Source organism: Carcharodon carcharias, chromosome 13, assembly GCF_017639515.1.
Source record: "Carcharodon carcharias isolate sCarCar2 chromosome 13, sCarCar2.pri, whole genome shotgun sequence".
Taxonomy (NCBI): Eukaryota; Metazoa; Chordata; class Chondrichthyes; order Lamniformes; family Lamnidae; genus Carcharodon; species Carcharodon carcharias.
The window spans coordinates 19,042,233-19,114,321 of record NC_054479.1 but is presented as its reverse complement, the minus strand read 5'-3'; the positions used below and the strand labels follow the sequence as shown (position 1 = coordinate 19,114,321).

General features: G+C 41.0%; 1 protein-coding gene across 1 annotated transcript; it reads right to left on the bottom strand.

Moving 5' to 3' along the window:
• Positions 1-11,723: 11,723 nt before the first annotated feature.
• Positions 11,724-70,014, bottom strand: ptpn11a (protein tyrosine phosphatase non-receptor type 11a). Its single transcript, XM_041202824.1, has 16 exons — positions 69,796-70,014; positions 64,592-64,714; positions 59,519-59,713; positions 54,020-54,212; positions 50,559-50,675; positions 47,609-47,722; positions 45,944-46,040; positions 45,477-45,556; positions 42,895-43,053; positions 36,350-36,481; positions 36,053-36,207; positions 26,707-26,774; positions 26,096-26,247; positions 22,135-22,250; positions 17,975-18,076; positions 11,724-15,471 (listed from the first exon to the last, which is right to left on the bottom strand). The coding sequence occupies exons 1-15, from the start codon at positions 69,807-69,809 to the stop codon at positions 18,007-18,009; spliced, it is 1,785 nt and encodes a 594-aa protein (XP_041058758.1). The 5' UTR covers positions 69,810-70,014; the 3' UTR covers positions 11,724-15,471; positions 17,975-18,006.
• Positions 70,015-72,089: the final 2,075 nt, after the last annotated feature.

The following is a 72,089-nucleotide window of genomic DNA, read 5'->3' as shown; positions in this document are numbered from 1 at the left end:
TATCTGCACTGGATGGCCAACCTCTTCTGTGCAGCATTGGCACTGATCACCACTGCCATCGCCTACCAAGCCGGAATGGCTCCTCCTGCAAGCAGAGGGGGGGGGGGGGTAGAGGACATCACAGTGGCCTTCACTGTGTCCAAAAAGTGTTCCAGGGCTGCAGTCTCCTTGCCTTTTGGGGCCATGTCTTCTTTGCAGAAGTCCTGGGCTGGAAGCATTGAGTGTGGCTGTGATTTAAACGTGGTGCCAGGCATGATGAAGCGGGTGAGGTGACAGCGCGACAGCTGTCCGCCATCGAAACAGCGTTTATCTCAGGTACGCATAATTAATGTGGGGGGTTTGGGATGAGAGTGCGTGAAAAGCTGCCATCGCAACCGGCGGGTATAACATTGTTTTTCCGCCCGCTACTTCACTTAGTGCAAATCTGGGACGATTCCGCCCGTCCACTGTGTCACGGGATAGGAGCAAAGAGTCCTAGAATTTGTCACATGTCTTTCTGCATTTCAATCTGTCAGGTAAATGCAGCAAAACTCAGCAAAGGTTTACTCATTATTTTATTTGCTGTAACATATGCTCAATTATGTTAATTTGAATGAATTTGCATGGAAAGGTACGATGAGTTATAAAATAATCTCTCTGGCATAACTCAACGAGCTAACTTCACTTCCTGTGAATAGTTAATTCTGTTCGGGATAATATATTACTAAATTATGGTAATCTGACCTCATTTATGTATGCAAATTAGGCAGGTTCTAACATAAGTTTTTCCTTAATACTCACCTCAAATAGCTTTATGAAGTCAACTTGAAAAGCCTGTATTCTTCTAGGGATAATAAATTATTAAATTATGCTAATTTAGTCTAATTTATTTTTGCAAATACAGCAGAAAATAGCTTTTCTGCTCAAACCTGAAAGAAATATCTGAAGTTAGAGATTATAATTGGGACTAGGGGAGGAGAAAGAGACAGGTTGATGTTTTCTGCTAATCAGACATAATTCACAAATGTAAATGAACTCCACTACAAAGCAGAGCCTAATGTTATGCTTGCAGTGTGTAGAGAAGTGATTATTTGTAGCAACGTATAGCTGGTGTTACAAATGAGATGGAAAGAATGTGCAGTTTATCTAGCCCCACTACTCTGCAAGTTGCACCATTACTTTAAAAGTTTAATTCACTCACAATGACCAATTATTTACCTTTGCTATTGTTAGACCCAGAATAAAAGAGATCTTAACCAGGCTTCTTTCAATAAACACAGAATGATCGATTTATTATAAAAGAAAACTTTAAAAAATCAAGTTGCAAGAACTGGTTATTACACAGTTGTACCCTGGAAGTATAACTATCCATTCCTTTTAAAAATAACTCAGCATGCACACATGCACACACAAACAGATAAAGGACAAACATATAGGACCTCTGCATAGATGGGCTTTACAGGATAGGCATTATAAAATAAAGGATAAAGTTAGCAGGGTCTCATGCTGTCAATCTGGAGCTCTCTTGTGTGAAGCTGGTCCTGGTAGATATCTGGAAGTTCTTACCAATGGAGCTGTGGCATGGCAGAGAATATAGCTAGGTCAATTGCTCTTGTCTCAGCCTCTCAGGTTTCCAAAAAAACAGACAAGCCCCACTGAGCTTAGGATTCTTAGATGGATACTGGCAATCACTTTATTTCAGGCAAGAAGGCGAGCTGGGCAGCTTTTACTTCCTCAGTTCAGTTCCAACTGGACCCAAAGCCACAAGTTCAAAACTTAAAGCTTATCCCTGTCATGTGATTTCCAGTAACTTACTAACGGTTTGCCTTTAAACCAGTTTTTTTTCCCAACAATTAAAGTAATTGTAATGTAAACAAGTACACAGCTCTTCCCCCCTCAACTACCATGCTGATCAGGTGATTTCTTGGAAAAGGCATGCTTATTGACAGTTCCAAGATGAACCTACAATCTTTTCAAAAAACTCTAGGTTGACATCCAAATGTCCAGATAATGCAATGCCCTTCCAAACTTTAAAATAAAAATCCAGTTTGAAAAAATATGGTTTTCCCAACTGACGATAAATAAATTTAAGCCTTTACAAACCCCACATTATTATATTCAATGTATATGTTTTACACATCACTGCCCTTAAAGGGCTGTTACCTAAGCAATGCAGCATAATGGAAATTAAAAGAAAACCACAAATGAAGGAAGTCAAACAGAAAGTACACAGCAGGTCAGTCAGTCTCTGGGTGAGAAAAAGAGAGGGTGGTGTTTTGGATGGGTTTACAACCCAAATATTTTTGGCATTTTTTCTTTATACTTTGGTGGATGTATTGAGGATAGGAATACTTCAGCATTCTTTCCATTCAGCATTAAGTAGTAATCTAATGTCATAATGATTTGATATGATTTAATTATAGAATGATAAGAGCACAGAGGAGGCCACTCAGCCCACTCTGACTGTGATGGGTCTTTGAAAGAGCTATCCAATTAGCCCCTTTCCCCTGCTCTTTATCTTAGCTCTGCAAATTTTCCCTTTGATATAGTTACTCTGAATATACTGCTAGATGTGAGTTGAGAAACCTATTATATTTCTGGCCCTGCACAAAGGTAGATATGTGGGTTAGATATGCCTTTCACTACAAGGGCTGAACGGTGTGTAGGAAAAATGGAAGCCAGTGATATGTGGATCCTTCACCTATTTGGATGGATGATGCATGGGTTGGACACCAATCCTCACCTCTGAAACTGAGTGGCATGTGCAGTGGGCATTACCCCTTCACTTCTCGCACTAGGTGATGCATTAGTTAGACTCACCCTTCCCCCCATGGATTTGGACGTTCCTTCCATGTCCTTTCCTTTTTGGTTGGTTCCTGGGTTGGACCTTGTCCTATCACCTATGTTATCTGGGGTTGAATCCACAAAAAAAGTCCCCTCTCTGTACTACCCATAAGGGCCTGAAATGAAACGAATTTAAGGAAGGTCCACCAACCTGTTCATCTATGAGAAGATTTTAAAAACTGCTCTCAAAAATCTTACCATCTGACCAAATTATTCAAGATTTCACTTGGGTGTGAGGAAAAGAAAAGGTGATAAACTTATTTTTTTTGGAACTGGTATCTTGTTTGTAACTTTGCATTTCAAAAACAATTTAAGAATTTAACAAGCTCTTGCAAACCCCACCCTGTGCCCTTTACAATTCTCACTTCTGATTCTGACTGGGATGAGATTGGGGTGGACCAATGAGTTTGGACTCACGAAATCATGAAAAATTTCATGAGTTAGAAATTCACAACTGGAACTTGCAAATTCTGTTTCAGCGACATTGACCCATTGCCAGTTCCAAGTGGGCCGATGTTGGCAGCCTCACACAACATCTTATCAAAGATGGCTGGTGTTTGAAGGAACTGTCACTCAGGTAGAGCAAGTTCTCATTTTCCTATTTTCTCTTTCGGCATTTTTGAGCTCTTTTCTGCACCCCCTACAGCAAAGAGTGCTGCCTTCTGCCATCTATGGGCGTTAACTTGAAACTGGCTGATTGGAGATGAAGAAACAAATCTCAAAAAAGAACTGAGATCGCAAGGGCAACATCAAATATCTGCCATCCCATTATTCCACAGCATCGCAGCCAGAGTCATGGGCTTTAGGTTAAAATCCCTGCTGGAGTCGGACTTAGGGTTGAGGTGCCTGGTGTCAGGATTAGGATTGGCACCTCCCGTTGGAGGCTCAACTAGTATCAGGCTTTGGGTTAGAACACCAGCTGGAGTTGGGTTCCTATTGGGGTCTCAGCTGGTGATGACCTTAGGATTGTGATGCCATCTGATGTCGGGCATAGGGGGTTGGGGTTCATGTTGGGATCTCAGCTGGAGTCAAGGTTTCAAGTTGCGATGTCAGCTGGATTCAGGCCTTAAGTCCGGGATGTCAACAAGAGTCGGGGGTTTTGGGTTGAAGCCCAGCCAGAGCTGAGGTTTCAGATGAACTCCCAGTGGAAATTAGGGCCGCCAGTTTTTATTTAAAACAATACAAATTTTAAAAAAGAGAAGCTAATTTAAAACGCCTGTTAAAAGGAGATGTGGACACTCCAGATTTGTCATTAAATGTTATTATTCATTGAAGGGGCAACAGAACCTGGTGGCTAATTGAGGTTCAGCAGAATAGAAATTATTGTCCTTACTTTGGATGGGAGGGTTCTGAGCGCACCACCCGAACCATGAGAAGCAACAAGCAAAAAGCTGTAGAGCAACCCTTGAGCCCTAAAGAATTTTCCATAAACAAGGCAATTCCCACAGGAAGTGACACAAGCTTAAATCCTTAGAGGCTTAAGCTTGTTTTTGAAACATAAAGAACATAAGAAATAGGAGCAGGGGTAGGTCATTCGGTCCCGTGAGCCTGCTCCATCATTCAATAAGATCATGGCTGATCTTCTACTTCAACTCCACTTTCCAATCCCATTGCCGTATTCCTTGATCCCCTTTAGATGCCAAAAAATTTATCAATATCCATTGAAAATACTCAAACGCACACATAGTCCTCTGGGGTTGAGAATTTCAAAGATGCAACCTTAAAACAAATTGTCTTTTCAAATGAATCATGTAGGTATTTGAATAATTAGAGGGTTAAAAAAGAATGATTGAGATGCTTCAAGAAACAATGGAGTGAACACCTGATTTATTGCCCCATGAACCCAGGGATTATATTCATTTCTCTCGTTCCCTATTTCATCAGATATATGCTAGTTGTACAATTTACAATAAAAAGATTTGTTTAAATCTTTTTCCTCTTGGTTCCCTAATGTTTCTCTCCCTCTTCTCAGAGCTCGTAGTACAGTTGCAGGGCACTGCCAGCCCTCTGCTACCTCTTCCATATGTCCGTTCTTTATGGGTGCATCTAGTCAATTAATATTGATTATTAACTGTGTTTGCAGTCACTGACAAGGCCATTTTCAACAATTTAATTGTATTCCTCACTACCTACATTCCCAACACCTAATCCCACTTCCTTCAGCAACCCACCCCCCCAGAATTCCAAATTCTCTTCCAAATGTCTTGCAATTGCATTTTCAATTTGCCAATTCACTTATATTTTTCTCCTTCCTTCAGGCATCGTAAGTGATATTGAAGGCCAAAATAACCCTGTGATGGAAGCAGTACAAAATTATTGGAATTTAATCTGCAGGGAAGCATCATTGAATGTAATTAAAGGCTGTTCTTTATAATGGGCAAATTACCCAGGGTGAAATTACAGGAAAAGCGGTGAAATATAACTCTGGTTAGGTGACAAGGTGCATGTTGCACCACAACCAGGATGGGTAGTTTATGTAATGTTGATCAGCTCCTTATCCTGAGACTGGGCCCCATGTTATAGATTCTACAGCCCAGGGGAAAAAACTTCTTGGTGTTTACCCATGTCAAGCCCCTTCAGAATCTTATATGTTTCTACGAGATCACTTCTCTTTCTTCTAAACTCCAGAGAGTATAGACCCAGTTTACTCAACTTCTCATCATAGGACAACCCCCTCATCCCAGAAACCATCTTGTGAGCCTTCGCTGTACCGCCTCCAATGTAAGTATATCCTTCTTTTGTGAGTGTGTTAAGACCGTCAAGGTCACAGGGTACTCTTGTCTGCCACCAACCTATGCAGTCCTACATTTGCTGGCAATGGTCAAGAGATAGTAATCAAGAGCAAGAACCCCTGTGTGATTTCCCCTCTCCTGTGTACAGTTTTGCTCTCCTTACTTAGGGAGGGATCTACTTGCATTGGAGGCAGTTCATAGAATGTTCACTAGGCTGATTCCTGGGATAAAGGGGTTGTCTTATGAGGAAAGGTTGAGCAGGTTGGGCCCATACTCATTGGAGTTTAGAAGAATGAGAGATTATCTTTTTGATACATAAGATTCTGAGGGAGCTTGTCAGGGTAAATGCTGAGAGGATGTTTCCCCTTGTGCAGGGAATTTAGAACTTGGGGGCACAGTTTCAAGATAAGGAGTCTCCCATTTTAGACAGAGATGAGAAGGAATTTCTTTTCTCAGACGGTGGTTAGCCTTTGGAATTCTCTCCCTCAGTGACCAGTGGAGTCATTGAATATACTCAAGGCCCAGTTAGACAGATTTTTGATGGACAAGGGAGTCAAGGTTTATGCGGGGCAGACAGGAAAGCACAGTTAAGGTCACGTCAAATCAGCCATGATCCTATTGACTATCAGAACAGGCTCAAGGGGCCGAATGGGGGCCTACTCCTATATCTTATGTTCCCATCTCTTTACAGGACACTGCATGAGACCTGTTCTAGCACCCCTGCTGCCATCCAGCTGAAATTAATGACCTTAGCACAGAACCGTGGACAGTTCTGCTCTGTATGGCTCCATACCTGACCATTCTAGTGGGACATCTAGAGGAGGAGACAGCTGACTATCTTGTCTGGGAACATATCTGACAAAAGAGCAGGACTGACTGGATCCTGAAAACTGGATGTGAGAGAGAGAGAAAAAAAATCAGATAACGGTTTACAAACATGCATCTACACAGAGGTGTTGGACATTATTTGCAGGTAGCTATTATTCATAAAACCATAGAAAAGTTATGGCACAGAAAGAGGCTATTCAGCCCATCGTGTCTGTGCCATCTGCAAAAGAAAAAAGAAAAAGCTAGCTGCCCATTCTAATCCCACCTTCCAGCACCTGGTCCATAGCCGTGCAGGTTACAGCGCCTTAGGTGCAGATCAGTGAATTAGGAATGTCTGAGCTGATAATGCAACTCACAAATTCAGATAACTGCAGTCTCTTGTCACCACTGATTTTTACCCATCACAGTCACAGAAAAAACACGAATATTCTCCTGAAAATGCTGCTACTTAGATTCATACTTTGTGCTGTCACTTTTTCAGCTTGACAGACTGAAAACACAGATAAGAGAGATTGTGTTGAGACTCTCGCTTCAACATCTCTTGGGAGTCTAGGTTCTTCAGCAACAAATGAAAAACACACAGCCTTCAGATACTGATTCAAGTTGTGCAGCAGCACGCTCCATCCCTGAATGCAGAACTGCATGAATAAAAACTTAAATCTATTATTAATGCAAACTCCCTCGATCTTAAGCTGCAAAGCTCTGGACTACAGACCAGCAAGGGGGTAAGTGGATGCTGCCTCTAGTTATCACTCTCTTGAGGTATGTAGTTACTAGCACAAGTAATGAAGCACAGCCGTTTACACCAATTTAACTAATAATTAGCCAGCACAATGAATTATTTTAACATTTTGTTGCTGAACATTTTTATATCAAATTTGCAATGACAAGTATTTTTCAATTCCCTTAAATGTTTGTCAGGTAAAGCACCTTTTAGGCTAAGTTAATATTTGCTCCCTTCCCCACCCACCCCAATAATAAGCCAAGAATTTATCAGCATTTAACAGCAATGATACAGTTTTAGTTATGTTGCTCCTACCTTCCCCACACAGGATGGTTCAGTATCAAGTCTCTGCCCCAACAGCCGAAAGGCTGACGATTCTCTCTTCAAAGAGTTCTTATATTGTGAGAATGCACACAGCTGTGAGCATGCTCACTGACTGACAGATCCCTGCTGATCACCACCAGAAACCCTGTGCCACACTTAGCCATTGACTCTGTTTGTTTAAAAAAAAATATTAGAAATTCTTACAGATGGAAACAAAAGAGTCTTTACTTTCTGGAACATTGAACAGTTAAACAGTCTGGACGTCAGGTTAGGAAAAGAAAAGCTAATTCAAGCAGAAGGATTAAAGCTAACAGTGTGCGTGTTATGTTATTCATTCTCTGGATTTGGGCATCACTGGCTGGGCCAGCATTTATTGCACATCCCTGGTTGCCCTTGTTCAGAGGGCATTTAAGAGTCAACCACATTGCTGTGGGCCTGGAGTCACATATAGGCCAGGCAAGGTTTCTTTCCCTAAAGGACATTAGTGAACCAGATGGGTTTTTACAACAATCATTAATGGTTTTGTGGTCATCACCAGACTTTTAATTCTGGATTCTTATTGAATTCAAATTTCATCATCTGCCATGGATGGGGTTTGAACCCTGGCCCCCAAAGCATTACCCTTATCTCTGGAATACTAGTCCAATGATAATGCCACTCTGCCACCATCTCCCCCATCTGATGTAGGTGTACCTACAGTGCTGATGGGGAAGTTCTAGGTTTTTGACCCAGCAACAGTGAAGGAACGGTGATATATTTCCAAGTCAGGATAGTGTGTAGCTTGGAGGGGAACTGGCAGGTGGTGGCGTTCCCATGTGTCTGCTGCCCCTGTCCTTCTAGGTTGTCAAGGTTGTGGATTTGGTGTGTATGTATGTGTTGGGGTAGAGAAGCGTTCATGTCACCTAAGTGGACATAAGACACAAAGTGTGCAGTTTGGAAGCTTACAGTTTTTCTGTAAATCCTTGTGTTTCATGCATATTAAATGCGCCATCCTACTCATTTGCCCACAATGCATGAGATACAAGTACAGGGAAATGAAAATATCTAATTTCTATGGAAAGAGGATTTATTGGCTTGTTCCCTTGGGAACTGCAGCTGACCCTTTATTTTTTAATCCCCTTCAAACATACAGTGTAGAGACACTTTAGGTACAGACACTGAAAAGCCCAGTAGAGGCTGCACTCTCTGACTCTCCTGTGGAATTTTCAACTAATAGTTTTGAGGAGATATGTGTCCAGGGCTGTAGTCATGTCTAACACACAGGGATTGGTGTGCAAAGGACTGAAGTACAACATTAGGAATAGAAGTGGAGTAGCAAACACAGCCATGGAGCCCTTTACAGAGTATAAGAACCATTGACCCAGTCAATCCAGTAGACTATGCACAATCTACCCCTAATTGATTCCACCAATTCCATTTAATTGTTTAATCAAGGTTCTGAAACCATCTCCCTGTCCTTTCTCAAAAAAGATACATCAGACAAAACTTCACAAAATCTTGATGAGTTAGTTGCCTTTGTTGTAAGGATGTTTCGAGCATCCCAACCAGCTCAGATACAAAGATAGTTGGCCGGACTAATGTCTAATCTAAGCCTTGAAGACTGGTGCTTCAACCTTCATAGTCATGAGATTTGAACCAGACTGGGATGTTTTTGGGCCAACAAAATGTATGCATTGAAATTTTGATCTAATTGTGCCCAATTTCTGCTTAATTGGGATGTGTCATAGAGGTGGATTACAAAGGGCTCAAAGAGGGGTACAAGAGTGACAGATGGAACAACAACCAAGGGGTACAGATATGAAACATGGAAGAAATGCATGGGGATGTGAAGAGAGTTTAAAAATACAGAGTGACCAAGGAACAAAGATGAGAGAATGTGAAGCAACAATGGAGCTAATTACATTCAGGAGTGATTATGTGGAGTTGTGGAAAAGCTGATAGCCTGAGGGAATGTAGGAAAGGACAACAACCAAAGAACATGGAGGAAAACTGTCTACATATTAATTGTTGTATATGTGTGCACGATACACAAATTGAATTGACCTAAAGCACATTTAAGTTGGGCATTAACTTCATATATGCTGCAGTGTTTAGAGGAACAAGCATTTCATAGGAACAGGAAAAGGGCAATTAGTCCTTCAAGCTTGTTCCATCATTCAGCGAGATTATGGTTGAACTATGCCCTAACTCCACATACCCACCCCCCCAAACCATATTCCTTATAACCTTCGGATAACAAGAATCTATCAATTTCAGATGTATGCGTGAGTGTATGTGTGCAGTGTTTTCTAATTTCACTCCTGAAGGGCCTGTCACTATTCACCCATTACATCCATCTCCAGTCCATCAGTACGTAAAACGCTTGAAATTTCAGCTGCAATATATTTCCCCCTCTAGTGCAGTGATGAAAGGAACCAGATTCTATTTAAGTCACCACTGGAGTGTCTAAATAATTCTATCAGTTGAACAATCTATATTTTCAGGCAGCACCTCTCTTGCCAAAGTACTTGATTTCCATTGAAAAAATATTTGTAAGGCTATTAAAATGACAGTCTATTTAAAGATTCCTGTGTCCCTGAATGAGCCAGAACATTTGTGCAGCATCAATGTAAGGATCTCCTATACCATCTGTATGTTATTCATTATTTGGGTGTACACTCAGATGCATATTTAGCACATTCCCTCTTAGATTTTCTGCATAGGAAACCTCAAGTGGTCTATAACATTTACAGGTACTCCATGTGTTATTTAATAAACCATTCCTAATTTGTCAAGATCCCTACTTAAAATTCAGAAAACATTTTTTTTTTTAAACAAGTTGTAGTATAATTTGGAATGTTTTTCCCCTAAAGGCTGTAGATGCTGGGACAATTGAAATCAAGGCTGTGGGACATATCGCTGTTAGGTAAGGGTTTCACGGGATATGGATCAAAGGCAGTTAAATACAGCTGATGGAATGGGTTTGAAGGGCTAAATGTTCTTCTAATATATGCAAATAGCTTTACTTGCTGGGGAATCATCGGGGGGAAAACAGCTTTCAGACAGTAACTGATCACATCAAATTTGACGAGTTAGACATTGGGGAGAGTAAGTTGATTGCCATGCAAAACATGAGGATTTTAAAAGTTACAAATTATTTAGAAAGCAGCAACTCTTAGGTAATAGAAAATGAGTGAAGACAGCTGCTGGCACCTGTAGTGTAATGAGGCAGAAATTAGATTATTCATATTCATTTCTCCCCTCTCCTGAAGACATCGAGTTGTATCACAGCAACAAATCAATGAGCACCAGCAGGATTTGGTAATCTAGCCCAAGTATCATTCACAAATGTTGGCAGTTTGCTCAGCTATGGAAGAAAAATCCACAATTGAGCCCAATTCTGTACTAGTGCACGGTTCACATTCACACTTCCAGGAAATGTCACTAGATGAAAATCAGGTGCAGAGATGTCCCCCATCACAGGAGCAAAAGAGTAGATCAGGTTTTGAGCCAGCTACCTAGTGTCTGTATGAATCAGTTCCACACCCACATATTTATTCATTAATCTCAGAAAATGATTTTAAAAAAGTAGTTATTCAGAATGAAGTATTAATCAACAGCCTGAAAACGTCACTGGTTTAAAAGTCCTGCACCTTTGAAGCTTAAATAGCCGATGCAGATAAACAAGAGGACTCATGGATAAGTCAGTGGACATCTCAATTTACCTGGAAGTGAAAAGGAAGTTATTTTCCCCTCAGTTGGGTTCGGGTAATTATTTACTTGTAATACATATTTCTGTTAACACTTCTTGGGTGTGTCTCAAAAACCCAGCATGCTCCCAGGGTTAGGATGATGTCAAATGACACATGCATTATCATTGTTATCTATCCTGAGAAGATCCTTCAGTCAAAAAGCAGAGATGAAAAATCAGTGGTGAGGTGATGCCAAGTTTTGCTCTCAAATACTTAGAGAAATGGTTGAGCAGGTTAAGCAGATTTACACCAGGTTCTGGGAGAGAATGGTAGGAAAGTTTATAATGAGCCTGAAACATAACAAGTGGAAGGAAGGTGTTATTCCCTTAAAAGAATAATGCAGATTGGAGTGCTTTTATGAATATACGGCTGGCGGGTATTCCTTATTTGTTGATAGAAATTGGCAGTTTCATGCTAAACTAAATTCAAACTTATATGGCTCTTCATGAGTTTTGTGCACGTGTATCACAGAATACTATCAGCCCACAGGGGTCTTCACGTACTGGACAGCAGCTCCAGAAACAGCAGAGAGAGAAAAAAAATGCAAAACAGATACTCAGATTATATAAAATGACTTTATTTCTAATTTTAGATCTGATACATTACAAATACATTTATACTCTGATATCAGCTTATGTAGCTTTAAAATCACAGCATGACTAGCAAAAAAAGAAATCGACTACCACCCATATATACTTTTATAAATATAGGAAAATCATTTACTGTGTCTGTACATAAACTAGACATCTGAATGGTATGTACTTTGACAAAATGTGAAATTACTGGATGGATAATAAAAAGCAGATGTCATTTATAGTCATTGCACCATTATTCTTGATCATCTACAATTATTTATTCAATTTGTGATTCTGCAGGTGAATAAACAGCCCATGTAATAATCTGAAGCATTAGAGCAATTCAATTCACATTAAAAGGCCAACTGGTTACATCCAAGACTTTCTAAAGTAAATTCCCCCTCTCCCCCCCAGCTTCTTTTTATATTAACTATTGAGTTTAAGTGTTGTGAAGTTGAAAGCTCATTAATGAGATAGTCAGCTTCAGGTAAACACATTCATGAACTGAGTGCAGAATTCCAAACGAATGAAGACTCCTCAATCAATGCTCAACCATAAAACATGAAGTAGCTATGTAACGGTGGCGTGCGTTAGGGCATCAACATGGAGCAACTGGGCAATTAGGTTCATTCCGAGGCCAGGACTTCCTGACGTCTGACATTTTAGCGCAAGGAAACTGAGCAGAGGCCAGGATCCTCCACATGGAGGGCAGGAAGCAATGGCCATACGGAGGAAAGATGCTTATTGCTGGGGTGCTTCATGTGGCTGCTCACAGCTTGGCTAATGGTAGAGGCCTGGGAGCAGGTCACAACCCACCCTCAGGCGAATCAGTTACAGGTGGCGTGGAGCTTGGAGGGCAGGAGGACATAAAGGACTCATAACAACACAAAATTACAAAATCCTGATTCAAGCATAAGATCCTCCAAACAACTCCGGTCAGTGAATACAATAGAATTCATGGTCACATTTTAGATATCTAAATAGTTTCACATCAACTGCTTTAAGGAAAATTGACTCAGCTGAGTTTTCTGCAGATGTTTAACATTCAGATTCCCATTTCAAATTGTAAAATTCTTTTGATATCCTCAACGTATTTAGTTGCAGCTTCACAAGACGACTATTCGAGTCACAAGCATCACTAGGGGCAAGCTACCTGCAAAACGCTGCCAGCAGGGGGCAGGGTGGGTGCAGCAGAGCTTGCATGTCCCGTCAATTTACCCCATAGATTTGGCACATAGACTAAAACACTTGTACTGTGGTTCAAAAGTATCATTTGCACGTTGGAAATTTCTGCTTACACACCACTGTCTTGAGACACTACTTAATCATGTGCCTGAGTCTGTTCCTGATCCTTTTTTAAGCCCAGGCCAAACAATGGCTCCTGTAGTGGTTTACAGACAGTTAAGCGTCTGCACCGTTACAGTGGACACAGCAGTTTTCACAATGCCCATTTAATCCTGGAGAAAGTCCAAATGTTCTCTTACAAGGCATCACCTGTTCCCTCAAGGCTACTTGAGTTATGTCAGATTTAACATGGTCTAATCAAGTAGGTTACCCCCACTACCATTTTTCCATTCATTTTAAAACCTTAAAATTGCTTCAGAAGCTTCTGAGTCATATTTGACTCTGTTTCTCCCTCTACAGATGCTGTCAGACCTGCTGAGTATCTTCAGCATTGTTTTTTTTTCAGAAGCTTCTGTTGTGTCTGGGATATGGCATTTTCCTACACATGCATATGGTTCTAGAAGAAAGTTCTGTTCATGAAAAGAGGGAAGGGGCAGCAGGGAAATAAGGGAAGGCAGAATCACTTCTGCCCAAACATGGTTACAGGAGATCCAGGATAGCTTTTGTCAGGGATGCACACCCTTGCACATTTGTAACTTGGGATAAGGTCAGTGTTGCAAGGAATGGATGTGCAGAGGCCCAGGCCGATGACCTACTCCTCTTCACTGATATCATCCCTCACTTCTCCTGAAATGGGACAAAATGGTGTGTTGATTTTTCTCTCTTGTATTTGGACTGCACATTGAACTCTGGTGGACCTCTTTAGTAACTCCAGTAACCCCAGAGAGTTATGGAGGCTAGATGCCTGGAAGTATTTAAAGAAGAGGTATTTTTGAAATATCGGGGAGTTGAGGGCTATGAGGGGTTGGCACAAAAAAGGAGTTGAGGCCTGGGGCAGATCAGCCGTGATCTTACTGAATGGTGGGGCAGGCTTGAGGGGCCAAATGGCCTACTCCTGCTCCTATTTCTTATGTTGTGTGCAGGCTACCAGAGAGGGAAAACCTACAGAAGCTGAACCTTGCCTTTGCCAAGTTTCAAGAAAATACCAAGCAAAGTTGTGCTGTCCTCAAGGGATTTAGTTTCCAAAGTGCATCTACCTAATCCATTGTCTCCTTGCATACTAGGAATTCAACCTGCTGTTGAATATATATTAATTTGTGCTCCATGGAGGATTTAAAAGTAGAGCATTTCATATAAAAGTACACAGAAAATAACATCTAAATTTACATGTATGTTTGAACCAAAACAGTACACATGCCTTTTTATGACTCTGATGTCGAACATGCACTTTTTGTAACCTAAACCGTATGGAAAAAAACCTCAGGAAAACAGAGCTGTGGGGTAGCATGGGGTTCAGGTTTGGAGGTGGGAGCATGTAGGCAGACATCGAATTTTATAGGCACGGTGGAGGAAGATCACTTGTTTCTGGCTCAAGATCTTTTATAGGAGATTGGCACACCTTTGACTATCCCAGGCCTACAGTTTGCCTTACTCCAAGTACTAAAGGAGTGAACTGTTACAGGGCAAAGACAGTCAAATTGGTCGTCTATAGCTGTGGCTTTGAGGGATACAAATGGAACCCTAAATCCTATCCGAGTGTCAAGTTCCCTGGTGAGCAGGTCCTACGTTCATCAGAGCTCAACTGGACTGAGGCTGCTGACTTCTCATTATTACCAGGGAGAACAATCTTGTTGGCACAGAATGAAAATTAATTTTTAAAATGTTTGCTATGAAACAATACACATCGTGTGGGATAGCACACGTCTAATCTCCAACACATTATCAACCCTAACAGCGAGGCTAAGACCAGTGAATCGCTTTCTTACAAAGATGAGAGTTTAAAGTTTTAAAAAGCCTCGATACTTCCAACAACTTAACAGGGAGAGGAGGAAAGAGAGGGAAATCCCATGTGCAAATTCCAACAATCCCTCTTTTTAAGCTATTAATAAAAACAAGGAAAGCCAAATGTACAACACATAACACTCTCATGGTCTACGTCAATGTTACAGGACATGTTGCTAAAAGCAAACTATTCTTTCAAGATCCACATTAATGTATGATTTTCTATTCACCCTCACTGGGTTTTTAACTATTTTGTATTTAACAAAGAATTAAAATGAGTTCAAGTACATGAAGTAAAAATGACTGCAGAGAGGCTGTGACTGTAAAAAGGCACTTGGGTTTCACGTCAGTAAAATACTGAAAAGCAATGTCAATGATGCATGATGAAGTATGGGTGATGCTTCATTTTCTAGCACAGAGAATATTGTTTGGAGACAAATGAGGGTGATTACCATTCACTTTTAGTGTTTAAATGGGAAAGGGGCGGGAGGGGAAGAAAATAAATTCCACAATGCTCTGAACTAAGCCTTCGACGGTCATTTTTCATTCTGCTCACTCCTGACGTGTTTTCATTTCACCTCTGCTTTTCACAGCCACCTCACTTGTTCCTGAAGGAGAAAAGAATATCAATTAAAAATAAATTTTTAGCAAAGTTCTGGATGTGTTGGAAACATAGAATCGATTCCATTTAAACGTGTACCCAATAACTGAAGACAGTTGAATGTATAGTAGAGAAAATGTGTGTTTCCATCCGTGGCCATTATATTCAAACAACAGAATCTGTTTACTCGAAACTTAAGAACATGACTGAAATTACTGCTGAGTAATGTGATACTTAGACTGGTCTAGAAAGTGCTTACGCATTTAATGAAAAAAGGTAAATCCTTTAAGGACAAACTTTTTACTTATTCACTCACAGGATGTGGGCATCACTGGCAAGGCCAACATTTACTGCCCATCTCAGATTACCCTTAAGGAAGTGATGGTGAACCACATTCTTGAATACAACCAAGTAGCTTGCTAGGCCATTTCAGAGGATAGTTAAGAGTCAACCACATTGCTGTGGACCTGGAGTCACATATAAAACAGACCATACAACAACATTAGATTTGCTTCTCTAAAGGCATTAGTGAGTCATTTCATTCTCACTATTACTGATTCTAGCTTTTTGTTTCAGATTTAATTGAATTACTGAATCGAAATTCCCCGTGCTGTAGTGGAATTTGAACTCGTGGCTCAGGATCATTAGTCCAGGCCTCTGGACTACTAAACCAGTAACAGCCATTATTTTAACATACTCCTATAATATTGCCAGGATCACAGTTTTGGGACCTGGAGTCCTAACTGTCTAACCCTATCAGGTAGTTCTTCATTGTATTGCAGTTAGTACCTTTAGAAAACAAAATCAATTTGTGAAATTGCTGAGAAGAATCATTCCTGTGGCTGGGAAGTACGGTGAGATCGTAATGAAGCAAACAGCTTCTATTATTTTATCAATGATTTCCCCCTGGTTAGGTCACCCCCTCCCACCCAGCTTGCAAATCTGCCCCCACAACCCCCTCACCAAAGCTGAATTGGAGCTCTGCTCCATCCCCACAAATTCCTCGTTAGCTGGGGATACGTAACAGCAGCCCAGCTTGATCACCCTAAACAGTCACCACGTACCACCAGCTGTGATCTAAAGCAAACGAGGAAATTCTAACTTCCTTGCTTCAAAACTCAATGTTAACGAAAATATACCAGTAATAATGTAAACTTCAATATGCTAGTGTAGAGATACAATGTAAACAGGCTTTAAAAATCATTTATGATTCCTTGTTGGTTTAGTAAGTGGCCTGGTACTAAACCCTATAGAACAGAAGGACATCTAGGTTTAATTTTCACAGTGCTAAGAATGCAAGGTTTTATATGATGACCATGTTTTGGGTCAGTCTCTTTAATTCAAGGTAAAACAAAGGAACGAAGGTGGTCATGTGATCTGTTTAGAATTCTGCCCAACAACTTGTTATGAGGACAGGGAGGTCCAGGTTGTGACTTACTGAGAGCAAAGTGTTAAAACATTCACACCTGAAAATAAAGGCAAAAGTAGCTGGGCTGACTGTGGATAGACTTTCAGTCTCTAAGATTTAGCCAGAAAAGGAGAGACAGAAGACTGGTGTGGTCAGCACGGAGAAACTGCGAGTTCTCATGAGCTATCTGGGCAGTATGTGAGAGGAATGACAGCGTCTGGTTGAAGAGACGCATCTTGTGGCAATCTAAAGACTCAGAGTTGCCCTGGCAAGGCCAGGCGGAAAAAAAAAAATCACCACAGTGGATTTTATTGCCAGTAGTTGGTTTGGAAATTCTCTGAAAACTGAGGGGAGTGCTTTTCAACAGTCACTCACGAAGTTGGGAGACATGAACCCATTGGAAGCTGGGAGCGGCTTTGGAATATTCCATATAAAGCGTATAATCCTGTGAACAGTGCTTTGGTTCTAATGCATATGTATGTGGTGTGGGTTATTGGTTGTGTTAAAGCATTAACGAAGATCAACTTTTCTGTGGTTTAGAGTTGCTTACTAGGTAATGTTTTGTTGATGTTTTTAGTTGGTTGGTACAGTAAAAGTCTTCAAACTTGAAATTTTGTTATGTGATTTCTTTAAGCTTGTCATTGGGAACTGAATTCTCTTCTTTAAAGTTATTGCTCTCTACAGGGATCGTAACAACTGCTCTCAACTAGATAGTGACTAGAATCTTATAACTGATCCCTGGATTAGAAAGGGAGAAAATAGACAAGGTTCCTGCTCCATACCAGTTTCCAGTGACACCTTTTAGAAAAAGCTCATATGTGGACACCAGAACACACAGCAGTGGGGTTAGGTTTGATGTCCAAAACCATGGGAAGAGTAGCAGTGAGGTGATCAGTGGTTCGCCATGCCTGAGGATCTGGAGTCCAGTTAAGAGTCAGTACCTTCTGAAGGAAGAAAACATTTTTACACTGCAAAATTTGAAAGTTTCATATGCCATTGTACCCCTTACTCCACCTTAGGGGCACCCACTCCAGAAGGTTTGGGAGACAAGCTGACATACATTATTTTATTTGACAGGGGAGATAAAAAGTATAAATCTTACCTTTCTATTCTGTTCCGAACACTGGCATTATCTCATCTATGGCCCTTTTGCGCCTGCATTAAGCCAACATTTTCATAGATCCGGCCACCCTCATCTTTCATTCTGTATCAGAAGACAGTGTTGAGTAAAATGTGTTCACTACTGAATGTGTACACATCACCACTATAACAAGACTTTGCTGCTCCACTCCCTGCCATAGCTTCAACACAAACATTTATGACCCATCTCCCTCTGAACAAAGGAATCACTGTACCCCAATTGTTATTCTCACCTACTCCACACCCCAACACTAAAATAATTATCTGTCAGCTCCAGCCTTGCCTGGATTGGTAGCAACAGATTAGTCGTAATTGCGGTGGGCACCTGCACTGCATTCAGGAGTGCACTTTATCCCAGAGAAAACAATTACATAAACACTAGTAACATAGCACTGCATAATCATCACATACAGCAGATATCATCTGTAACATGTGGCATCCTTTGGAGAAAACTGTGTGTTCCCCTGCGAGTGGGGGAAATTTAAAACAGAAGAATGTCACAAGAGCAGCTAACATTTTGATTGCTTCTTTTGCTGCACCATACATTTGGGAATTCCTCATTCAATTTCACCATGTGGTTACAAACTGGAAAGCTAACTCATTACCACCATATCACAAGATAATCCATTAATGCATTCCTGACCGCCGGTGATATTAATGTTCATTCTGTACTCCTGTGGTATTAAATGCAAAGCCATTTTGCACAGTAATATTGCAAAGTAGCCATCTTAAAACCATTGTGGCATTGAATCACTGAATAATTATAGCAATAGTATTGACTTTGTACAGGTGTTATTATCACAGTTCTCATAACAATAACACTGTTTTAGTTTGGGATTAGCTTACTTATTTCTTAAGGGCTACAGCATGTTGCTAGGAAGAGAACACAACCAGATATCATTTCTAATCATTCTCAAACAATATTGCACTGTGTTAACAAATGAAATTATGATACCAAGCATTTCCATTAAAAAAGCAATCCAATTTCACTCCAAACATTCTCCCTAAATTGATCATTATGAGATTAATCCAGTGAGTAAATGCTGCACCACAATTCGCTACTTTACACTGACTTTACCCCAACTCACATTAGTGAGTCTATCAGCAGGAAAGTGCTGTTTACGTGACGGGAATTTCTCATCTCATGAGAACTCTCATTATGAGCAATGAATTAGCACAGTCCCTGTGGAGTCACAGGATCATTTGCATGTTTGAACTGCATGCAAGCTATTACCCTTCACCCGCATGCTACAGGAAATCAACTTAAATAAAAGCATTTAAAACTAAGTACAGACAGAGGACCTAAAGTAATCAAATAAAAGCTGTCTCACCCCAAGTGATACAGTAGTCTAGTGATATTTGAGTTCCAATAAATTACATGTACTGCAGCATCATTACTCACCCCCAGCACCATGTCCACTTTCAGTGCAGGTAACGATTTTAAAGCTTAAACAGACCTAAAATCAATTTCTATTTTAATACATGCCAAGGATATAAAGGGTCAAAATTTGCTGTAACAGGGCACCTGCTGAAATCTGCCATTTGTCAGACTTGCCATGGCACCTTTCAGCTTTAAATATTTTTGCCCACAAGGTTGCTGGAAGTGTGAGCTGATAATGGTGCAAAGGAAATAGGAAATCTGGAACTTCAACCAACAGGGTGTCTCCCTAACCAATGAGATTTAAGGATTGGGATATAAACACAGGAAAGGCTGAGGAGGAGGGTGAACTCAACAATCAATCAGTTACAGAAAGAGAAAGAGAGGGAAAGAAAGATTGGATTGGGAGAAAGAAAGACAATAAAGAAAAAAAATGATATTTCTACAATCCTCCCCAAAAATTCAAAATCTGAAGGAATGAGACTCCACACTTGTAAATTTATTTTTAGTGTCAAAGATGTTACTTGGCTGCCAATAACACTTATCATGTTATTTACAAGGATAATTACTTATAAAGACCAGACTTAGCTTTCTACTGCAAGTTTAATGGGCAAATAAAACAAGTTTCAGAAAAAAACAAGGCTGAGAGCAAGATGTTGTTTTCACAAAACTAACAGTTCAGCAGTACAACTCAGCAGCGACTTTTAGATATTCCCAATTGACTCTGCATCTGCTCCTTGCCTGAAGGTGCTATACCATTTACTCATAGATAACAGTGAGAGCCATTAACCATGCTGTTATTTTGACAGATATTCTGGCCCAATATATTTCATTGTGTGAGATTTGAATGGGCATGTATGGTAGAACTAACAGGTCCCCAGTGTTTAATCCCCATTAAATAATAAGACTGTTATAATCAGAGATGGATTGGTGGGGCTCACAGAAGCACACATACTTCTAGTTTTGAGAAAGGCCAGATACAGTTACCAGTGCTAAGCAGCCTAATGGCAGTGACAATCACACATTAATACTTGGGTTAGCAGTTCTAACTTATTTGCTAACATTACTTGAATGAAGTAATTACTGGTCACAGGTATTCCTCACCTACAGCACCAAAGACTTTCGTTTACATATACTGTGATGAACAAACCAAATCCCTCAGGCACTTCCTATATGAACAGCAAGGTTTTGGTGTCTGGTTGCCCATTTCTAAACTCAGTTCAGCATAAAGCTCCTTTCCAGAATTACATAAATCCACTGATACCATCTTAGGTTTCTGCCTCTCCCCATCAAGTACTGCAGGTAAGATCACTTCAATCAAAATCATTCACTTCTACTGTGTGCCTTTTATATATTCCATTGTCCAACTTTCTTTTCATTTACTGCACATTTCTTACCATTTACAGGTTACGTTTCAGGTGTCTCTTATTTAAAGCATTTCTCCTTTCTTTCTCCCATTTATAATCTTACTGATGCAACATATAATTACTTTAGTGGAGACTTGAACTGAACTTGTCCATTGTAAGAGAGCCCTTCACTGTTTACAGGTGATGCGGTGCATTCCTTTGAAATGTGTGTTCTTAATGCTTATACCTCGGGGGATGGGGGGGTGCATAAGATGAGGGGAAGTTTTGTCTTCAATGAGACTATAATCTACAATCAACTATGAGACCAGTTTGGGCAACTGCAATGGTCTTTGGAAGCTAGGGCAGAGAATCTTTAGGATTGTGCCAACATTTGCAGATGGTCTTCACACAGAAATATTTCAATATCATTGGTTTAAATTAATTGGATTTACATATACTTATCTATGTGCTACCAGGCTACTAGAGTACCAGGCATTCAGCATTGAAAACAACGCAGACTAAGGCTATAGGCTGACTTTTACGCTCCCCTGCCAGAGGTGGGGAGGGCCCATAAAATTCCATTGGATGTCCTTCCCACCACCCGCCCTGATCTGTCCACAATTTTACAATGGGATAGGCGAAGCCTAGGCTGCCTCACCCTCCCTTGCTCCAACTGAAGCCCTTAAGTGGGCAGTCAATGATCACTTAAAGGTAATTTCGCGCCCAACCTCAATTTTTAGGCTGGCGGTAAGAGTTCAGGAGAGTGAAGAACCCTCCTTTAATGGCCTCCATTCTACATCGGCAACCCCCATATCTGTCTGCCCTCCCCCAATGGGTGCTCCCTCCCCGCCGGCCTCTTTATCAAGACCCCCACACTCTTCCCACAACCCTTGGGCCTCACCTCCCCAACTCAATCAGATTGGCCAGCAGCTCTCAAAGGTGGAACCTTCCTCCTGAATGAGGGATGCAAGTCCTGTCTCCGGCCAAATGGGTGCGTTATTGCAGGGGATGCATTCCCCGCTGACTCTTTCAGTGGCAGGGTGAGAAACTCTGCTATCTGAAAAACCCTGCCCATAGAATAAAGCTCCTTTTGTTTTGTCTCAACTTCATAAGAGCACCTCTTACTACACCATGTGACATTACGTTTCTCCAACTTTCATTATGGCTTGTGACCTCAAAGTAATTTCCCTATGGGTTCCTGCAGCCAGTACAAAGGAAACATTTCCATCTCATTAGCCTGCGCTGCATTCAAACTCAAGTCAAAGTTAAAATAAACCATTTACTTCAACAACTAGTCAATTTTATTTAACTAGTGGGAGCAAAGTTAAGACAGCATGAATCACACCCTTACAGCAAGATTGGAAGTATTGCAAAATCATGCAAAATGGATGTACTTACTCTGTACATGCTGGATTGGGTGTGCAGGGTGGGAAAGGACTCTGATCTCCTCCACACGTCAGGTCTGATAAGGAATATTTGATGTTTGTGTATTCACGGCCTTTTATCTTGCTTTTCTGAAAGAGTCAAGGACCGCATTAGAATGCTTATGCCTGACACAAGAATTCGTTCAAATACAGAAATTCAAATTCAAATTATTTTGGGGAAAAAAAATCATTCTGATCTTTCTCCTTAAAAAAAACTGAACAAGGCTCTCCTCCCCTTGCTCACAAACCCACTGTGTACTCTACACACACCCTGCCACACAATTATGGAGTGGAGCTCCTCACATATACTAAACCCACCTTAGAAACAGGGGTAGGCCATTTAGTTAGTACCTGTTCCACAATTCAATTAAATCATGGCTGATCTGTGCTTCAATGCCTCAGAGTGCAACATGATATATGTAGAAAAATTGAATATCCTTGCATTAGGATGGCCATTTTGAAATGTTCTTTTAGATATTTTATGAATAAGGTATATATTTCTACAAAAAAAAAACATGCCTGATCTGTGATTGACTCCATATAACCAACTTTGTTCCATATCCCTTAACACCTCTGGTTAACAAAGATCTATCTCAGATTTAAAATTAACAATTGATCCAGCATCAATTGCTGCTTGCAGAGTTCCAAACCTCTGCTACCCTTTGTGTAGAAGTGTTTCCTAACTTCATTCCTGAAAGGTCTGGCTCTAATTTTTAAGACTATGCCCCCAAGTCCTAGATTCCCCAACCAATGGAAATGGTTTCTCTTTATCTATCAGCTTTCTGTAATATCTTGAACTGATCAAATCACCTCTTAACTTTCAAATTCCAGAGAACACAACCTTATTTTGGGTAATCTTCCCTCGTAATTTAACCTTTGGAATCCAGGTATTAATCTGATAAATCTACCCTGCTTAGCCTCCAAGGCCAATATATCCTTCTCAAGGTACGGTGCCAAGGAATGTTCAGGCATGGCCTAAGACTTTGTATAGCTATAGCACAACTTCTATCCCCTTGCATTCTAGTCCTCTGGATCTAAAGACCAACACTCTGTTAGCCTTGATTATTTTCTGTACCTTATCATGACAATTTAATGATCTATGTACCCGGACCCTCAAACTGCTTTGAGCCTCCACTGTTTCCAGCTGTTCACTATTTAGAAATTACCTTGCTCTATCCTTGTTAGATTCAAAGTGGATGACTCATTTGCTTTCATTTTCCAGTTTTATTTATTCATAAAACCTATTAGTATCTCTGTAATGTTACCAATATGCTTCCATCTATACCGCTTACAATACCACCTATCTCTGTCATCACCAAGCTTTAATATGTGGGCTTTTATCCCCTATCCAGGTTGTTAATAAATACAGCTCTCGAGTCTCGTCTCTGGAGAACATCTCTGTGGAGGTACACACACTACCAGCCTAATGCCAGAGCACCCAGTCTTCATTAAAAAATATATTAAATGGCAAGTCTTACAGCCTATACCTATTAGAGTTCAGAAGAATGAGAGGTGATCTTATTGAAATATATAAGATCTTGAGGGACTTGACAGAGTGGATTGCTGAAGACATTTCCCCTTGTGAGGGAAGTCTGGAACTGGGGGTGGGGGGGGGGGGCACACAGTTTAAAAATTAGGGGTCTCCCAGTTAAGGCTGAGATGAGTAATTTTTTTTCTTTCAGAGGGTCGTTAGTCTTTGGGATTCTTTTTCCCAGTGAGAATGGAGGCTGGGTCATTGAATATATTCAAGTCCAAGTTGGACAGATTTTGGATTGATAAGGGAATCGGGGGATATGGGGGCCAGGCAGGAAAGTGGAGTTAAGGCCACAATCAGATTAGCCATGACCTCATTAAATGGCAAAGTGGGTTCGATGGGCCAATTGGCCTATTCCTGCTCTTATTACTTATGATCTTATCACAATTTCAGTACACAAGGCTCTATGCGGCTAACAAATAATTTGGATCTGTTAAAAGGACAGGGGTGTGGAAATTTTGCAATTTTTCTGTCTGGTGGGGAAGTCCAATATACAGCATCTTGGCATACCAAGAAGATAGCATTTACTGAGCTACCTGGCTATCACTCCAGATGCTACTGTCAATACAAAATGATTCCATTATTTTATCTATTCAATCTACAAAATCATAACAAATAATTAGAGCGGTTCTTTTCTGTGCTGTGGGCCATATATTGTTGTGCCCACCAATGTCTACAGGTGTGAGATGGAAAATAAACTCAGCTATTTCCTCTGTGTTGGATATTAGGTGCATCTTCCTTCACCTTGACTCTGTGATCTCAGTTTAACACAGCCCTGTTTTTTTTTTCATGACGTGGTTGCCCTAAAATGAGTCCATTAAATTTGTTTGCACTCAACAAGCTAATTCAGTATACATACCAGAGATGCCTATATAAAACCGCACATGAATTTGTAGTGTTCATTTCTTTTTTAAATCCTCTTCTCAAAATCACTGACACTTGCTGGGATACAGCTTCTAGATACTTCATTCAAGAGGCTATTAACCAGCCAACACAAGAAATTGGAAAAGTCGAGACAATTCAGCCCTTCGAGCCAGTTCGACCATTCAATGTGATCCTGGCTGATCTTCTACCTCAACTGTACTTCTGCACTATCCCCATATCCCTTGGCATCCAAAATCTATTGATCTCTTTCCTGAACATATTTTAACAATTGCACATCCACAGTCCTCTAGGTTAAAGAATTCTAAAGACCTACAACCCTTTGAATGAAGAAATTTCTCTCCATCCCAACCTTAAATGGCCAACCCCTTATTTTGAGATTGTGACCACTCGTTCTTGACTCTTCAGTCAGGGGAAACATCTTCCTCGCATCCGCCCTATCAAATATGAAAATCAGCCTGAACCATTCTTCACCACAGATCCATATGCACATTTCTCACCAGGAGTCACTGCAGAACAAACAGCAGCAGAAGCTCTGGCTGAATTTTCCTCTAATAGTTCAGGAATGCTGAAATATATGAACATACGAACTAGGAGCAGGAGTAGGCCACTTGGCCCTTCAAGCCTACTCCACCATTCATTAAAATAAATTGTAATATTCTTTCTGCCATCACAAAGATCAGGTAGCTCAGAATGCAGAATATTATTGGCGCATTTTGTTCAATTCCATACTGGGATATGTTTTGACCAAAAGAGCGGAGGTGAGCAGTCAACTGATATATTTTTGCATCCAATGCAAGTTTATAATCTTTAACAATGTTAATTGAAGAATGACAGCAAATGTTTCTCAGCTGCTCATAACAGTCAAGATCCTCCTACGAAGACATATGTAATTTATGCATACTTTTAACATTCAACAAGAGGCGATCAAAACAAATTACCCACTCAATCTCCTTCTCTAAGCACTAGTTGGTAGAATGGCTCTTTCCCATTCTCAGTCATATACCTGTCTGAATCTACACAATTTGCTGTTGTAATGGACAACTAGCTATAAACAGGACAGTGAAAATACAATTGCTTGTGGAACAGGTCATATTAAATGGGAGGTGGTGGCATGGTGGTATTGTCACTGGGCTAGTATTCCAGAGACCCAGTGTAATCCCCTGGGGAGCCAGGTTTGAATCCCACAGTGGATGGTGAAATTTGAATTCAACAAAGATCTGGAGTTAAAAGTCTGATGATGACCATGCAACCATACCATTGCCGATTGTCATAAAACCCACCTGGTTCACTAATGGCCTTTAGGGAAGGAAATCTGTCATCCTTAGCTGGTCTGGCCTACATGTGACTCCAGGCCCACAGCAATGTAGTTGACTCTTAAAAATGCCCTCTGAACAAGGGCAATTAGGAATGGGCAATAAATGCTGGCCTAGCCAGCGATGCTCACATCCCATGAACAAGTAAAAAAAATTATATATATAACAGGTGCTAACATTTCTGCTCCATGAATGTGCTGTACCTGTTCCTCTTCGATCCGACGCTGCAGTGTTTCAATATAGTGCTGAACAGCCATGTAAATGAATCTGTACTGAGCCTCTGTCTGAACCATCCCAGAACGCTGTGACCGCACCATCTGAATACTCTTTGGAACATCGATGTCGCAGTCCACACCTACAGTGGAGAATCCCACATTACACATCATACCCTCACTGAAGGATTTATGTATCAACCCGCTCCCAAAAACCTAACTTACAAAGAATAATAGATCAGACCCATACAATATTCACACTAACACATGTTTCATACACAACCATGTTTAAGAGTTGTCTCACAAACAGCTCCAAGTACTTATATGCCAAAAAGTGTTAATCCCTACCACCCACACAGGGCATGGGTTAAGAGAAATTTAGAAGTGTTTAATTTAAAATGTGTGCCATACAGGCCCTATTTATAACGCAGACTGCACACAGGTACAGGAAATGAGACCAAGTGTTCAATAGCTAAAGCTCTTTTTATTTGGCACAATTCAAAATGACTGGGTTTCTACAATAGTTGGAAAAAAAATCCCTCCTTTTGTGGAAAAATAATTGGCTGAAGCCTGCTGTGAATGAACAGCAGGTTCATACCCACCTTTCTCCCTGATGATGTCGATTAGGATGTCGATCACTATAAAGGTTCCTGTACGCCCAATCCCTGCACTGTTGGAAGAAAAAGATTTTCACGCTATAACCTATGCATTACTTCAAAATGAAGAAGTTACAACTTCAACCAGAGATGAAAATTGACAATTAAATGTGCATTGATAGGGAGCATTCTGCTGGTATCAGGGCTAAGGCACTGGAGTAATGCAGGAACAGTTTTACTCTTAATGCATTATGTCTGACATGAGTGATTAATGCTGACAATGAACACAGAGTAGGAACTCTAATTTCTCAGTGCCAACTTTCTGTGTTCAATGAGCAAAGAGATTTTTTACCATTTAGGAGAGAAACAGCAAGTGAGCAGGGAAGGGTGGGGTGAATGGAAGGGAGGGCAAGAAAGATAAAAGAAGAAAAGGAGTGGGTTCCTATTGTTAACTCTGTTGGAAAGAGTGTGGAAAAGCAAGGACAGAGCTGGACTCAGATGTGATGCCCATCTGGTTTCATAACATGCCGACACAGTTTAAAAAAACTGCTCATGCTCACTTCAGATACCATTGGGCCAATGGCTTCAGTACCCCAGTGAGTCAGCATCTACAGGAGAGGAGAAAATTGCAAGAAAAAATAGGTTTTAAAAAATAAATTCAATCATCCATCCTCTCTCTACAAAGGGTCTTACTGCAGAATCATTAGTCTGGAGGATCTGTAAAGATTCTTAAGATGTGCAGTGACTTTTTTTTGTCTTGTTTCCCTTTTCAATGGTGGAAAAAAATTAAAACATTAAAATGCACCATTAACTCCATTAGCCTTGTCACAATGTTTCAGCTTTCCCTTTTTAGCTGATTTGAAAGTTAAAGCTGTTTACACTGTGCTCAAAGGATTGCTGTCAGTATTTAAGTAGCTGTTTGAATCAAAAAACCTGCACCGACCAGACTCAAGCATGGTCCAGTGACAAGCTTTTGCCAGAGGATCAGATCTTGCTTCTTCACCCACAACATAGAAATTTAAGTTACGACCAGTTCTGCATTGAAACAATGAAATTAAAGTCATTTCGATCAGGGTGTTACCAGATTCCATCCCTAGTCTTTGTTGGGTTCACTCATCTCTGCTCTGGTGACATTAAGGAAGCTATGCTAGTCTCAGTGTTGGCACATTTTAGAAGCCCCTAACTGGAAAGATGTGGATACCAGCTGAAGATAGGATTGGTTGTGATTTCTTCAGTCGAACAGCACATTTTTAGAAAAAAACATTGATACTTTGGTGATCTACTGGAATCCCCCCCGCACCCCCCCAGCTTTAGGATAGGGTAGCTGAGGGGAGATACATATTAAAAAAATCAGAGCAGAAAAATGTCATTCACTTTGCATGCTCAAAAACAAATCCCAAATGTTTGCAAATAAAAAGTAACATTTCATATGAATATCCAAGTTAAGACAAAGGGACTTCCTCCCGGCTGTTTGCCTGTGATACTTTGTAAGTTGTCTGTTATAGTATGCAAGTGCACCTTCTTGGTGGATCTGGGAATATGAAAAGGGTGTGGACAGACATATCTTGTTCTGCTGCTGTCTCACCGAGAATGTTTAAATTGTTGGGCTAAGTTCTGCACCCTTCTGACAACACATATGGCATTATTTTAAACCTAATGAATTAGCAGATGAAACAAGACTTTTGGAAACCATTCTTCAGAATATTTAAATTTAAGTTTTGCAAATCAGGCAGCAGTGGAACAGCTACTGGAATGTTACATGCCATAAAGCAGCCATCTGCTTCACACTGGGATCGTTCAAGCTTCAAACCAATTACGGGTAGCCAATTCTACAATAGTTGCTACGCTACTTTTTGTAATAGGGGCTTGATATAAAGACATCATAAAATTACAAATCAAAACAGGAAATAATTAAATCAAAGAGAATTTCTTCTTTAAACTTTAAAAAAAAGATTGTGTTCTGGTTATATGATGCACTTTCACATTGTCACATTATTTACAGTAGAGTACATGGTCAGTATGCTTTGCATGTCTGTATAGAGAGAGAATAAATTTGTGTAGGTGCAGAGTGACTAACTCAAGGTGTTGTTGGGTTGGGTCAACTTCTTGGGACAGGGAGCAGCTTATGGTGTGCTCCCATTGCACATTTACAAGAGCTGATTGGTCTACTACCTCTGTAGGGCAGCATTGTGGAGTCGGTGAGGGGAGGAGCATGCCACTGTTTTTAAGAAAATAGCACACAACTGATCTTAAACTGGATTCCATTTTAAACTGACTTTTTAAATATAATTTATTCACAAGATGTGGGTGCCACTGGCAAGGCCAGCATTTATTGTCCATCCCTTATTGGCCTAGAAAAGGTGCCTCCTTGAACTCCTGCAGTCCATGTTAGGTAGGGAGATCTAGGATTTTGATCTTGTGATGAAGTAGTGATGATATATTTTCAAGGCTTGGAGGTGGCGCAGTGTACATGTGGCAGCTGCCCTTGGCCTTCTAGGTGTTCGAGGTAGCAGATTTGGGAGATGCTGTTGAAGAAGCCAGTGTATTTCTGCAGGGAATTTTTGTAGGTGGTGCACACTGCAGCCACATTGTGTTGGTGGTGGAGGGAGTAAATGCAGAAGGCGCTGGATGGGGTGCTAGTCAAGCAGGCTTTTTTTATTCATTCAATGGGCGTCGCTGGCTGAGCCAGGATTTATTGCCCATCCTGGATTATCCTCGAGAAGGTGGTGGTGAGTTGTCTTCTTGAACCGCTGCAGTCCATGTGGTGTAGGTAAACCCACAGTGCTGTTAGGGAGGGAGTTCCAGGATTTTGACCCAGCAACTGTGAAGAAATGGCAATATATTTCCAAGTCAGAATAGTGAGTGGCTTGAAGGGGACCATTCAGGTGGTGGTGTTCCCATCTACCTGCTGCCTTTGTCCTTCAAGATGGTAGCGTGGATTTGGAAGGTGCTGTCTAAGGAGCCTTGATGAGTTCCTGCAGTGCATCTTGTAGATGGTACACACTGATGCCACTGTGCATCAGTGGTGGAGGGAGTAAATGTTTGTGGATGAGGTGCCAATCAAGTGGGCTGCTTTGTCCTGGATGGTGTCAAGCTTCAGGAGTGTTGCTGGAATTGCAATCATCCAGGCAAGTGGAGAGCATTCCATCACACTTCTGATTTGTACCTTGTAGATGGCGGACAGATTTTGGGGAGTCAGGGGATGAGCTAGTTTCCTCAGGATTTTCAGCCTCTGACCTGCTCTTATAGCCACAGTATTTATATGGCTGGTCCAGTTCAGTTTCTGGTTAATGATAACCCTCAGGATGTTGATAAATGGGGGATTCAGCAATGGTAATGTCATTCAGTGTCATGGGGTGGTGGCTAGATTCTCTCTTGTTGGAGATGATCATTGTCTAACACTTGTGTGGTGCAAATGTTACTTGCCACTTGTCAGCCAAAACCTGAATAACATCCAGGTCTTGCTTCATTTGGACATGGACTGCTTCAGTATCCGAGGAGTCACAAATGCTGAGCATTGTGCAATTATCAGTGAACATCCTTACTTCTGACCTTATGATGGAATGAAGGTCATTGATGAAGCAGCTGAGGATGGTTGGGCCTAGTACACTGCCTTGAGGAACTCCTGCAGTGATGTCCTGGAATGGAGATGATTGACCTCCAACATCCACAATCATCTTCCTTTGTGCTAGGTATAACACCAACCAGGAGAGAGTTTTCCCATTGATTTCCATCGTCTCCAGTTGTGCTAGGGCTCCCTGATGCCACACTCGGTCAAATGAGGCCTTGATGTCTAGGGCAGTCACTATCACCTCACTTCAGGAGTTCAGCTCTTTAAGTCCATGTTTGAACCAAGGCTGTAATGAGATCAAGAGCTGAGTGACCCTGGCGGAACCCCCAAACTGAGCATCAGTAAGCAGGTTATTGCTAAGCAAATGCCATTTGATAGCACTGTTGATAACCCCTTCCTTCACTTTACTGATGATCGAGAGTGGACTGATAGGGCAGTGACTGACTGGGTTGGATTTGTCCTGCTTTGTGTACAGTCCATACTTGAGCAATTTTCCACATTGCTAGGTAGACACCAGTGTTGTTGCTGTACAGGAACAGCTTGGCTAGGGGCACAGTAAATTCTGGAGCACAAGTCTTCAATGCTACTGCCAGAGTATTGTCAGGGTCCATAGCCTTTGCACTATCCAATGCTTTCAGCCGTTTCGGATATCATGTGGAGTGAATCGAATTTGATTAAGACTGGCATCTATAATGCTGGGGACCTCCGGATGTCAAGATAGATCATCCACTCTGCACTTCTGGCTGAAGAGATTGTAGCAAATACTTCAGCCTTATCTTTTACAGTGATGTGCTGGGTTCCCCCATCATTGAGGATGGGGATATTTGTAGAGCCTCCTCCTCCAGTGAGTTATTTAGTCATCCACCACCATTCATGACTGGATGTGGCAGGGCTGCAGAGCTTAGATCTAATCCGTGGGTTGTGGAATTACTTAGCTCTGTTTAACGCATGCTGCTTATGCTATTTGGCACGCAAGTAGTCTTTTGTTGTAGCTTCACCAAGTTGACACCTCATCGTTAGGTGTGCCTGGTGTTGTTCCTGGCATGCCCTCCTGCACTCTTCATTGATTCCTGGTCGATCCCCAGGCTTGGTGGTGAGTGGGGGATATTCTGGGCCATGAAGTTAGAGATTATGGTTGAGTACAATTCTGCTGATGATGGTCCACATGGTTGCCAGTCGAGTTGCTAGATCTATTCGAAATTTATCGCAATTAGCACACTGGTAGTGCCATACAACATGATGGAGGGCATCCTCAATGTGAAGACGGGACTTCGTCTCCACAAGTACTGTGCAGTGGTCACTCCTACTGATACCATCATGGATAGATGTATCTGTAGCAGGCATGCTGGTGAGAATGAGGTTAAGTATGTTTTTCCCCTCTTGCTGGTTCCTGGACCACCTGCTGCAGACCCAGTCTAGCAACTTTTTCCTTGGTCTTTGCAACTCGGCTTGGTCTGTAGCGGTGATACCAAGTCACTCGGTGACAGACATTGAAGTCCCTCATCCAGAGTACATTCTGCACCCTTGCCACCTTCAGTGTTTCCTCCAAGTGGCGCTCAGCATGGAGGAGTACTGATTCATCAACTGGGGGGAGGGGGGGCAGGGCGGTATGTGGTAATCAGCAGGAGGTTTCCTTGCCCATTTTTGACCTGGTGCCATGAGACTTTATGGGTCCAGAGACGACATTGGGGACTCCCAGGGCAAGACCTTCCCGACTATATATCATTGGTGCTGGTGATGGAGGTGTCTGGAATATGATCTGTAAGATATGATTCTGTGAATATGGCTATGTCGGGCTGTTGCTTGACTAGTCTGTGAGACAGCTCTCCCAATGTTGGAACGAGCCCCCAGATGTTAGTAAGGAGGACTTTGCAGGGTCAACAGGGCTGAGTTTGCCATTATCTTTTCTGGTGCCTAGGTCGATGCTGGGTGGTCCATCTGGTTTAATTCCTTACTGACTTGTTTTTAGCGGTTTGATATAACTGAGTGGCTTGCTAGGCCATTTCAAAAAGCATGTAAGAATCAATCATGTGCAGTCACATGCAGACCAGACCAGTTAAGGAGAGCAGATTTCCTTCACTAAAGGACATTAGTGAACCAGATGAGTTTTTTTAATGACAATCGACACGGTTTCATGGTCATTAGGCTTTTAATTCCAAATATATTGTTGAAACATGCGGGATTCGAACCCGGGTCCCCAGAGCATTACCCTGGGTCTCTGGATTACTAGTCTATGCAACTACTGCTTTGTCCTGAATGATGTCAAGCTTCTTGACTTATCGTTGCAGCTGCATCATACAGGCAAGTGTAAAGTAATCCATCCTGACATGCGCCTTGTAAATGGTGGAAAGACTTTGGGGAATCAGGTGGTGAGTCACTCGCTGCAGGATTCCCAGTCTCTGACCAGCTCTTGTAGCCAGTGCTTTTTTGGCTGGTCCAGTTAATTTTTTTGATCAATGGTAACTCAAGGATGTTGATGGCGTGTGATCTGACAATGGTAATGTCACTGAGTGTCAAGGGGTGGTGGTAAGATTTTCTTGTTGGAGATATTCATTACCTGGCAAGTGGCAAGTGACATTCACACCACACATCAACCAAAGCCTGGATGTTGTCCAGGTCTTTGATGCGTGTGGAGACAGCTTGCTTCATTATCTGAGGAATTGTGAATGGAATGAACACTCTGCAATCATCAGTAAACACAAGAACGTAAGAAATTGGAGGAATAGGTTATTTGGCTCTGTTGAGTACTGTCTGTCATACAATGTCATGGCTGATCCGATCATGACCTCAACTCCACTTTCCTGCCTTCTTCTCTTAATCCTCGACTCCCTTGTTGATCAAAAATCTGACTAACTCAGCCTTGAATATATTCAAGAATTCCAAAGGTTAAAGGCCCTCCAAAGAAATTCTTCTTCATTTCCATCTTCGATGAGGCCCCCCTTATTCTGAAACTGTGCCCCCTAATTCCAGATTTCCCATGAGGGGAAACATCCTCTCAGCATCTACCCTATCATGCCCCCTCAGAAGCTTGTGTATTACATTCCCACATTTGAATTTATGATGCAGCAGATGAAGATGGTTAGGCCTAGGACACTGTCTGGGGGAACTCCTGCAATTATATTCTGGGGTTGAGATGATTGGCCTACAACAACCACATCAGCTTCCTTTGTGCTAGATATGATTTCAGCCCGTGGAGAGTTTTCTCTCATCCCCATTGACTTCAATCTTTCCAGTGCTCCTTGATGCTATACTTGTTCAAATGCTGCTTTGATATCAAGGGCAGTCATTCTCACCTCACCTCTGCTGTTCAGTTCTTTTGTTTATGTCTCGACCAAGGCTATAATAAGGTCTGGAACTGAGTGATTCTGGCAGAACCCAAACTAAACACCGGCCAGCAGATTATTTTAAATGTTGCTTGATAAAAGGCGCTGTCCATAGTGCTATCACTTTGCTGATGACTGAAAGTAAGCTGATGGAGCAGTAATTGACCAGACTGGATTTGTCCAGCCCTTTTGCTTTGGTGTACAGGACATATTTGGGCAAGCCTATACATTGTCAAGTAGGTGCCAGTGTTGTAGCTGTACTGGAACTGCTTGATTAGAGGTGTAGTTAGTCCTTTAGCCCTAAAGATAGGATGTTGTTAGGACCCATAGCCTTTGCATTATCCAGTGCATTCAGCCATTTCTTGATATTATGTGGAGCAATTTGAGTTGGCTGAAGGCTGGCATGTGATTCAGCACTTGTCTGCTCCATTAGGACTTACAAAGTTACCCTGACTTGTACTCACCTTAGCAACTGAGTTAGATTAACAGGCTGATTGCTCTCTATTGAGGAGCACAGAAATGGAAGGAAAGGTGTGCGGGGGCCAATTTCATAAAAGCACATTAAGGTTGATAAATTATTTGAAATGGCTCAAATCAGGAAAGCAGTGAGTAATACTAAAGTTTCATTCTCTTGATAGATAAAAGAATAAAAAGCAGCTGTACATTAAATATAACAAAGTAATCTAATAAGGTGTTCTGATAAATTGTAAGAAAAACAAATATTTTATCCATCCAGCTCAGCCTTCCAAAGGAGCCGACCATCTTCCCTCATATTATCTTGTCTCTAGAATGATTCCAGAGTTTCTACCCCAGCTATTCTTCCAGAAGACCATGTAGGTATTAATCAGCGAGTGAAGAGGTGTTTCCTGTTATCAATTTTGAACTTGCCTTATCAAATTTCACATCTGTTCCCTTGTCTTGCAGTTGTGCAATTTAAAGTTGTGCTCTGGATTAACTGGTTAATTCCAATTAGTATCCTATACACAAGTGAAAGGCCCCCTCATTAACCACCTCTCAAAGTTTAAGAGTCCAAATTTTCCTACCTGTTTCTGATTATTTTTGGTCCAAGAGATCAGTCTTTACTGGACTACTTTCAGGGCTTGAATATTGAGTACTTGGTAGTGGAATCTACAGCAAGGGTCCAATTGAGTTGTTGAAAGATCAACACAAAAAAATCTCAAGTTTATATTCACTGTGACTTGTTCCATTATACAGAAATATGTTTACTGTTGTAGCTATTCATTTGACAGGGAAGGTTTCCAACATTAAAACAATTTTTCAAAAGTAGTACTGCTATGGATTTTGAGAGCAAGGCCACAAGATAATTAGATTTTAGGTCAGGAACTGCACTTTAAAAAGCAAACAAAAAAAATCTAACTTTGCATTGCACACTACACTATGGCAATGGTATGCAGTCTTCCACAGCCATTTTTTCACTGTATTAGACTATTGCTTATGCACAATCTTAAACCAGACCAGATCAAACCCTCAGGGCACGGCCAGGAAGATTTGATTTCTGACTTGCGTTGAATTAGCTGGAGTGGCAGTAGGAGTGTTCCACCTGGCTTCAGAGACCTCAGATAGTGGGGGCGGGGGTGGGTGAGGACAGAGTAAAAAAAACGAAGAAGAAAAAAATTGCCGTCAGGATTTGAGCTCCAGTGTTGGGCACATATGTAATTAGTGAGGATAGGATTGGGCTCTGCTCTTATGGTAAAGCAAAATAGGGCTGCTTCAGTGTTAAGGCTCCCATGTGAATTGCAACAACTTGGCAGGATGGGATACTGAAGACAACTTGTACCTGTGGGATTGTTTCTCACTTAAATGGAGTTTGGCTGGGGGAAAAATAGAGTAAAACCCAGATTCATGTAATTAGTCTCAGTGAGGAGACATGCACATAAAGCTTTCTAATTGCAGCATCTCTCATTTTAGGGAGTGGACAACAATTTTTTTCTTTAAAGGTGCATCTCGAGTTCTTTTAGACCAGGATTTCCTCCACTTCACCAATCAACTAGCCAAACCTCAAATTCTATTCAATGGTAACAGGTGAGGCATACCAATTTCCTAAACCAGTCACCCTGGTGAGGGGTCTACAATAGAGACTTCCAATTTAGTGCCAAAAAGAGGAGTGGACTAACACACATCATGAACAGAGTTGCAACTTCCCTATTTTGTGTCAAAGGCTTACATTTAACAGAAAAAAAGGACATTTCATCCCAACTACAGGTGAAAAGGGTGTTGTAACTGACCAAATGACCTAATTTCCAGAGGGAGTCTTTGCTTGAAGTTTGGTGTACCTCACAGATAATCATCAGTAACAATTAAATCAATTCACTTTCAAACACAGCAAAGTCACTGTATAAGATTATTGGTGCAGTTTCAGACAGGACTGTCAAAAATATCAAGATTCACTCATTATTTGAGTTAAATCCTCTTGTCCAAACCTAATCTTTTCTTGTACCTGCAGTGAACAACGATTGGCCCCGTTTCTGGGATGTTCTCCTGTTTGATATTTACTTCTTCCAGAAAATCCAGGACACCACCCGGATCACTGGGAACACCATGATCTGGCCATGTTTTGAAATGATATTGCCACACAGTCCTTTCAGTGCTCCCCTAAAACAGAGATTTACATTTATATCAGAAACTGGGAAATACTCTCACCCCTCCAATAATGAAAATTAATACATTTAGGATGGGGGCGGGGAGAAACACATGTGCCTCCTCCACCTCTAGCAGTTCCTACACCCACTCTTACCTGTCCTACTTTAGAAAGTTTGAGCTCCCTTAAGATATAATCATGGGCTGGGCTCTCTCGAACATTCCTGACACGCATACCTCCATATTCCTTCAAGGACATTTCATCTGGCCAGTATTTCACACATTTGCTCTGAAACAGATGCATTAGTATAAAGAAGTTTACTTCAAACATTAGGATGTATAAACTCAGCAGGTGTTATTGAGAAGAGTTGTGCTGTTAGGCAGAACATTCACTCTCAAGCTCAGATTTACATTCAGGGCTTAGCCCATTTTTGTGTCCCTGTGGTACACCACAGCCTGTGCATTTTTACTGCCATAGTCTTTACTTACCCCTTTAAATATTTATCTAATTTTTCCCTGAAAGCAACAGTCTCTGCATCAATAACCCCCTGGTGCAAAGGATTCCATGCACCAACAACCCTCTGTGCAAAGACATTTCTCCCAATTTCCTTTCTTACTCTGGGTGATGCATTTAAATGAACAATTTTTCATCATTGACTTCCCAGAGAAAATAGTCTTTTCCTTTTCACTATCCAAACTCTTATGCTAAACCTTTTAAATCTCCTCTTTATCTTCTCTGCCCCAGTGGAAACAACATGCACTTCTAACACATTAAATTTAGCAAAACATCAAGGTGCTCACTGAGGCATAATAAAACAAAAGGTCGGTGAAGAAAATAGTCCCTACATTTCACGCCTCTCCTTGCAATTCACAAGGCTTATAAAATTATCGAGCACAAGAGTTTGTCATTCAGCTTCTCATGCTTGCATCAGAGCAATCCAAAACAAAATGTCAATAAAGTTAACCTTCAGTACAAAGTTGTACATTTAGCTGGAGGTTTCTAAATTTAAAAACTCTGGAATTGCGTAAGTCAACGAACACCTAATGGTTATTGTTTGGCAGGGCCTGATGAGGTGAACTTTCTGAAATATTATCTATTTTACTCTGAGATGTTGACTGGCCTGCTGTACATATACAGCATCCTCAGACTGGGTAATCTTTCAGCTGATTGTCCATGGGTAGTCTGAGGTGGTATAGATGTAACTTTTAAGATGGCTATGCTGAGTCTGGGATTGGGTCACAGTGGAAAAGAGGTCAATAAGCAACGAACAGAAGAAATAAAATGGACTTGGAGCAAAGCACAGCAGGAAAGAGGAAAAGGAGGAGAAAGAAGACAAGTATAGCACAGCATTGCATGAAGAGGCAGGAAATGCAGAACAGATATTGATAGAAAGGTATGGAGTAGAAAGAGACTACAGCAGTGAATGAGGATAACCAACAAGATGCATTGCAGTGGTGGTGCACATGGTGGGGATGGGAAATAATACAAATGCAGCACATTATGCATAGGGCCAGGAAGCACAGAGCTAGATGGTATATGGCAGTTTGGAAAGCATAGCGTTTTAAAATTAAGGGCATTGAGACCTCAGGTGAAGTTAGCTCACCATTTTAAAAGCACTGAGAATCTGGTGAACTTTGATAGCAGGTGTCAGAAGAATTTCTATCCTTCTGGATCTAGTTTTCAATCAGAAGGCAGTATTGTAGGTCAAATATTTTAGCTTGTTCAATTACATGTTACGTCTTTAAAGCAGAAAAATATGTCAGAGCAATCTGCAGCCTTAACTGCATCATGGGCATTATAATCGATCAGTTAATACATACTTTGATACACTGCATTCAGAAAGGGATAATTCATTCATGTGACAGAGACAATAGGGCTTTCTGGGATCCTGCTGCTTCGGATCTTTGGCATGTAGCAGTACTTAAGCCCCAGCCTTCGGAGGCTTCAAATGGAAAGGCTCATGGAGACTATTAAAACACAGAAAAAAGAACTTCTGCTTTTAAGAAAAAATTAGATAAACATTTGAAGGGGAAAGTAAAGACTATGGCAGTGAAAATGTACAGGCTAACGTGTACCACAGGGACACAAAAATGGGCTGAGCCTGGAATGTAAATCTAAATTTGAGAGTGAAGTTGGCTGAATGTTCTGCCTAACAGCTCTTCCTCATACCTTATGTCTCAATGACACCAGAGGTAAATTTAACGATGCTTTTGAATTCTACAATTTTGTGTTATAAACATCTTAATTCTCTGCCTTCTGCTACTAACTTTGGAACCCGGATTGATTTTGCAGGTTCTCTTTTGCCTTTCTATGTGTTTTATTAACTGCTGTTTTCTAGCTTCTGACGCTTGATAGGCTGTTTTCCTTCTCATTTCCTTCCATTAGAACCATGCTACCTGTTCATTTGCAAGTGGCTGAATTATCTAAGTTATAGTTATGTCAGTGAAATGCAAACTTGATTTATACTGAAATGCAATGCGCTGATCTGTTGCAAAGCCAAATGACAACAGTGTGAGAGAGCAAAGAAACTCAAACGTGTTTTCAGAAAAGAACATACTACATTTCTGACTCAGTGGCATAATTTATTCAAAAAGCGAGTGAAACAGAAAGCAGGAAACTACAGGCCAGTTATCATCCATCATAGGGAAAATGTTAGAAGCTATTATTAAAGGTGTTAAAGCAGGGCACTTAGAAAGGTTTAAGGCAATCAGGCAGAGTCAACATGGCTTTGTGAAGGGGAAATCATGTTTAACCAATTTATTGGAGTTCTTTAAAGGAGTCACATGTGCTGTGGATAAAAGGGAACCAGTGGATGTACTGTACTTAGGCATTTGATAGCGTGCCATATCAAAGGTTATTTCAGAAAATAAAAGCTCATGGTGTAGGGGGTAATATATTGGCATGGATAGAAGATTGGCAAGCTAACAGGAAACAAAGAGTAGCCATAAATTGGTCTTTTTCTGGTTGGCAAGACGTAACGAGTAGTGTGCCGCAGGGATTAGTGCTGGGGCCTCAATTTTTTTTACAATTTATATAAATGACTTGGGAGGGACAGATGGTATGGTTGCTAAATTTGCTGACGACACAAATATAGGTAGGAAAGTAAGTTGCGAGGAGGACGTAAAGAGGCTACAAAGTGACATAGATAGGTTAAGTGAGTGGGCAGAGACCTGGCAAATGGAGTATAACGTGGGCAAATGTGAAATTCCCCATTTTGGCAGGAAGGATAAAGAGCATATTATTTAAAATGGTGAGAGATTGCAGAGCTCTGAAATTCAGAGGGATCTGAGTGTTCTAGTGCATGAATCACAAAAGGCTAGCACAGAAAGTAATTAGGAAAGCTAAAAGAATGGGCAGAATTTTGCCCTTGATGGGCGGGCAGGCAGCCGATTGCTGCCGCCCCCCGAAACGGGCCCCGCCGCCATTTTAAGTGGCCGGTCAATTAACGCCCGCCCAGCAAGCCACCTGACGGAAGTGCTGTGCGCTTCCTGTGTGGGGAGGATTCCCCAACTCTCATAGTGCGCACTTTGCACATCTCCATGAGACTAAGTGCTGCCTCAGGGAGAGGGCTGACAGTGTTTGAAACCTTAAAAATAGAAAAATAAAAAAATTATTAACATGTCCCCCTCATGTGACAACGAGATGGGACGTTAGTAAATATCACAAAAATTTTGTTAAACTTTTTAAAAACAGACATGAAACCTCATCCCAGCGGTGGATGAGGTTTCACGTATTTTCAGAAGCCCGCTGGGGCTCCTGGCCTGTCCGCCAGCATTAAGGTTGGACGGGCAGGGCCTTTAATTGGTTTAACTACCCTGTCAATGGCCTCAATTGGCCATTGACAGGTCGGCGGGCGGACAGCTGATCGCGCTGTCTGCCCGCCTTCCTGAATATTTAAATGGGGCCGGATGCATTGGGGGTTCCTCCCGACGTCATCCCGTGTCATTTTCCCATCGGCGAGCGGGCCCTGCCCCAAAATTGCCGACGGAAAAATTCTGCCCAATGTTATTGTTTATTGCAAGGGGAATTGAAGACAGAAGTTGGGAGGTTACGCTTCAGTTGTACAGGGCATTGGTGAGACCACATCTGGAGTCCTGTGTTTAGCACTGGTCTCCTTATTTAAGGAAAGGTATAGAGGCATTAGCATTTCAGAGGTGGTTTACTAGGCCAATACCAGGAATGGGCAGGTTGTCTTTTGAGGAAAGATTGTACAGGTTAGGCATGTGTCTACTGGAGTTTAGAAGAGTATGAGGTGACTTGATCGAAACCTTTAAGATCCTGAGGGGTCTTGACAGAGTGGATGTGGAGACGAGGTTTCCTCTTGTGGAAGAATTTACAACTAGGGGTCACTGTTTAAAAATAAGGGCTCACTCATATAAAACCAAGATGAGGAGAAATGTTTTCTCTGAGGGTTGAGAGTCTTTGAAACTCTCTTCCTCAAAAGGCAGTGGAAGCAGAATATTCTTAAGGCAGGGCTAGATAGATTCTTGATTAACAAGGGGGTGAAAGGTTATCGGGGGTAGGCAGGTTACAATCAGATCAGTCATAATCCTATTAAATAGCAGAGCAGGCTTGAAGGGCTGGGTGGCCTACTCCTGCTATTAGTTTGTATGTATGTAATGAGACATGAAAATTACAAATTTTCTACATTTAAGTTGAATTCAATTAATTTTGTAGGAAGCAAACTGTGATCTGCCCTTATTCCGTTTCCCACCACCTACAATTCAGATGTATAGGAGACACTGACACCAGCTGAATACATATTAGCAAAAAACTCAGGTGATATAAACAAATGATTTGGGTTGCTTTCAGTTCTGTTTGCACCAATTAGAATTCTAAGTATCAAATCCAATTCATTCTGCATCTAGTGATGTTTATAAAGTAACACTGAGCCAGGCAATAAATCTCAAAAGAGGAGAAAAATTTTACATCAATTGATTTTTTCTCTGGCAGCCGTATTGTCAATTAATCACCATCACTCGCTGCCAATAAGGAGACACCTTTACCATGCAAGAAGATATTACAATTTATTGATATCTGCTTGGAGTTCACAAATTTCTTATTAAAAAGGCAGCAATACTGGGTTCTGCAAGGACAACAGCTTTAGTTAGAAGTAATATACAGGTTTTAAGGTACTTTGAACAAGCACAGTTATACCCACAGAAACAATGCATGTTCCTGTAAATGCAATTCAAAAGAATCAACGTGCAAGCCACTTGATTTTTCTATCAATGAAAATAGCTTTGCCAATTGTTATTTTGCTATTTGTAGTTTACCCATCCCCAGGTAATACAGGACAATGATCATAGCACTGAACTCTTCGGGAAAAATATTTGGACACCCTGTGCACATCACCACCCCCCCCCAAACCCTTCAAATCATCAATTAACCCATGACCCAAAAGTTTCCCCAAAACCAACATTTATCCATAAATTAAGATCTTTGCTGGTCTTAAGTGAGATCGATTGGTACCAAATGGCAGCAGTAGCCATAATGCCACATAGTCTGGGATCAGTTTATTACTGAATAATTTGTCAAGTTATCACAGCTGAGGGAAAAACATTAGGGACTTTCAAAACGCAGCTTGATTTCATATCAAAAAGGGATCTTTTGGCATTTTCTTGATATTTCTTTTGTTCTTATGTACCAGGCCAGTTTAAGAATCTGAGGAGAGCTGGGATAACTTCATGTTACAAGTGCATTCCTGATTCCTATATACAGTTCCACACTGGTGAGCCAGAGATATAATTCCCACACAGGGGTTAAGGAGGGACTGAAGCTTTCCATCAGATGTTTTAAATCTTCATTATCAAATTTCTCCACAGATACTCTATACAGAGGGGACACATTGGAACTATACACATCAGGATACATTTGAACCATTTAATTTACAAAATAGGTCTTAGCGTGAGCTTTCCTGCTTCAAATCTTTCCTGATTACTGGGAGTTGGAGGAGGAAAGAGGCATGGGGCTCAGAGTTCCTACACATTGGCCATACAGAACCATCCATTAATCGATTAAATACCCAACTTCATTCACGCAAAATAGAGTCGCCATCTTGGATTCTACTGGAAAGAAACTAGGTTCCAGTGGGAAAAATTGGTCAACAAATTACCTGCAATCTAATGTCATAAACAAGCAATAGGTGTAAAGAATCCATGAGATATATTGCGCTTCTTAAAGATTAATTAAAGGGACTTGATGAGCTTTTAGATGGAGTCTTCAAGCAGATGCACTTACAAAAACATTATGCACTGCAAACTACTTTAGCTCAGCCAGCAAGATTGGTATGTGGTACGTTTGCTTGAAATTATGTAGAGGCTGATTAAGATAAATTCAAGGTTGGCTGCAATTTTTTTTTTTACATGTTCTACCTGCAATTACCCTACACCCAGCCACCTCCCAAATTGTTAATATTCACCACAGTACCAGAGGATGACTGATACCCCTTACTCGAGCTAGCTGAGTCAATGCCTTCAGGAGAGAAAAGTGGTAAGAGAATCAATATAATAGATATGAAAAATGCAGCAGCTAATGTAGAGACAGTTCAAGTGGCACTTAAAACAGATTATCTGCCCCGTCAGGAAAGAGCATACATCAAACGGTGATTATCATGTCCCCAAATCAACACCACTAATCTGGTCCCAAAGTCAATCTCTACAATTATAAAAAAATCATTCTTGGGTTCATTTAAGACTTACTTTTCCTCGTTCCACTTCTTTTGTAGTCATGACAATTACACTCGAGTTTTCTTGAAAAACCATCCTCCAGAAGTCATTCACCGTGTTCTGCAGACAGCCCTGCGTGGCAATGTAGCTCTTCTTTGTCTTTGTGGTGGTTCGATTGCTTTCAATGTCATGCTGAGTTAAACAGATGAATACGATGTATTAACGAGTCAGTCCTGATTTACAGCTCTGTTTGATTAAAGGTCAAGAGTCACCAGCAAGATTCTATTATTTTTGAAGATCAGTTACAAAATTAAGATTTTGTTTAATGGGTTGTGCACCTCCACCTGAGGAGGCAGCAATCGTGCTTCAAAAGCTTTCTGACAATGCAGATCTATGCTCAAGTAAAGCAAGAGGGGAGTGAGAATTTTTACATTAATTGATTGCTGTAAAAATTCATTCCAATGGGAAAAAGATCTTATAACTAATCTATTTAATATTTTACATGCATTAAGATGCAACTACAATTGTCATGTTTGCATAGAAGAGGATTAATGTTTAAAGTACACTTTAAAGTGCTCTCATTTATATACTGTAGTTCCTTATACCCTTAGGAAGTGCAGTCATTTAGGTAAACAAATGTGAGTTTTACACAACAAACAGCCAATGAGATAAATAGTGAATCGCTTGTTGTAGTGCTGGTTCAGGGAAACATCTGGCCAGGATACCAGTGCCATGGGATCTTCCGCCCCACAATAACTACCCATGTGACCCCTCCCTTAAAAAACTCACTTTGCCCCATTGTCACCAATATAGCCTCCACACCCTGGAATGCCATCCTTAAACGCCTCTCCTTAAAATCCATCCTTCTGGCCACCCCTTCATTTCTCCCGCTTTGGCTCATCAACCATTTTCTTGCACCTCTATGAAGTGTTTTGGGACATTTTTCTAAGTTAGCGGTGCTAGAATTTAAATTTGCTGTTGTATAATGGAAAACTAAAGTGGGCCACCAATGGCCCTTGGCGTACATCATTTGCAACCCATCTTCAATGTAAACAGGCATTGATCTTAACTCTGTTACTTCACCACTGGCCATTATTCTATCTATGCTACTATATTTCTTCATACACCAAATATCTGAATTTTTCTAACAAGCCTCACGAGACATCAACAATTGCTCTTCACATTAAGGCAGCATTTGACAGGGTGTGGCATCAAGGATCCTTAACAAAATTGAAGTCAATAGGAATTGGGGGTGGTGGGGTCCAACCCTCTACTGACTGGAATCGTAACATCATACCTAACACAAAGCAAGGTGGCTGTGGTTGTTGGAGGTCAATCATCTCAGCTCCAAAACATCACTGCAGGAATTCCTCAGGGTAGTGTCCTAGGCCCAACCATCTTCAGCTGCTTCATCAATGGCCTTCCCTCCATCAGAAGGTCAGAAGTGGGACTGTTTGCTGTTGATTGCACAGTGTTCAGCACCATTCACAATTTCTCAGACAATGAAGCAGCCTGTGTCCATATACAGCAAGACCTAGAGAACATTCAGGCTAAACTGATAAGTGGCAAGTAACACTTGAGCCACACAAGTGTCAGGCAATGGCCACCGCAAGTGGATCTAACCACCTCACCTTGACATACATTGGCATTACCATCAACAAATCCCTCACCATTAACATCTTGGAGATCACTACTGACCAGAAACTTAACTGGACCATCCACATAAATAAAGTAGCTACAATAACAGGCCAGAGGTTCAGTATTCTGTGGTGAGTGAGTTACCTCCTGACTCCCCAAAGGCTTTCTACCAATTACAAGGTGTAACTAAGGTGTTTGATGTAATACTTGTCACTTGCCTGGATGACTGCAGCTTCAATAACACTCAAGATCATCAACCAGGACAAAGCAACCTGCTTCTCATCCATCACCATAAACATTCACCCCCTCCACCACAGATGCACTGTGGCTGCAGTGTCTACCATCTACAAAATGCACTAGAAAAACTTGATAAGGATTTTTTGACAGCACCTCCAAGATATGCAACCTCCAAACCCTAGAAGGACAAGGCAACAGGCACACAGAAATATCACCACCTGCCAGTTCCCCACCAAGCCACACACCATGCTGACTTGAAAATATATCACCATTCCTTCATCACTGTCAAAATCCTGGAATTTCCTACCTAAAAGCACATCTGAGTACCGTCACCACACAGACCACAGCATTTCAAGCTCACCACCACCTTCTCAATGGCCATTAGGTTGGCCAATGAATGCTGGTCTTGTTAGTGACACCCAAATCCCATGGATGAATAAAAAAGAAAAAATTATGTTGAATGCCTTTTGAAAATGCAAATACATCATCATTAGGACCCAGTGACTTATCTACTGACTTCTACATTTTTCTCAAACCAAATCTTTTTCCAGTGAACCATAAAAAATACCCCCACCTCTTCCTTTACTGTGCCCACATTCTCACTTCCACCATTTATGAACACTGATGTAAAAAAAAGTATCTCCCTTCAGCCCAATGATGGTCTACCTGCCCTTCAAGATTTTTATTTAAATTTTCCATATAAATTCTATGTTGAGCTATATACCACACTAAATAGTTACCGTAATGAAGTTGGCATTGATGTAATCAGAACCAGATTCATTCACATCTCCATCATGTAGGACTACTCGAGTGTGATCAACTAGAAGGAAGAAATCATTGCTATTAGGTGCCAAACTACTTAATACAACGAATGTTGTAAATGCTTATTAGGCAATTTCCTCTTCTGAGAGAATTAAAAAGGAATCAGTATTCTTCTAGGCAAGGCATTCTCAGGGAATGCAGCAAACAACCCCTCACTCACATCTGCTATGTCCTGAAAAGCCTAATAATCAAACTGTTAGCCGCAAAGATAACTAGCAAAAAAGGAATTTTGAGAAAGGCAGTTTACTACTGAAAACCAGCTGGTTTAGGACTGGCAACTAGTCTATGGTAGACAAAGTCAGTAATCACAAGATAAGTCACCAACGCAACAAACACAAGTGGTAGGGGAAGAAAGCACCACATGATGGATTAAGTCTATACTTACAGGGCAGGATATTCTTGTAGCGATTCTTGTTTTTGTTTTCTGACCGCTGTCCTTCCTTTCGACTATAGAGAAGCTTACACTCTTGCTGTTGTAGTGTCTGCAACAGAATAGGTTCGGGTTGAACAGTCAAAAATTTAAATAATTACAGAACAGAACCACAATTGACTGCAGCTCCCTTCGGTGTGCAGGGATTGAAAAAATAAAACAGGCAGCCACAGTTTCCACTAATTATACAGGAATCCTGCATGTGTTGGAATGGCAGGTGGTGCCAAGTTTAGACATGACTGTGATTCTCCACATTAAATTGGACTGCACAGAGATGCTCACTTGGGTGATGCAGTACATGACAACTGGCACCAATGGAACCATACCCAGAAATAAAGGGGAGGAAAAAAAATAAAACCATAAAATGCGTTATGGTTTTAAAATTATCGTATTTTAGAGTTTGCGACCACGAACTCATTTCAGCAAAATCATTAAAAATGGCAGGGAGTTTGATGACAGTCAGGCACAGGGAAATGGTTTGGCAGGAATGTAGACAATTTGACAGAGGGTAACAGCTGGCTGTCATTCACAAATCACTCCAGGGATTGTTGAACTGATAGAACATTGATGATCTTGAACTCAAAACATCTGCGTTCTCTGTAATGTCATCCAAAAGGCATATTAAAAAACTGAACTTTAAAAAAAATGCACACACAGCAGTATGGATCTGAAAGTATGCAACATTGCTTGCTGTATTAAATAAAGAGAAAATGCTGGAAATATACAGTAGTCAGCCAGCACCTGCAAAACAGGAAAAATGGGTGAAAGGTCCTTACTCAGAATCAGGGACAATCTTACACCCAAAATGTTCATCTATCGTTTCTCTTTACAGGTGATGACACACTTTGCAATTCAAACAATTTGTTTTTATTTCAGATTTCCAGGAATTGCAATTTTTCTTAATATTCAGTGTTTTAATGACACAGCTGAAGGAATAAGTATTTGCTCACCGGTGAATAATTAGGAAACAAACTACGTTATACATTGAAAAAGATAGTTGTTAATTTTACCTGACACTTATTCATGTGGGGGATTTGCCTCAGCACTTAATAATGCACCTTATAAAATGGACTGAGTAGAAAGAATTATTAACATTCTACTTTTCTCCCCTTTTCCATTTGTCTTTTTCTATTCCCTTTTTAAAACAATAGACCGAAAGTATTAGTGAATGACTTGGAGGATTTACTGATGCTGACAGGTCAAGGATGCTGAATTAACAAGGGACATTAAAATAGCAAAAATGGCAATCACAGACCAGTGGGTGGCTTTAACTGGCAATTCATTTCCCAACACTGATGAATTCAGTGACTCCTAATCAGCTCCTGAAGCCATCCATTAGAGAATACTATTTAAGCATTTACAGAAAAAAAAATCACAAATAAACAGTTATACTTCTCTAACATACTGATCTTTGACAGCAATCTGATCATTCATTAAAATTCTTATCTAAGCAAGTAAAGTTCAATTTTAATTCACTCCTGATCCTACAGAATAGTTGTCATTTCATCAGCTTTAGTAGAATGAAACCCAGGTTTGAATGGGCAGTCCAATAATTCATTACATCACTAGTTTCAGGTCCAATTTACATTCAATCTCCCAAGGGCGAATAGAAATATTTACCTCAAACTCTTCCCAGAATCCTTGCTTCACCTTATCCATCATCTCAGCTGGTTTGCTCAGTTCCCTCACACGGCTTTCAATTTCGGCTGCATTAATTCGTGTTGTGTTTAGTGGCTGCAGGGGCAAAAAGAAAGACAAAAATCCATTAGTGAATAGACCATTCCCACCTTCTGTATTCTACAGCTCCCCAACGTACCCATCTTTCCTCCCGTCTTCTACAGCTCCCTGACCCATGGTCCAGTTCAGTGCTACACCAATAGAAATTTACAGGCTGCTCAGATACATTGGATGGGGAGACAATCAGGGGAGGTTGAAAGGAGGGAGCATTTTTCCAAAATGCACTACCCCAAGTCACTGCCCCAGAAGCACATTCTCGTCCATATCAGTGGAGAATTGGAAAGGATTTCCATAATTTATCACAACGCAAATTCCTCTCAGAGCAAGACCAATAACTAGTCCATTCAGTCTCAAGCCACATTTTAATTTAAATGTAGAAACATAGATAATGCACTGCAGTGACCTAATGGCCACAACACTAATCCTCATGTTTCGAGAAATATGACATTAATAAACCCTTCACCCGAATACAATCTAATCATAGCCCATCATAGTGAGGACACAGACTGTCTTATTAGGAATCAATCTGTATAAAGTCCCTGAAGCATTGTGCTCATTATACTAAATCCAAGCTTTAATTGGAAATCACTGTTGCCGTGGAACACATCTATTCAATTAGACATTGAATACATTGAGAAAAACATAGTAACAAAAAAATTGTTATACAAATCATTATTTGTTGATGGGCATGACATGTGCAGAGTCTGCTAATGCAATTAACACCAACTAGGAATTTAACTTGTTGCACCCTCCCCACACCCCAGTTTTTTTTTCCTTTCATCTGCTGCCACAAGCTTTTTAAACATTCTTTCATGGGATGTGGGCATTGCTGGCAAGGCTAGCATTTGTTATCCATCCTTAAAAGGTCCTAGAAAAGGTGGTGCTGAGCCGCCTTCTTGAACCGCTGCAGTCTATCTCGTTTGACTTTCTGTAGCAGTTTTGGTACAACAGAATTGGTTGCTAGGCCATTTCAGAGAGCAACTAAGAGACAACCACATTGCTGTGGGTCTAGAGTCACATGCAGGCTAGACCAGGTTAAGGACAGCCTTAAAGTATATTAGAGAATGAGGAGTTTTAAAGACAATAGTTTCACAGTTACCATAAGTCAGACTAGCTTTCAATCTCAGATTTATTAGTTCACTGAATTTTTAAGTTGAATTTAAATTTCATCAGCTGTCATGGTGGGAGTTGAACCCTTGTTCCCAGAGTATTAGTCTGGGCAACTGGATTACTAGCCAAGTGGCATTGCCACTATGCCACCATCTCACACAAGAACACAATAAATAGGAGTGGACCATATGGATCGATGAGCCTAATCCACCATTCAGCACAATCATGACTGATTCGGAGCTTCAATTCTACTTTCCTGCCTGCTCCCCATATCCCTCGATTGATTGAGACTCCAAAAATCTGTCTATCCCAGCCTTAAAAGCACTCAATGCTAAAGCATCCACTACCCTCTGGGGCAGAGAATTCCAAAGATTCACAACCCTTCGCGAAGCAATTTCTTCTCATCTCAGTCCTGAGAGAGAGAATGCAGACAGCTAGCTCATAGAGCTATGTCAAGATACCCACAGCTGACCACAAACTTGGGAGAGAACGTAGGTGGGGCCAACTGTGTCGAGTTACGCTGTAATAATTGCAATTCCTGATATTCCATTGGGAAAGTAAAAAGAATTTGCTTCTATTTAGGTGCCTACTCCATTAGGAGAGTTTACAGATCAGAAATTCAGGATTAAGCTGGGTTGGGAGCCTTACAGGCTTCATTGTTAGTGCAAGTAACATGGCAAAACCTCATCAGTGCTTCTACCATTGAAGCAAGTTTTTATTAACAATTAGTGCCCTCTAGTGCCAATGCCACAATAAAGCGATGCTGAGCAACACACTAAGTGAGACAAATAATGTGGTTCAGCCTCTTGTTCCTTGGTGTGAAAGTATAATAATTTTCATATTATTGTGATTTGTTGTAAATGTAGGTTAACAGTGGGATTTAATTAAATTAGAGCCAGCTGGTCTGGAGATTTGGCAGTATTAAAAGACATTAAGAAGAGAGGGGTTTGAAATGCTAAATATGTAAACATGGTTGAAGTCTTAGAATGTAATGTGTGAGAATTTGCATTTTTAGATAAATCAGGGTAGTTTGAATTTCAAAGAGATAGTAGGATGTTTACACCTAGCCAGTTAAGCTAGGTCAAGCAGTGTGCTTATTTTTCCCAAAGGTTTCTAACAATATTAGCACCATGAAAGGTTTATATTATGGGAAAGTACATTTTCAAAAACATATGGGGCAATGGAATGTACAGATTAATAGAGGAAAAAGTATATAAGGGAGAATGTAAAGCTATGGAGAGAGGCCCTGTATATATCTAACAGAAGCTGGTGAAACATCCTCAGAAAGGCCTCCAACCACGTTTGCACAATTCTGTTGCATCCAGGCCTTAAAGGTGATAACTGTGCTGGCCTATTTTTTTGGACTGTTATCTTACAAGCGGGTGTATTTGGAAGTCAGGTTAGGTAGGAACTTTAGTATTTGCTGTAGTGTTAAGTAACTGGAATCTTATGTGCGTGTTTGACATCTTTTCTTTTGTTAATAAACATTTCAATTTTGTTAAAAAAAATCTCTAAAGGTCTCGGTGGACTTACTACTTGAGTTCAATGCATGCACCTTGAAATAAATACAAATTGCATAACTGTTGTGGATATGATGAGCCTGGTATACATCACCTGTCAGGTCATAACATCTTAAATACAGGGAGTGTTTCAGTGTGATACTGCTTTCTTTGCAAATCGCAGCACCTTATTTGCCCCTCTCTTATTCAGGGTGCCTTATTACCTGTTTGAGCTGCAAGACAGTGCCCAAGGTTTCCACCATCGGGTTCTTTTTGTAGTGCTCCACCAGGTCCGTCAAGGAATCAAACTTTTCCCCTCCACCAACATCGTATTTCCCATCCTGGATGAAGCAGGAGAGAGAATAAACACAAATTGTGGGGACGCTGAACATTTCATGCGATCGACCTTTTGGCTAGGGCTTAGACCATTGTTGAACTGGTAATAGCAGATGCAGAAGCTAATCACTTAGAACATGAATGGGGAAGATTCAACCCCTTAAAAGTACAGTAAGATCAAACAGCATGATCAGTCCCATATCCCTTCCATTTGAAGGTGTTTTCTTTGATTAGACACTCAAGACTGGTCTCTTCATTTTTAAAAATAAAAAAGCACTTATCAAACATATCTCACTTCAAGTTTTGCTCTCAGGTTTTTGCTCTAAACCCAGTGTCGCTATTCCCTGGTATTCATTAATAACAATATCAAAATAATGCAACAATGCAGCGATGCCCATGAGATTTCTTGCATTAAATTGTGGTGGTGTTATTCATATTTTAAAACACACACTTGTGCAAGTCAAACCATGCACAGAAGTCATGAGTTTAGTGATGTGACATTTTTGGCAGAGTGGGGAGCCAAGGACCCCCACAACACATTATAATGATATCCGCATAACAAGTATGTCACTTCAGGCAATACACTTGTGCCAGTGAGTGCATGCAGACTTCATACAGAGCCCACTTCATCATTCAGATCATGTCCTTAAGGAGAATGGAAGTGCTGTTGCATGGAAAAAAAATAAATGCTTCAAGTTAAATTAGCAAATGTGCTTGCCCGCTGTTCTGGCATTAATCCAAGCACTAAATATCAATTTATTTTGTGAACATGCCATTGAGCAGCTGGATAATACCAGGCTTTAACAGACAATCGGCCCGAAAAGGATGATGCTAATGAGCAGGATTCATGTCTGTCCTGCACTCATCGATGCAGAGTGTCACTGTGCATCTGCAGTTTATACCTAATTATTAAATGTGACTAACAGGTGCACCTAGGGATGCTGTAAAACTGCCTGTTCATTGCCACTAGTAATTATATTGATACAACTCATCTACATAATTATACAGATCCCACTGCTTGTGATTATCAATTCAAAGTAACTGGAGAATGCATGTTGGTGGGTGAAGTACAAAAGGACATATTTATGTTTTTGAGAACAAGGGTAATGAAGACGAACTCCTCCGACATCAACAAGAGAAAAGAGCTATGTTGGATGACTCCAATTCAAATCTTCTACCAGGACATGGATGTGATCTTTAGCTGTTAATCATTTTATTTTGGCAGCAACGGCGGAGAAGAAAAGAGTTGACGTTTCGAGTCCTCATGACCCTTCGACAGAACTGTCGAAGGGTCATGAGGACTCGAAACGTCAACTCTTTTCTTCTCCGCCGATGCTGCCAGACCTGCTGAGTTTTTCCAGGTAATTCTGTTTTTGTTTTTGTTTTGGATTTCCAGCATCCGCAGTTTTTTTGTTTTAATCATTTTATTTTGCTGCTCTTAGTAGTCCTTATAGAAATCCATACAATTGTTGTGGAGGTGGATAACTTGCAAATTTTAGGTTCTAGAACAGGCAGCCAGTCGGTCCATCATGCCTATGCCAATCTTCCAATTATGCCAGAGCTGTCCAATTAGTCCCATTTCCCCTGCTCTTTCCTCATTGCCCTATAAACCTTTTCCTTTCAATTCTCTTTTGAATGTTAAAATTGAGTCTGCTTCCACCACTCTTTCAGGCAGTACATCCCAGATTACCAACAACTCACTTTGTAAAAAATAGTTTTCTCATGTCACCTTTGGTCCTTTTCTAATCACCTTAAAGCTATGCTACCAACCCTTCTGGAAAGAGTTTATCCTTATTTATTCAAAACCCTTCAGAAATGTTAAACAACTCTATCAAATTTCCTCTCAATCTTCTCTGCTCTAAGGAGAACAGTGCCAGCTTTTCCAGTTTCTTCAATTAGCCAAAGTCCTTGATATTATTCTAGTAAATCTCTCTGCACCCTCTCCAAGGCCTTGGCATCCTTATTAAAATGTGTTCAGAATTAAACACAATATTCCAGTTGAGGCTTAACCAGTGTTTCATGAAGGTTTCGCATAATTTCTTTGCTGTTGCACTCCATTCCTCTATTAATAAAGCCAACATCCTATGTGTCTTTTTGAAAAAAACAGTCTTCTCAACTTGTACTGCCACTTTCTAAGAGTTGTGCACTTACATCCCCGGGTTTCTCTGTTCCTGCACCACCACCCCCCCCCCACAACCTTTAAAATTGTATCATTTAATTTATATTGCCTCTCCTCATTCTAAAAAGCATGACTTCACACTTGGCTGTGTCAAATTTCATCTGGCATCTGTCAAGTCCATTTTACCTGTCAATCCCTCCTGAAGTCTGTTTCACTACTCCTCACTGCTTTCTGCATTTGGTGAGATTGCAACTTTGAAATTATACCCTATATATCCAAGTTCAAATCATTAATATTTTTGATATATGCAAGCATATTCTGAAATCATTGTATGATTATTAGATATATGTAAGTATAGGTGTACAATCACATATTTTAGAAGATGAGTACACTCTTAGAGCTTATTAAATCACTGGACATCTTGATTGCATGAGGAAACATGTTACAAATGAAAATGCTAGGAACCATCCAAGCTGTTACTTCCATGTTTCCATTATAATCTACAATTAAGGTTGAGCAATTTTCCAAGCTGTACCCTGCAAGTACTGGCAAAGGTTTGCAGCTGGGTGTTTCAGAAATTCTATCAGACACAATGTAAATTTGTTCTGTGAAGTTTCATTATGCTTATCCATTTTTTTATTCATTTACAGGATGTGGGCGTTGCCAGCTAGGCCAGCATTTATTGCCCATCCCTAATTACTCTCGAGAAGCTGCCTTCTTGAACCGCTGCAGTTCACATGATGTAGGTACGCCCACAGTGAGATTACAAGTCATAAACCTGGTTAAGTATTTGCTAGATGCCAAATTTATGGTCCTCTATCTCAGTATCATTAGTCTCAACAAAGAGTATTTTTTTTAAAGAGATTACTGTTTTCTTTGCCAGGGCCTGCCTGCTCCAAATAACATTAATGGCCATGAGCAAATAGTACATACAATCTAAATTAAACTCACCTAGATAACTGAAAATTTTACAGATTTTTAGCAGTTCCAATCGTCATGCAACTAAGTTACAGTCAAAATTTTTACTCCATTAATGCTGCACAATTGTTCATTGAGGTTAAACCAGACTTTGCGCCATGGATAAATATATTAGAATTTTAAGCATTTAGCAATTTCACATTTGATACACAAATACATGAATCATAATTGCATAGGGCAATATCCAGATAACATCAAAAAGAGCATCAATAACGTTTGTTATATGATGTCATAGTGCTAAGTGTCACCTACCTGGCATCGGATCATTACATGAGTGACTTTCGGTTTCCCCTCACTGCTCTCTCCTTTGTCATCACCAGTCCTCACAGATAGAACAAAGTCTCCTGGGTGGCTTTGGCTCTCTCGCACAAGGAAACTTCCAGGCTTCCCTTTCTCTGTAAGCAGCTTCTCTGCCTCTTTTCCCGAGAGGTGTCCATGGAACCACCTTTTGCAAAAATAAGATGTTATTAGGCCAACTGAAGCAACATCAGTTTACAACCTAACCAATGATCTTACGAATTAGGAGCAGGAGTAGGCCACTCGGCCCCTCAAGCCTGCACCACCATTCAATAAGATCATGGTTGATCTGAATGTAACCTCAACCCCTAATAACCTTTCACCCCCTTGTTAATCAAGGATCCATCTAGCTCTGCCTTAAAAATATTCAAAGACTCTGCTTCCACCACCTTTTGAGGAAGGGAGTTCCAAAGACTCAACATTCAGAAAAAAATTCTCCTCATCTCTGTCTTAAAACAGTGATCCCTAGTTCTAGAGTCTCCAACACATGGGGCAGAATTTTGCTGTCGGCGAGCAGGGGGCGGGTAAAATGACGCGGGATGATGTCGGGGAGAACCGCCGTCACCCCACCACATTTAAATTTTCAGGAAGGCGGGGCTGCAGCAAAATCAGCTGCGCGCCCACCGATCTGTCAATGGCCACTTGAGGCATTGACAGGATCACTTAACCAATTAAAGGACCTGCAAGTCCAACCTTAAGGTTGGCGGGTCAGCCAGGAGCTCCGGCGGCAAATATAGAAAACATGAAACCTTATCCAGCAGCAGGATGAGGTTTCATGTAGGGTTTTAAAAATTGTAATAAAGTTGTTCTGTAAATTATGGAACATGTCCCAACTCATGTGACATTGTCACATGAGGGGACATGTAAGGGATTTTTCTTTTCTCTATTTTTAATAGTTTTAAAAGTCGAAGCAATCTCCCTGAGGCTGCACTTAGCCTTAGGGAGATGTGTGCTCTTTCGTGCGTATGCATGAAAAAGCGCACTCTCAATTTAGGGATCCCCCCCACCACACCACCCACACAGGGAGCGCCCGCCGGCAATTGGGTCGGGCCCACCCACCCGACAGGCAGAAAATTCTGCCCATGGAAACATCCTCTCCACATCCACCCTGTCATGACCCCTTAGGATTTTAAAAGTTTCAATTAAGTCACCTCTTACTCTTCCAAATTCCAGTGGATATAAGCCTAACCTGTCCAGCCTTTCCTCATGAGACAATCCGCCCATTCCTGCTATTAGTCTAGTAAACCTACTCTGAACTGCTTCTTTCCTTAAACAAGGAGACCAGTACTGTACACAATACTCCAGATGTGGTCTCATCAACACCCTGTACAACTAAAGCATAATGTGTGGCAAGTTCAAGCTTCAGCAACAATTAAAACTCAATATTAAAGGCAGTCAAAGGGTCATTTCCCCCGAGCTCAAAAGTACTCTTATTTGAACTTCATTTCAGAAACTATCTTTCCAATCCAGTTTTTTCATATTACAGTAACAGGTGATTCCACAGTAGTGTGCATTGAGATGTTGATCCTAAGCAATGCCACTCAGAGGAGGCATGAAGGATTGATTATTTTCCTTCTGCTATGGAAAATTGCCTAAGTAGGAGTTGTTGCTTATTTCATGGTGACTAGCACAATAGCATTGGCAGATGACCTAGAGTAAGCCACACCTCAGTCAGGATACGCTGTGCTAAATGAGAAGAGCAAAGTGGGAAAAGTCATCTTTCTCTCCCAGTTTTAGGGGTGTGGAATTTTTTTAAAAAAGGCGTGGAGAGGAGGCTAGAACACATAATTGTTAGCCCATGGTCAGCCTTGGCCCAGCAGTAGCACTCTCACCTGAGTCAAAGAATTCAAAACCCGTGCAGAGACTCGAGAATATCACCTAGACTGGCACATCAGTGCTGCACCATCTGCAGGTTCTGACACTATTTACTACATTGCCAAGTTTTCTATCGGCTGCAAGCTTCCGAACTGTACTCCCCATAGTCAAGTACTAGATCACTGATACATAAACCAAGAAAAACAATGTTCTAATACTGACCACTGGGGAAACACCACTGCATACTCCCCTGTCCTTCCTTTAATCTGTGGCACTGTCTTGCTGAGCCCAAGAAACCCCATGGCACTATTTGGAGAAAAACAGGTGAGTTCTGAGTGTCCTAATCAACATCAATAAAAAAAATGATCTGGTCATTTATTTCACTCTTGTTTGAGAGACTAAGTTGTGTACAAATTGACTACTGTGTTTGCCTGCATTATAACAGACTAAACTTCAAAAGCACTTTGTTGGTTGTGAAATAGACTTTTGAAAGATACCACATAAATGCAAGTTTTTCTTCTTCTCAGATCTGTTCAGCTGAGATTGAAGAGATAAAAGTCTACTCTATGTGCTAGTTACAATGTTCCTGCACAAGTTAAGTTTGGATAGTTTCAAACCAGTGCAAGCCTAAGTCACCAATTAATAATTCCAGGCTGGAAGTAATGTTGTTTGATGTGGGAAATGGGACAGTCACGATGTTACAGTGGGGCTCATTTTCAGAGGTTGATTGTTTAAGATGAATTGCTGATTAATATGAATTGTGTGGAGCGCTTTATCTGCAGATGGTTGTGTTATGCTTAAACTAGGAGTGCTTGATGCTGAAACCTGGTGATAAGATGGGAAGGCCACATTTCCTCATCCTTTATTTTAACACAAGGTGGGGGAGAAAACATGCATATGTATTAACCTTTGCTAAAAAAATTGTAGCATCACTCCTGTTTAACTGAGCTCCTGGCAAACTATGTGGGCTGGTGTGCTCTGCCACAGAGTGCCAAATGTAGGACAGCTTGCAATTCCCCACATAGTGCATTCCTAACTTTAGCAGATATCACAACCATTCTGCTGAAGGTAGGCATTTCTAGACAGGGGTGTGCAATGAGGTCCCTTAATGCTCAACTGTGTTCATACACATAGGCTTCTACCCCAATGACTGCAAAGATGTACTGTCTGACCCCAGTTGATCACAGATCCAGTTGGTATATTCAGTGCAGCAATATTTTATTTTTCTTTATCCACTTTTAAGATGTGTGGCCAGCATTTAGTGCCCTTCTCAAGTTGCCCTTGTACAAATAAATGGTTTGCTAGCAAATTAGACCATTTCAGGGGGCAGTGAAGAGTCACCTTTAGATCAGATGTGGTAAAGACATCAGGTTTCCTTCCCATAGGATATTAACAAATTAAGAGTAAAAGGATGGTAAGGGACACAATTGGTCCCCTTGAAGATCAGAGTGGTCAACTATGTGTGGAGCCTCACGAGATGGGGGAGATCTTAAACAGTTTTTTTTTGCATCAGTATTTACTCAGGAAACTGGCATAGTGTATAAGGAAGGAAGGGAAACAAGCAGTAGTTTCATGGAACATATAGAGATTAAAGAGGAGGAGATGCTTGCTGCCTTACAGCGAATAAAGGAAGATAAATTCCCCGGGCCTGACATGATATTCCCTCGGACCTTCAGGGAGACTAGTGTAGAAATTGCAGGGGCCATGGCAGAAATATTTAAAATGTCCTTAGCCACGGGGGAGGTGCCGGAGGATTGGAGGGTAGCTCATGTTGTTCCGTTGTTTAAAAAAGGCTCCAAAAGTAAACCAGGTAATTACAGGCCAGTGAGCCTGACGTCAGTAGTAGGTAAATTATTGGAAGGTGTTCTGAGAGATTGGATATATAATTATTTGGACAGCCAAGGGCTGATTAAAGATAGTCAGCATGGCTTTGTGCGTGGTAGGTCGTGTTTAACGAACCTTGTAGAGTTTTTCGAGGAGGTTACCAAGAAAGTAGATGAAGGAAAGGCTGTAGATGTTGTCTATATGGACTTTAGTAAGGCCTTTGACAAGGTCCCACATGGGAGGTTTGGATGATAATGTGGTGAATTGGATCAGCAAGTTTGCTGATGACACTAAGATTGGAGGCGTTGTGGACAACGAGGAAGGCTTTCAAAGCTTGCAGAGAGATCTGGACCAACTGGAAAAACGGACCAGAAAATGACAGATGGAATTTAATGCGGAAAAGTGTGAGGTGTTACATTTTGGAAGGTCGAACCAAGGTAGGACGTACACAGTAAATGGTAGGGCACTGAGGAGTGCGGAGGAACAAAGGGATCTGGGAGTTCAGATACATAGTTCCCTGAAAGTGGTGTCACAGGTAGAAAAGGTTGTAAAGAAAGCTTTTGGCATACTGGCCTTCATAAATCAAAGTATTGAGTATAGGAGTTGGGATGTTATGGTGAGGTTGTATAAGACATTGGTAAGGCCAACTTTGGAGTATTGTGTGCAGTTCTGGTCACCTAACTACAGTAAGGATATCAGTAAGATTGAGAGAGTACAGAGAAGATTTACTAGGATGTTGGCGGGTCTTAAGGAGTTGAGTTACAGGGAAAGATTAAACAGGTTAGGACTTTATTCCTTGGAGCGTAGAAGAATGCAGGGAGATATAATAGAAGTTTACAAAATTATGAGGGGTATAGACAGAGTAAAAGCGAGTAGGCTCTTTCCACTTAGATTAGGAGAAATAAACACGAGAGGACATGGCTTTAGAGTGAAAAGGGAAAGGTTTAGGGGGAACATTGGGGGAACTTCTTCACTCAGAGAATGGTGAGAGCGTGGAACGAGCTACCATCTGACGTGGTAAATGCGGGCTCACTCTTAAGTTTTAAGAATAAATTAGATAGATACATAGATGGGAGAGGTCTGGAGGGTTATGGACTAGGTGCAGCTCAATGGGACTAGCGGAATAATATTTCGGCACGGACTAGAAGAGCCGAATGGCCTGTTTTCTGTGCTGTAGTGTTCTACAGTTCTATCAAATGAGCTGGGTTTTTATGACAGCAGAACAGCTTCATGGTCACTTTTACTGATATCAGCCTTTTATTCCAGATTTAAATAAAAATAATTCATATTCTTAAATTGATTAGGTGAAATTTGAACTGAGGTTCTCTGGATGAGTAGCCCGAGAGCATAACCACTACACCACCACTTCTTCAACACAGGAATTAAAAGGATGAAGTAACAGTATTATTTTCCACACCCCTCCCACATCTAGATACAATAAATATAACAACTGTCCCCTGACAGTTGCTTCTTTGACTTTCCTGGAATCATTCTAATTTATTAAAATAGAAATTACAAACAGAAAGCGGCATAAAAAACTCTTCCGGAAATAACCACCCATTTTGTGTAGGCGCTGTTTTTGGCTTAAACTGTTAGTGACAGAGCATAATTCATCCCCTTGCAGCAGAAATAAAATGCAAATACAAGAGGGGAATTGCTGATTTCACAATGACAGAAGGATTCATGTAAGCACTCCAGACTGAAACGCAGTTGGTGCCAAACTGCAACCTTCAAAGGTACACCCAAGATGGTTCAAAAGTCTTCATTGTCAACAAAATTGATTTCATACAGGGTTCAGCATCAGACCTGGCTTACCTCTCAGAGGTAGGATCGGCACAGTTCAGCGGGTATTTCAGTTCAATGACATCGCCATTCTTCTCCTTGAGCTGCCCATGGTGCTCCATGTAGTACTGCACCAGCTCAGCCAGTGTAGCAAACTTCTCCCCTCCATACAAATCGTAGTAATCACCCGTATTCTGAATTTTAATGTGTGTAACTGCTCCATTTCGCCTGAGATCAAAACAAATGGATTATGGCAGGTCACAATGATATTTATTTAAAAGCTAAATTTTCTTCTCCAGTCCCTCCACAGTATGGAAGGCTTTCTTTGTTTTCAAATCCCTCTGTGAATTATCCTTCCCAATCTCTGTAACCTTCTTTAGACCTAGGACACTTCGAAACCTCTAGGCTCTTTCATTTCTGGCCTCTTGCACATCCTCGATTTAATAACTCTGCCGCTGATGGCCATGTCTTTAGCTTTCTGGGCCTTGAACTCTGGAACTCCCTTTGTAAGCCTCTCTACCTCTTTCCCCTTCATTAAAACATTCCTTAAAATTCAACCTCTTTGACCAAGCTTTTGGTTATCTGTTCTATTATCATCTATGTGACTTGGTATCAAATTTTACTTCATAACATTCCTGTGAAGCACCTTAGGATGTTTTACTATGTTAAGGATGCCAAATAAATACAAGTTGCTGTTGAAAGAGAAGTAACCTGTTCGAGCTCTGCTTATACAGCCAGTCAGTCACTATAACGATCGGTATTTATGTCTTACGGTGTAAATAAAACAGCAAGAGGGCTGAAGCACAATATGAATTACACTGGCACAAGTCAGACAACTCCAGCCCATCCCGTGATGATGTCAGCTTCAATACTACAAGGGCGCATCAGGCAAGTCATGTGCACATGTTCTAACTCCAGATCTTCCTTCCTGAATACATAACTAAAACCAGCACCACAATACTCAAAGTGAATTAACCCATTCAAAATGATACCAGCGATCTCTAAGATACATGAATATGGAGATAAATTGGTTAAGTTAAATTAACCAAGGACAATAAAAGCTGCATTTCTCAGACAGGGCCTATTTAAATACCCTGTCTTGCAGACATATTCTGAATTTCAGTTTTCCACGTTGAGATCTGCTTCTATTTCTTGAGAAGGTGACCGAAGTAGCGAACAAGAGAATGTCTATGGATGTTTTATATAAATGGGCTTCCCGAAAGCATTTGATAAAATCTCTCATAAGAAACTGTTAGCTAAAGTTGAAGCCTATGGAATTGCAGGCATATTATTGATCCGATTGGGAAGTTGGCTGAGTGGCATGAGATTGAGTAGCAGCGATAATGGACAGGTTCTCTAACTGGCAGAATGTGACTAGTGGTGTGCTGAAAAGGATCGGCATTGAGGCCTCAACTTTTTGCCATATTTTTAAATGCCTTAGGTGATGGGCAGCAGTGATTCACGCATTCCTATATGCTTTGAAGACATGGATAACCTACAGCAGGCACATCAAAGCACTGGAGAAATAACACTGATGAAGTGCCTTCGCAAGATCCTCAAGGTCTGGTGGCAAGAAAGGAGGTCCAACAGCAGCATCCTCTTCCAAGCTAACATGCCCAGTATCGAGGTGCTAATCGCTCAAAACCAGATTCGCTGAACAGGACATGTCTTTTGTACGGCTGGCACCAGACTCCCGACCCAACTGCTCTACTCAGAATTTGTTGGTGGCAGGAGACTCCAAGGAGGACAGTGGAAATGCTTTAGGGATGTCCTCAAGAGGTCAAACATACCCATCCAACTCATGGGAGTCCATGGCTTGTGACTGCCAAAACAGAGAAGTTTCATTCAGGAAGGCATCAAACACAGAGACTTCGCTGGGAACATGTAGAGGTGAAGTTGAGGTACCAGAGAGAGCTCACAAACTCCCAAATAACCCATCTACACGACTATCCAAGCACCACCTGCCCCATGTGGCAGAGTCTGCAAATCACACATTGGGTTCTGAGATGACCGATAAATCTATCCAACCAGAGGCATCCTTGAGGGCTTGCCTAAGGAGGTGATGGGATAGAAACTCTCATATCCAAATTTGCAGAAGATACAAAGAGAAGTGACATTGTCAACAAGTCTTTTTTTAATTGTAAGTAGCATAGATGGAAGAATTAAATGAGATATTAATCGATTCAGTGAATGGGCAAAACTATGCTGCATGGATTTCAATGTAGGCAAATATAAGGCCATCCAATTTGGACCTAAAAAGAATTGAACAGCGTACTTTCTAAATGATGAAAAGCTAGAAACAGTGGAAGTCCAAAGAAGCTAGGGAGTCTAGGTACAAAGAACATTAAAATGTCATAAACAGGCACAAAAACTAATCAAAAATTCTAATGGAATGTTGGCCTTTAAAGCTCAAGGACTAGAATATGTGAAGTTATGCTTCAGCTATACAAAGCCCTGGTTAGAGAACACTTAGGATACTTTGAAAAATTCTGGGCACTACACCTTAGGAAGGATATATTGTCCTTTCAGGAAGCGGAGAGCAGATTTACCAGAATGATATTGGGCTTCAAAGGTTTGAATACAAGGAAAGATTGCACAAACTAAGGTGGTATCCTCTGGAATTTACAAGGTTAATGAGTGATTTGAATGAAGTGTTTAAGATATTAAGGGGAGCACATAGGGTAGATAGAGAGAAACGAGTTCCTCTGGCTGGGAAGTCTAGGGCTAGGGGCACAGAGCCAGGCCTATCAGGAGTGAAATCAGGAAAAACTTCCACACACAAAGTGAGTGAGAAGTTTGAACTCTAAGGGGAAATTGATGCTAGATCAATTGCTAATTTTAGATCTGAGATTGATAAATTTTTGTTAAACTAAGGTATTAAGGGATCTGGGGAAAAGGTGGGTATAGAGTTATGTCACAGATCAGCCTTGATCCTCAAAGGGTTAAATTGTTAACTCCTGGTTCTAGGGATCAATCCATGTTTCTTTCTTGTAGTGAATGTTACATCATGGAAAATTAGTCTTAAGAGGTTGCAAAAAAACAAGGGAGGGGAAAGTGCCAAAAATTTCCACATGACCCTAAATATCGAGGCATATTATTTCTGTACCTCTTGCAGACTGAAATCTTAATGAGAAGGAAAGCATTAGAAATTGCAACAGATTACAAATAATTGCAGAATTTAGTAGATCCATGAGATATAAAAAGATACTGCAGGTTTAGAAACAGAATTTCAATATTGCACTGAGGGATCTCAGTTTTTGCTCTCAGTCAATATGTAATTGGTGAACTTCAATCAAGCAGCAGTGGTGACAGTGTTCCAATATTTTAAATTGGGAAACATGGAAAAAACATGTTTGACAGGGCACAACCAAAGTTGGAAGAGAGTGAAATGAAGTACAATAAGGAGCAGTCTCAATGGAATGAAAAAAAATGGCTGCTCCTATGGGCTAAGGAAGTAAATTAAACAGGCAGGGTTTCAGCTAGAGATCATTAACTCACACACATGGATAGATGCCATGCGATGCCAGAATGAGACTCAATAATATTAATCTCTATGGGAGAGAAACCTACTTATCATTTAGATGCAGAAGAAAATGGTCTTTAGGCAAGCTGTTTCTTCATGTAGCCAAAATCCAGCAAAGGCTACCAGCTTCAGGAGATCGGTGATAAGCTGTGAAAACTAAGGAGGGGGTGGGGTTGGGTGGGCGGAAGAGAACTAATCCAATTTATGACAAATGGATTGATGGCTGTCCTTGTATTAGAATACTTTCAGAAACAAATATTATTGTTGAACATGACTTTTCAGAGTCCTTGCCAGAGTTAGTGTAAGCTTAGCATTACTCTTTCACCTCAGACTGAAAGCCAAGTGCTCATGCCCCATTACAGGAACACACACCTCTAGCACTTCAGTAGTACTGACGGATGCTATGTTGTTGGAGGTGATGCCCTTTGGGTGAGACACCAAACCATGATTTCATTTGGCTGCTTAAGTGGATGTCGAAGGTCCCATGGAACCAACTGTAAAGTAGGGATGTTCTTCCTGTGCCCTGACCAACATTCAACCTCAACCATCATCAAAATATTAACTGGATATACGTCACAATGCTGTTTGTGGGATCTTGATATGGATAAATTGACTGTCACATTTCTTTGTATAATAGCATTAACTGCTAACTGCACCTTAAAGCTTTGCATTTGTGATTGTGTAACTGTGAAAAGGTTGTGGTAGATTTCCTTTAAAAATGCAATATGCACTTAAGCATACAGGAAAGGAATTTCAGGTATGTCAAAAAGGAAAATCTTTTATTTTGATGTATATTTCTGCCTTTGTGAATATGCTCTACAAAGTCTATAAAATCAACTAAAAATACATTCTCACCATTGGGAAGAACACATTTGTTGCTCACCCCTAGTTGTTTTGGAGATTTTTTATAGAAATGTTGCCTGCTATGTCCCTGCAGAGGAAACTAAAGTCATATGTAAGATGGTCCAGGCATGGGTAGTTATGTTTTCCTCCACTACTCCCCCCGCACAATCACTGAAGCATATTAGTGCACAATTTTCATTATTATTTTTCTTGGCGCTAGTTACAAATAACCAGGTTTATTGAATTTAATTCCACAACCTCTAAGTTGCTGGTCCTGAACTACTACTCTACTGTAACCAGAATCCCTTAGATGGCCAAAACCAGATGCCCATTTGGCACCATTCTTGTGGCTTTCTTGTGCCACTTCAGGCAACACATACATCTGGATCTGCATTCATTGACACTGGCCTTCATCAATTAGCAGTGCAACTACACAAGCTCCCCATCAAAGAATAGTATGTGGTGTAAATCAGGAAAATAATGAGCTTCAAGGTTTTATTTTGTATCTTAATTTTGCTACCAAGAAATGGCGGGACACTGGACAAGAACCTGGATTTGACTTAAATGCTGATTGCTGAGATGCAAATCTGTTTGTGCAACCAGTATTTAAAAATGCATTCTGAAAATTTATACAAATCAAGATAAATCCCTTGATGCAGCAAGGTCAAGTTTATGCAACTTCAGGGCTACCCCACCATGGCTACAGAATCTGTTTGGTAAACCAATAACTTTACTCTTACCTCACTGAAAGCGTGAAGTCACCGGGATTGCTCTTACTTGGTCGGGCCAAGAAACTCCCATCCACCCCTCTGGTTAGCAGCAAGTTCTCTGCCTCCACTCCAGTGATATTGGGGTGAAACCACCTGGGGAAAAAAAAACAAGAGACATTTGGAAACCATTTATGTCTTGATAAATATGTTGTGCTGTACAGCTGGCCCTAATCAAGCTAGTAATTGAAGAAAATTTCAGATACATGAGCATTTGTTCTCTTCCTCCAGACAGGTTTCACATTACACAGATAATTCAATGGAAATTGTACAGTTAGATAATCTAACACTGCAACCACTATCCCTGACTGATCATATTTCCTAGATGGATCTCGCATATTCCTATAATCATCGTCAATCAACCAATTATTTGGTTACCTCTTCACAAAAAAACAAATTCAACATATACTCGATTTATTTTGAAAGGAGAACAAAAAATCTTTAGTCTTGCTTGAGTGAGTCTTATAACTGTGCTCACTACTGCTCCAATCATAGTTTAGGTTAAAAAAACCGCATACTGAAAGACATTGGTTAATGTGGATGTATGTTAAAACCCACATCATGCCTCATTCAAACCAATTTCTGCAGCAAGCACCAGTTCCATTCAATTGATGTGTTAAGAACTGTCTTGAAAGGAACTCCAGTGGCCCAGTGAATTTATCCAGAGTGGAACTGAGTGTACATACCTACAGGTCCCAGATTTGATCAGCCATCGGCACAAAGTTAACCGATCTTAGCTGCATTAGTGGAGATAAAATTGGCCTCAATATCCTTGGGTAAGGAAACTGAAATCTAGCAGAGTTCAAATGCCATCATTATTAGTGACTACTCTTGGAAGTATTTGGCTGTAAGGCTTCCCCTCTTTGACTATCAAGAGCATATTTAAATATCAAAGTACACACGTGAAAACTGGCCACTGTGGCATCAGTGCACAGGTTGCTCATCTACTCTCTCTATTGTAACCTAAGCTGTCACATCTATTTGTGCACCCTTATTGGTGTGCAATTATTGTTTCTGTTCAATGGTGCTGCTGTCTGTCCTTTTATCCCAATGGTATAGTCTTTGGTCTTCCATTCACTGTTCTAATTCTGCAGCTACAAATTTGTTCAACCACACCCTCACCTTTGATGCCCCATTAAAACCATTATACTCTCTCTCTCACCCTCACCAATTTCCTGATACAGCCCTCATCACTGCTCCCTTTAAGTCCAAGGCCTAGAGACTTGAATGGATATGGCAGACAACTGGTTCAGCCATTCATCGCCAGATCTGGCTGGAATCACAAAGTATTACTGGATACTACTCTCGTCTGCCAAAACCACCCATCATTCCAGGATCTCCTGCAATACAAAGATGATCCAGCTTCTCTCTATTGCAAACTATCTCTTTATACCTCTCTCCCTGCCTCCTCCATCCTCACCTTCCAACAAGTGCGAGGAGATCATGGAAATCTTTCTCACCAAGAGTAAGGCCATCCAATCAGGAATTGCTTCCCTCCCTTCCCACAGCCCACTGGATCAAATGTTAAGGTACCCAATTCACCCACTTGCCCTTGCCTTGAACTTGCATCTTTATGTAGTTTTTATTCACATCTCCTCTCATGCCCTATCCAAGCTCATATGGACTCCCACACACACACCACACACACCTCTCCCCATTTCTAAACTGCTGACAATCCAATTTTCCCCCCGACTCCCATGTTAGGTGATATTGTTAAAAAAAATTTCTCCTCTCAAAAACAAAACCAAACCCCTGTTTGCTCCATCCTTGCAAACCACCACTTTGTCTCCAACATCCCTTTCCTCTCCAAAGGCCTTGAATGTGCTGTTGCCTCCCAAATGTGCCCATCACTTCTGGAACTCCATGTTTGAATCCCTCTGACCAGCTTTCCACCCCTGCTACAGTACCAAAACGGGCCTTATCAGAGTCACAAATGACAACCAGTCTGACTATGACAAAGGTAAACTATCCCTCCTTCTCCTTCTCAACCTGTCTGAAGCCTTCAACAAGGTTGACCTCTCACTCTCCTTCAACTTCTTCCCAGAGTCATTCAACTGGGTGGAACTGGATTCCTCTGGTTCCATTCATATCTGTCCAATCATAGCCAGAAATTTACTTAAAATGGCTTCTCTTTTCATTCCCACACCATTACCTATGGTGTCTCTGAAAGGTCTGTCTTTGCCTCCCTCCATCGACATCATCCAAAAACACATCATTCACTTCCCAGTGTTCCAGTTTTACCCCATCACCACTTCTGTCAACCTGTCCACTGTTTCTAAATTGCCACACTGGTTTTCTGACATCCAGTATTGGATGAGGAGAAATTTTCTCCAATTAAATAGCGGAAGGACCAAAGCCATTGTCTTTGATCACTGCCAGTAGCTCCATGTCCTAGCCACTGATTCCACCCCTCTCCCTGACAACTGCCTGATGTTGAACCAGGCTGTCTTCAACCTTGGTGTTGTATTTGATCCTATGATGTGCTTGTGACCACATATCTACATTATCACTAACACCACTCAATTCCGCCTCCCATAACTTTGCCTAGCTCTGCTCTAGCCCCAGTTCAACTGCTGCTGAATCTCTCATCTATACACTATTATGTGCAAACCTGACTTATTTCAATGCACCACTGGCTGTCTTCCCACATTCTAATCTCTGTAAATTTGAGGTCATCCAAAACTCTCCTGCCCATCACACCAAGAGCAATTCATCCATCACCTCTGAGCTCACTAATATATATTGGGCCCTTGTCAAAATTCTCACCCTTGTATTCAAATCACTATGTCTGTAATCTTCTCAAACCCTACAACCCTCTGACATAAGTGTGCTTCTTCAGTTTTGGCCTCTTGACATGCCCAATTTTAACACCATCATTGATGGTGGTGACTTCAGTAGCCAAAGCCCATGAATTCCCATCCTAAATCTCTGTCTCACTTTCCTACTTCTTTGACTAAATTTTTGGCCATCTACGCTAATATCTCCTTATATGGCATGGTGTCACATTTTGTAGGAAGGACCATGGGACATTTTACTACTTTTTTCTTTATTCTTTCATGGGATGTGGGCGTCGCTGGCAAGGCCAGCATTTGTTGCCCATCCCTAATTGCCCTTGAACTGAGTGGCTTGTTAGGCCATTGCAGGGGGCAGTTAAGAATCAGCCACACTGCTGTGGGTCTGGAGTCACATGTAGGCCAGACCAGGTGAGGATGGCAAATTTCTTTCCCTCAAGGACAACGTGCTTAAAGGCGCTTTATAAAATTGCAAGTTGTTTTGTTTACATGCAGTAATGTGACCATTCTTTCTGCTCAGTGCTGTATCTCTTCCTTCTCTACAACATCGTATAGACATCATTCCTTCAGTGCTCTTGCCCTCTTTGCAGGACCTACTGAATGCTATCCCTTAACAATAACCTGAATTTTGCATTTGCTCAGTCATGTTTTTCTACATACAACATGCAGTGTCATTTCCTTTCACTGCTCTTCTCTGCCTACCAACATTTGGATATCAGATCTCAGTAAACAGGGGTGGGTCTGCTTTGTAACATATTCACAGAAATGTGCAAATGCAAAAGCTGAATCAACCTACCACTTCCACATGAATTGTGCTGTCAAGGCTCTGTCTAATTGAAGTTCCTGTGGCAGTTCAATATAACCACAGGCAATATTTCCAAGAAGTAAAAACTGAAATTTCATCCTGATGCCCAAGGCAATGAAGCAAAATATCAAGAGTTGAATGGAAAATGATTTTACTTAGAAGGCCACACTCCATAAAGAACATCCCCCCGGCCTGAAGTTTAAGTTTTTTGCAGAGTGCATAATTATCCTTGTCTCTACTTATTCCAATAACTCTTCATACTCAAATCTTCAACTAATCTGCTTTCAAAACAATTCAGGTGGCATGTCAATGATGGCTTTTAACAGGAGTCTACAACATATATCTACTGACTGGCTAGGGCATAGGAGCTCTTTTAAACCACTAGTCTCACTAATGCCTTTGCTTTCTAGTCCTAGGTTAAACTATATAAGCCACTGACACTCCAAACAATCCACAACCTCTACTTGTATATAAAGACCCTTTTCATATCTCATTCCAATCTTCTTTCTCCACCGCTAATTTTGTTGCATTCATCTAATCCTGCAATTTAAGCCCATGAATTGTTCTTGTTCCTCATCCCTACAATCCATCCAGTTAACCAATGTCCTTTGCCAAAAACTATATACAATGAACTAACCATGCTGCAAAAAAGCAGGCATTTCAGTTTTCAGAATAAATAGATTGACCAAAATTCCAAGTAGACACAATGATTGGATATGCTCATTGAATTCTGAAATTCACAAATAAAATTCATTGTCCTTTCTTATATTAGCCCTGAAGTTTGCACATTAATTGTAAAACACATTTCCCTGTATCAAGAATAATTTTACATTAATCAAATTATATTCAATTTACCATATAAATTCAGATCCCTCAATGTTATGAATCTTACCTGATCATATGGTTTGACTGAGGAAGTTTCATAAACTGCTAAAACCCTCCTCCACATAATTTAATGTTAAGCTCTGGAACAAAAATAACCCCAGCATATTTTCACACCATGACCCACTATCCATCAAACAAGCACACTTCCTCTAATTCACATCTCTTATCATCTCTGGACATCAGAACAACATTGGATTTTCTCCTACCCTTGGGAACAACTGTATTTGCCTTAAGGCACCGTAAGGACAACAAGCTTCCAGATCATCATTTCCAGCTGCTTAGCTGCTGGGATAGTCTCACCCACCCTCAGCTTTACTGTTCTGGGTGTACATCTTGCACATTTACCAACAGTGCAGGATGTCTGTCTTCAACACAGCACATCTGTCTTTGGCAGACAATTTGCAGCTACAGGTAGATATAGTTGAGGTCAATGAAGGGCAAGCAGCAAGGTTTGCACCCAGATATTACACTCCTGTTGCTGTCTCTCTCTGCTCAGTGCCTGGCCAGAGTCCGTTATTGATATTTCCCTCCCTTCCCTCAGGCTTCCCAAGTCCAGGCCAGGTTATCATTGAGTGTCAGTGCACCCTGTCAGGAAGAGGGGGTAGAGCTGTTCCCCTTTTCTCCGTTTCCCTCTTAGGGATTCCCCTGTAGCAGTGCGGCCTCCATCTCCGTCTCCATCTCCCTCCTCTTCCTACCTTCGGGATGTCATGGTGACAGACGGAGGGCACTCCCTCCCGCACCGGCCTCCGGTCGCGCTCTCCTTCCGCCGGGGGGGAGGGGGGGGGAAAGACTCGCTAACGGTCGCTTCTCAATCACTCGCTCCTGTTCCGAGGCCCGGACTCGAGCTCAGGCCGCTCCCGCCCAAGCGCTTCCCTCGGGCTGGGGAATTAACACCGACCGCAACACTGCGGCGCGGAGGGAAAGACGTCATCGCCGGCCGACCCCGGCAACGGCGCAGGAAATCTGAGTCATCGCCGCCCGACCGCGCACTGAGGTGACGTCATCGCCGGATTCCTCTTCCTCTTCCCAACCTCCACAAAGTTAGCCGTATAACCAAATAGCGATAACCATATAAATAACAAACAGGAAAGGTACTTTCATTCTAAGTCAGAACAAAGAAAGTTAAGAGGAAGTCTGATAGAGGTGTTCAAATGGATAATTGATTATAATGAATGAGGAGAAACTATCTTCACTGGTTTCATGGTAATAATTAGGGAACTATGAATTCAATACCACCAACTACCAGAACAATGTGAGAGACAGAAGGTTAGCACATTGAATTCTTTGCCAGAAACATTAATGGAAGCAGAATCAATAATAACTTTTAAGCGACAGTGGTAAAATAACAAATGTAAAGGATATGAAAAAAGCACAGGGAAGTGAGAATAAATGGCAGCTTTAAATAACTCAGAGGTCACAAGGCAGTGTATCATGACTAGAATTCCTACCAGGAGCTCTGGGAGTGATGCTGAGAGGAGGGAGGGACTGGGTCAGTTGCAGTATTCGCTAGACTTGGGTAGATTTTTTTTAAGAAAAATGTTTTCACCTGAGTGCTGTAACTTTCAGCACAGACACATGACAGGTTTTTCTCGTAATGTCTTCTGATTCTTAAAAGTTTGAAATAATCTCACTTTAGAAAGAAAGTTGTAGAAGAAAGGAAAATGTTTATGGTTTAACACCCAAACATATCCACACACATACGTACAGATATACACAGTCAGCTAAAGATTGTGATTACAAAAGTAGCATGCATTTAGGTCTTAGGATTTCAAGAGTTCTCTGTGATACTTGCTTTTCCCCGGGCTGAAGACATGAAACAATGATGGTCTGTAACCCTTTTTTGTCCATTGAAGATAAAAGCTCTGGTAGTTTAAGACAGATTTGCTCTTGATTTATGTTCGGAGTAGCAGATTTCTGTTCTTTCACTCCAGTCAAGGTGCAATAGCGAAGCCCTGATACAGTTCCTTGGGTAGCGTGTTCACAGCCAACATGAGTCTCTGCCTATATGTGGCTTAAAGCTGGTGATCTTTTCTGTCTGTCTGTTTGGAATCTACATTTTTAAATCTCTTATTTTCTGTTATGTGACCAGAGCTTCTCTTTTCATTGTCCTCGTAAATAGCTTCTGATGGTTAGGCCATTGTCAGACAATGGAGTTCAGATATAATTCATCCACATACTATCTTGATGGGGTAGAGCTTTTTACACCCATTTTCTGGATTTTGATTTTGGAGTCGAACAGTCTGCACCAGTATTGTGAAACCAGTCTTTTTAATTGGTTGGAGAAGCACAGCCATTAACCGCAGGAAGGGTAGTTTGCATTTTAATGTCTTCTCAAAGATGTGCCTCTCTCTCTGGCACTATATCAAGTTGATTTTTTTTCTGAATTTGATTGAAAATTAGATCTTTTAAAATGTTTGCCTTACTCACAGACACCTGCTGCCACCATGTTATGTCTTCTGGTTCTTATAAGTTTGAAATAATCCCACTTTAGACTCAGAATGCTGGAGCTTCATGTTTATTTCTTGTATCTCTCCATGTGGCTGGTGGAGTCATACATTATTGCTTGGTACCTGACTACGGGGCAGCAATAAATGTGGTACTCGTAATATAACAGAGGTGAATTATCAGAAAACGAGGAAATTGAATGGAAAGGATGAGTGGTAATGAAAAGGGAATTCCTTTGCTATAGAATGGAAGGTAACAAAGAACAGAGGGGAGGGGCAGAAACTTGGAGCAGTGCTTAAGAGAAATGTGAAGGAGTGGTAGTGGGAGAGGAAGCAGAGTACCAGCATTCATTATGCGAGAGCTGGGAAGGAGAGCGTCAGTTTCAAGTAGGGGAGTGAGCATAAAGTAGAGAGAGAGAGGGAAGAGTGCTAATTGAATTGGCTGAATGTCCATGGATAATTATATAGGATATATGGTACAGAAACAGACCATTCAGCTCAACCAGATCATGCTGGTGTTTATATTCCACTCAAATTTCCTCCTA

Excerpts from the sequence above, each read along its gene's own strand:
- ptpn11a (XM_041202824.1), bottom strand. Across the intron at positions 59,714-64,591 it reads GACTTCACGCTTTCAGTGAG|GCGAAATGGAGCAGTTACAC; the intron begins GTAAGAGTAAAG and ends TTTTGATCTCAG. Across the intron at positions 36,208-36,349 it reads AACTTTCTAAAGTAGGACAG|GGGAGCACTGAAAGGACTGT; the intron begins GTAAGAGTGGGT and ends TCTCTGTTTTAG.